The following is a 72,089-nucleotide window of genomic DNA, read 5'->3' on the forward strand; positions in this document are numbered from 1 at the left end:
GAAAGTTGGTTGCAATTTCAGTTTAATCCACCTGAAAGGACGGAACAAATAGTACAACAAATATTGTGGTTAAATTCAAATATAGTAATTGATAAAAAAACTGTATTTATCGAAGAAATGTTTAAAAAAGGTATAATTTTTGTGAATGATATCATAAATAGGACTGGTGGAGTTATGTCACACATGCAGCTAACACAGACATATGGAAATGTCTGCTCTACCCAAAATTACAACCAATTAATTGCAGCATTACCACAAAAATGGAAGAGGCAAGTAGAAGGGGAAAAAAGTAAGGAACTTGTATGTCGGCCCTGTATTAAAGAACATAAATGGTTAAAGAAAAGTGTGATAAATAAAAACATATACCAATTTCATTTAAGGACCAAAAAACTGACAGCTGTGCCATATAAATTGCAAAATAGTTGGGAAGAGATTTTCGATGTACCCATTCCATGGCACATGGTTTATGAATTGATACGCAAAACAACGCCGGATTCAAAACTTCGAATTTTTCAATTTAAATTACTGTACAAAATTCTTGCAACTAATAGAATGTTATATATATGGGGTATACAATCTTCCCAGCTCTGCAGATTCTGTTGTGAGGAGGCAGAGTCATTAGATCATTTATTTTGGTATTGTCCATATGTAGCTCGTTTTTGGTCACAGGTCCAGGAATGGCTGAAGAATTGCAACATTTGCCTAGAACTAACGCTACAGATAGCAATACTGGGGGATTTGAAAAGCCATAGTCAATCAATCAATAATATAATTATTATTTTAGCAAAAATGTTTATTTTTAATTTACAATCTGTAGAAGCTATGAGAATAGGAAGGTTCAAATCTTTTGTGAAGCATCACAGCACAGTTGAAAAATATATGGCAAATAAAAATCCGAAATGGATGATGTTGGAAGATAGATGGGAAGGGTTGAGTGGAACTGAAGGGTGGGACTAATAACAAGATAAACAATGTAGGGCATACGGGATCTGTGAAATGTGTATAGGTGCGGAGCTTTTGTGAAATAGCACAGTTACAAGTGGAAATAAAATTGGATGGACAACAGAAATAGAGGAAGGACTAAGAACAAACAAGAGAGAACTATTATAAAGTAGTCTGTGTCTGTAAAATAGGTATAAGATGTATAAATTGAAGGTAAAAGCAGAAGTGTTTATTAGTTTACTCCAATTGAGGGAGCGGTGGTAGGGTTGCGGGGAATAATAATAAAGGTATATTCTTTAAAAAAGTATGTATGTCTATATAGGTATGTGTATGTATATATGTATATATGTATGCATGCGTGTATGGATATATATATTTACCCAAAAAAATATGGGGGATTGGAAATGATGCAGACAATTACATTGGAAGCAACATTCTTTCCGCAATATTAAGCTGATCCACCCCAAAAAAAAAAAAAGAATTAAAAAAAATGTAAAAAAATTTTTTTTTAAAAAAATAAATAAATAAATAAAACAATTATAAATTGTAGGATATTGTGAGGTCATTTGATTAGATGAAGAATAATCACATGAATGGAACAGAGATAATTCCAGGCATTGTGTTGTTCCAGTAACTAGATTTGTCTGATTACAGAGGACGTCTGGGCATGGTTGTTCATCAACTTGAATCCATTACTCCTGATGAAAGAATCAGGATGACAGTAGAAAAACACAAGTTCAGAGCACAGGATGGTCAAAGAGGGCCCTCATTTTATTGAACTGGGCAAGTCAGTTCAGAACAAATTCTTATTTACAATGACAGCCTTGGGACAGTGGGTTAACTGCCTTGTTCAGGGGCAGAACGACAGATTCTTACTTTGTCAGTTTGGGGATTTGATCTAGCGACCTTTCGGTTACTGGCCCAATGCTCTAACCACTAGACTGCCTGCTGCCCCTGATGCCTTCAACTTGACTGCTGCAGCTGCACTGAGACAGGGAGGAAACAAAAGGCTTGCAGCCAAGCTCCGTTAACAAAGAGCCACACACTGACTTCCACTATCTCTGTCACTCTATATGACTAGAACGCCACTGGGCATCTTTTCTGTTGGATGAAACACAGCAGGAAACACGGGACTACAAAGGCCAAAGAAAGAAAGTTGAAAAGGGACTATTTTAATGTAATCTCTCAACTCAGTGTGCTAATTGATACTGTGGGTGTTCAGATATAAGAAGCCAACTGTGGAGCGTCAGTGGTTTTCGTTGTACAGCACAGGGATCTAAGTTCTACAGACTTTACAGACAAACACAGAACAAAGTACTCGCTCTCCCATCAAGGCTTCATCACAACACATTGTGACAGGAAGAGACCAGAGCACACGAGCTCACAAGCAGACACAGGCGTGCACGCGCACGCGCACACGCACACACACCTGTTCCCTGAAGAAAGCACTGCGTGCCAAAACGTTGATTAGATGTTCCAATTAAATAAATAATACATCAGATGGATCCTCACTGTCTGGTCCAAACTGTTATCCCAGTGTGTCTCTCCCTGGGATGGTGAAACTGCATCCTGTGTCTAGTTTCTTCCCCAGACGCGTAGCCAGACAGGCAGGGCTATCCTGTAGCTAACTGACGGCAGATTCAACTTTCATCACGTCCTGTTCTCTCATATGGTCACCCATCGACATGCCGACAGACCTCTCCGTTGCCGTGACATTGTCAAACCCCACCAAAGGAGAGTTCGGGGTTCACCAGCGGCGGGACGGGCATAGTGGGCCATTGAAAAGACAATGTTATTTCTCTGCCAACGATGGTGGCAAGTAGCCTGATCCCAGTTCAGTTTGTGCTTTAGCCAACTCCTCTGTTGTGTTTCTTGTCATACAGATATGGCACAGTGAATGATAGGAGAGGAAAGAGGAGATGGTGAAGAGAAGAAAAGAGAAGCGAGAAGAGACAGCAGCATACCTCTCTGCAACCCAAAGCTAACTTGCTTCTGGAGCTAAGCAGGGTTAGTCCTGAATGGGAGAGGAGATGCTTCTGGAAGTGGTTTTGCAGGGCCAGTAGGAGGCACTCTTTCCTCTGCCCTAAAAAAAATATATATCCCAATACCCCATGGCAGTGATTGAGGACTTTGCCCTGTGTAGGGTGCTGTCTTTTGGATGGGACGTTAAACGGGTGTCCTGACTCTCTGTGGTCACTCAAGATCCCATGGCACTTATCGTAAGAGTATGTTAACCCCGGTGTCCTGGCTAAATTCCCAATCTGGCTCTCATACCATCATGGCCACCTAATCATCCCCAGCTTCCAGTTGGCTCTTTCCTCTCCCATGTAACTCTTCCACAGGTCATTGCTGCAAATGAGAATATGTTGCCAATGAACTTACTTGGGAAAATAATAATACTTGATTTCCCTGATCTCAGATTCAGGGAGGTGCCTGCTTTCCTTAATTCCACACACATATCGAACCCAAACCCTCTCCTGAAAGGGTCGTGTTCCTAGTCTCTATTTATTCAGTGAGTGCTTCAGAAGATGACAGAACCCATTTGAGAGACAGATTTCTCTACTCCTCCCTCATCATCACCCCATACTCTCTCACCGTGTGTGTATCTGCTTTGTGAGAAAGATAGGACAGAGAGGTCATACTTATTCCACTCACACCCTGGCCCCAAGCCTCACTCTTATGCAAATTCTGATTAAATCTGTTCTGATGTTGTTGTTCATACACTTAAATCTGTCTGTTCTGATGTTAATCCCATAGACAGCAGAGAAAGCCAACCCATTCTCACAGTCTTATCTCATTGATTTATTCCTGTTAAGTCCTCCAACTCTCCCCTCTCCTAGTGAAATCCAACAACGATATGCCTGTAAATCAAATTCCACACATCGACAGTATAATTGAAACTGGGATGGGGCGACTACTCAGAGAGAGAGAGAGAGAGAGAGTGAGAGAGTAAGAGATGTCAGACAATTGCAGTGTTTTGTTCATCCCTCTTTTGAAGAAGAAATATAGCTATTCAATTCTGTCATGCTCCTCCTTAGGGATGAGGTCTGCTTGCTCAGGAACAGAAGGATGCTATTTTTATCTGTCTCTCTCCTTTTCACTCTCTTTCTATCCTCTGTCTCTCTCTCACTCTTTCACAATATCTCCATCTTGCCAACTCCCAAATCCTCAAACTCTCCCTCTTTCCCATGCTCCCCTCTCTCTCCCTCCCTTTTCCCCTCCTCTCTCCCTCTTCCTCCCATCCGTCCCCCTGCTTTTCTCTCTCCCCATCTCTCCGCCTCGCTCTCTCTCTCCTGCCTGTCCAGTTAGGGCCAGTGTTGTGTTGTACCTGTCACAATAAATCAGATAAGTGCAGGAACTATTCTCCTCTTCACTCTCCACTTCTCCCCACAGAGGGAATTAAGAACAGAGATTCCACCTTAGCCAGCTCTATCACGTCAGAATAACCCAGGCCAGTACTGGAGCCCTGCAGACAGCCAGTACAGGTGAAAGACTTCCAGTCAATTAGCTCATTTATGTGCTCTGTTTTCCCTCCAAATATAACACAGAGGAGAGAAATAAACTTCAAAGTGGGAATAAATGAGCTTTGAACTTAGACTCTATAACCTTACAGAAGGGTTAAAAAGTCCTCTGCCTGAATGATCAGACATCTAACATTACTCCTCAGTGGACAGTCACATACGATGATATGATAATATAGTAAATCTCGGTCATATTAGTCCAAACACCAAAGGTGACCTTATGAGAGAGAGATGGAGAAAAGAGAGAGAGAGATCAATTACTGTTGGTAAGTTATTTAATGCTAATTCATGCACATTTTTATAGTCATAGTTGATCAAAGTTTTTGAAGAATTGGAAGCTATGTGAAAGTTGGTTTGGTGTCTAGCTTAAACGGTTCAAAAGTTATTGTTGTTGAGTTAATTTATTAAAATGTATGCAAATTCATAGTTATAGTTTCTAAAGTTAAGAATTTGAAGATGGGATAGCCTGAACATGTGCAAGTTGGTTTGGTGTCTCTAGCTTGACCAGTTAAATAGTTATTGTTGGTGAGTTATTTTATGCAAATGTATATATAATTGGCAAAGGAGCAGGACCATTTTGAATAGCTACCTCTCTATTCCTATGGTTCTCATTCTCACCACAATACTGTACTAAATTACAGTATACTGAACTCTAATGTAATGTACTGTACTCTACCTTAACTGTACTCTACTGGACTCTACTGAACTATACTGTAGTGTACCTAACTCTACTAAAGTTTACTCTACTGGACTCTACTGTACTGAACTATACTGTAGTGTACCTAACTATACTAAAGTTTATTCTACTGGATCTTGTTTTTCCCCATTTAAACTGGTCTTGATCTGGACATGGTCTCGATACACTGGTCCTTGGTCTGGATCTCAGAAAGTCTACTCATATTCCTAAGCATGTGTCAAATTTCCTCACACTGAGTCAAACAGATAAAGAGACATAAACATGTGGCCATTATAGCGCCACCGTGTGGTCGATCTGAATGTGCTTAGATATCTTGAATCTTGACAGGGTTTTGAACTTGTGTACCAAGTTTTGTTACAATAGGAATATCCGTGTGGGAGTTATATGCATTTATGTGCCAGACAATGCCCACGTGAATGTTTATTGGTCAGTAGCAGCCATGTTTTTTGAGGTGCTAACCTGGAAAAACTATTTGTGGGAACTTGGTCCCTAGATGTCATGTATCAAGTATTGTGCAGATCGACATTCGGTGCCAGAGGAGTAGCTTTTTAAGTGTTTTAAACTAAATTTAAAATCCATCATGGCAGACCTTATAGATCATTGAGGCAAATGTGTCCTTTGTTTTGAGGACCTATATACCAAATGTCAGGACTCAAACGGTGTGAGGGGTGTGAGATTCCAAAGTTAACATTTTCAGTCGTTTGTTATAGCGCCACCATGTGGCTAATTGGCATGGCAATGCATGAGAGGGTGTGGCCCGTGACCATCAAACAAGGTTTCAACCTCCTAGGCCTTACCATCTCACGGGAATTTGCATTTTTTCACCAATCTGTAGAAGGAAAATAATAATAATCAAAGACAACAAATACAATAAGCTTCTCTGCTGAACCCATAATAAATATATCTGCAAGCAGCAATGACCCGGGATCCAAGCCTTTTTCCACCCTTTCACTTTCTCAAATAATACACCCTCATTTTAAAAGTCACCAAATCCGGTTCAGGCACAATACCACCAATCCCTCACTGTCTAGAGAAGTCTATCTGAAAGCAGCAGTGGAATTTGAACGCAGGTTGCCATGAGTTGGCATGTATTACAAGACTAAGGCACTAACCCTCTGAGCCATGATCACCTCATGGCAAATGTCAAGGTTGATCACTATGGAAGACCATGCATGTACAGTGCCTTCGGGAAAGTACTCAGACCCCTTGACTTTTACCACATTTTGTTACGTTACAGCCTTATTCTAAAATGGATTAAGTGGGTCCCCTGCCGGACGGTTGAGCTAACGTAGGCTAATGCGATTAGCATGAGGTTGTAAGTAACAAGAACATTTCCCAGGACATAGACATATCTGATATTGGTAGAAAGCTTAAATTCTTGTAAATCTAACTGCGCTGACCAATTTACAGTAGCTATTACAGTGAAAGAATACCATGCTATTGTTTGAGAAGAGTGCACAGTTTTGAACATGAAAAGTTATTAATAAACAAATTAGGCACATTTGGGCAGTCTCGATTCAAAATTTGGAACAGAAATGCAATTGTTATTTGGATCCGTCTGAAACTTTGCACATACACTGCTGCCATCTAGTGCCCAAAATCTAAATTGCACATGATCTGGAATAATACATTATGGCCTATCTCTTGCATTTCAAAGATGATGATATATATTTAAATGTTTTTTTCTTTGTATTATCTTTTACCAGATCTAATATGTTATGTTCTCCTACATTCCTTTCACATTTCCACAATCTTCAAAGTGTTTCCTCTCAAATGGTACCAAGAATATGCATATCCTTGCTCCAGGGCCTGAGCTACAGGCAGTTAGATATGGGTATGTCATTTTAGGCAAAAATTTAAAAAAAGGGGCCAATACTTAAGAGGTTTTAAAATAAATAAAAATCTTCAGCAATCTACACACAACACCCCGTAATGACAAAGCAAAAACAGGTTTTTAGAAATGTTTGTAAATGTATAAAAAAGGAAAAAACTGAAATACCTTATTTACATAAGTATTCAGACTCTTTGCTATGAGAATCGAATTTGAGCTTAGGTGCATCCTGAGATGTTTCTACAATTTGATTGGAGTCCACCTGTGGTAATGATTTGGAAAGGCACACACGTGTCTATATAAGGTCCCACAGTTGACAGTCTATGTCAGAGCAAAAACCAAGCCATGAGGTTGTAGGAATTGGTTGTAGAGCTCCGACACAGGATTGTGTCGAGCTCTACAACCAATTCCTACAATCTCATGGCTTGGTTTTTGATCCGGGGAAGGACACCAAAACATTTCTGCAGCATTGAAGGTCAACCAAGAACACAGTGGCCTCCATCATTCTTACATAAAAAAAGTTTGGAACCACCAAGACTCTTCCTAGAGCTGACCGCCCAGACAAACTGAGCAATCGGGGGAGAAGGGCCTTGGTCCGGGAGGTGACAAGGAACCCGATGGTCACTCGGACAGAGATCTAGAGTTCCTCTGTGGAGATGGGAAAACATTCCAGAAGGACGACCATCTCTGCAGCACTCCACCAATTAGGTATTTACGGTAGAGTGCCCAGACAGAAGCCACTCCTTAGTAAAAGGCACATGACAGAGTTGGGACTGGGAGACTAGTCAGGATCGAGGAAAAGATGAACGGAGCAAAGTACAGAGAGATCCTTGATGAAAACTTGCTCCAGAGCACTCGGGACCTCAGACTGGGGTGAAGTTTCACCGTTCCAACAGGACAACGACCCTAAGCACACAGCTAAGACAAAGCTGGAGTTGCTTCGGTACAAGTCTCTGAATGTCCTTGAGTGGTACAGCCAGAGCCCGGACTTGAACCCGATCTCTGGAGAGACCTGAAAATAGCTGTGCAGCAATGCTAAAAGCCTGTTGTTGCTTTGTCATTATGGGGTATTGTGTGTAGATTGATGAGGAAAATTATTTTTTAAATACATTTTAGAATAAGGCTTTAATGTAACAAAATGTGGAAAAAGTCAAGAGGTCTGAATACTTTCAGAAGGTACTGTATGTATGAATGAATGGCAGGTTCTAGTCTTGACTCCATCTCTTGGTCTTACACAAATCTTGTAACATTTAATAATTGAATGTAATATATGCAATTTAGCAGGTCACTTTTATCCAAAGCAACTTAGTCTTGCTTGCATAAGTTTGTATTACATTTGTGTGGTCCCGGGAATCGAACCCACTGTCCAGGCATTGCAAGCTCTAAAGCTGGGGAACAATAGTATGTTAAGGGGGAAGAAGGGAGAGAGAATGGCAAGAAGTAAAGGGAGGAAAAAGAAGGAAAATATATATATATTTTTTTTTTAATGGAAAAAATGTAGTGTTTTTCTTCATAATATAAAAGTGTTTATTATTCCAAATTTTTTCTGGTAACCAGAAAAACAATGAACATTAAATGTTTCGTTTTTTCCTGTGTTTGAGAAAGAGTGGACCTGAAGGTCCCCGGGTTGAATCCCTCCTCGGCCAGAAATAACATTTCTAAACAACCACTTTTGTCTCCAAAAATAAATAAATTCACATTGCCCGAATTTGATATCACCTGAGTTAATGGAACGACTATTGTAGCATAATCCTAACATAAAAGTGTTGTTCTAATGAGGTTGGTTTATCACTGTACAATACTCCCGTTGCCTTGTTTATACAATCAGTATCTTAAATCATCAATTATCTATTGCGGTTTCTTGTGGACTGCATATTACCTGATATAATTATAAATACGTCACATCCCACTGGGCACAGACATCAATTCAACGTTTATTCCACGTTGGTTCAACGTAATGACATTGAACTGACGTGGAAACAACGTTGATTCACCCAGTGTGTGCCAAGTGGGAAGGGAGTGGTTTGTGACACACAAGAGCAACCGCAGGTTAACGCTCGATCTGATCAAATAGAGCCCCTAATTTTAGAAATACAATTTTAAAAAAAGGCTGGAGTACAGCAGAGTCTAAATGGAAACTAGTGACGCGTTTTTTGAATGGGTGGAGTTGGCTGGCTGTGGGTAAAGCAGGCCAAGTACTGGTGGCAGCAGACTTGGCACTGCAGGAAGCAGTTTGGGCTGGCAGCAGTGGTGGTGGTGAAGTCATTCAGAAGACTAAATCAGTCTCCTCCGAGTCAGTGTCCAAGTCCCGCATGGGCTTCCAAGTCTGCCTGAGCAGGTAGTCCACGCACCAATCAGCTCTCCTGAAAATGAAAACAGAATGCAAAACAAGACACAAATAGATTCATATGATCACTCACAATATCTTCATCAAAAACACTGACACGTAGTTTTGTTTCTGCCATGTTTTAATGGATGCAATGATATTAGTTAAGAAATGACAAAGGTTCCTCTTTGAGGCTATAGCAGTGGAGAGCATTTACAGAGGCTCTAGCAGAGCTGGCGGTGCCCTGAGAGACAGCAGAGGCAGTGGTGGTCTTCATATAGGCTGTAGCAGAGGGGTCTGGGAGAAAGGTGAGGTGGTCTTCATATAGGCTGTAGCAGAGGTGAGGTGGTCTTCACAGAGGTCCTTAGCAGGGCTGGAGAGGGGCCGGGAGAAATGTGAAATGGTATAAGATTATTATGTAACGTAACAGGAAAATTATTTGAGGGTAAACAGTATTAAAAAACAAACATATGAAATCAAACAAGCTCTTGACAGGTTAAGCTACAATATTTACCCGAACAGGCTTCATAGGCACATCATGCTGAAATTATAAAGGAAATGAAGAAAAAATGTAATGAATAGCGACAATACAGTCATGTGATGTTTAAAGCATGACACGCAATTGTCTTTCTCCATGTTTTGATTGATGTAAGTTCCAGCTATTAGTTCTAAAATGACAACAGTGCATGATGTAGTAGGTTAAATGCCACTAACAGACCCCGTGTAGGGGTGGGGGCACTAACAGACCCGTGTAGACGCGGGGGCACTAACAGACCCCGTGTAGGGGTGGGAGTACTAACAGACCCGTGTAGGGGTGGGGGCACTAACAGACACTGTGTAGGGGATGGGTGCACTAACAGACCCCGTGTAGGGGATGGGTGCACTAACAGACCCCGTGTAGGGGTGGGGGCACTAACAGACCCAGTGTAGGGGTGGGGGCACTCACAGACCCCGTGTAGGGGCGGGGGCACTAACAGACCCTGTGTAGGGGCGGGGGCACTAACAGACCCCGTGTAGGGGCAGCGGCACTAACAGACCCCGTGTAGGGGTGGGGGCACTAACAGACCCCGTGTAGGGGCGGGGGCACTAACAGACCCCGTGTAGGGGTGGGGGCACTAACAGACCCCGTGTAGGGGATGGGTGCACTAACAGACCCCGTGTAGGGGTGGGGGCACTAACAGACCCCGTGTAGGGGTGGGGGCACTAACAGACCCCGTGTAGGGGATGGGTGCACTAACAGACCCCGTGTAGGGGTGGGGGCACTAACAGACCCCGTGTAGGGGTGGGGGCACTAACAGACCCCGTACAGAGGCTGTAGAAAACTTGGCTGGGCTAAGGACATGTTGTGTCTGTAAAAAATATGTAAACTCAGCAAAAAAAGTTAATTCCCTTTTTCAGGACCCTGTCTTTCAAAGATTATTCGTCAAAATCCAAAAAACTTCACAGATCTTCATTGTAAAGGGTTTAAACACTGTTTCCCATGCTTGTTCAATGAACCATAAACAATTTATGAACACGCACCTCTGGAGCGGTCGTTAAGACATTAACAGCTTACAGACGGTAGGCAATTAAGGTCACAGTTATAAAAACTTAGGGAGACAGGACGGACAGCAGATCGTCCTCGCAGTAGCAGACCACGTGTAACAACACCTGCACAGGATCGGTACATCACACCTGCGGAACAAGTACAGGATGGCAACAACAACTGCCCGAGTTCCACCAGGAACGCACAATCCCTCCATCAGTGCTCAGTCTGTCCGCAATAGGCTGAGAGAGGCTGACATGTGACTTGTAGGCCTGTTGTAAGGCAGGTCCTCACCAGACATCACCAGCAACATGGGCACAAACCCACCGTCGCTGGACCAGACAGGACTGGCAAAAAGTGTTGCGGTTTTGTCTCATAAGGGGTGATGGTCGGATTCGCGTTTATCGTCGAAGGAATGAGCATTACACCGAGGCCTGTACTCTGGAGCAGGATCGATTTGGAGGTGGAGGTTCCGTCATGCTCAGGGGCGGTGTGTCACAGCATCATCAGACTGAGCTTGTTATCATTGCAGGCAATCTCAATGCTGTGCGTTACAGGGAAGACATCCTCCTCCCTCATGTGGTACCCTTCCTGCAGGCTTATCCTTACATGACCTAAGGCCATTCCCCTCAGAAATGTCCGGAAACTTGCAGGTGCCTTGGTGGAAGAGTGGAGTAACATCTCACAGCAAAAACTGGCAAAATGAGGAGGAGATGCACTGCAGTACTTAATGCAGCTGGTGGCCACACCAGATACTGACTATAACTTTTGATTTTGACTCCCCCTTTGTTCAGGGACAAATTATTCAACTTCTGTTAATCACATGTCTGTGGAACTTGTTCAGTTTATGTCTCAGTTGTTGATTCTTGTTATGTTCATACAAATATTTACACATGTTAAGTTTGCTGAAAATAAACGCAGTTGACAGTGAGAGGACGTTTCTTTTTTTGCTGAGTTTAGTTGCTTTAAGGTTATTTAAGGTTATACAAACCAAGCTTTTGACAGGTTAGCCTGTATTTTATTTATCTGAGCAGGCTTCCATGCCAAGTTACAGTTTAGTCTTGCTGCAGACACATGAGAGCCCACAAATCCTTTGCGTATTGAACTGCAAAAGAGAGAGAAAAACCTAATAGTTACAATGAACGGAGGAGGAAACCAAGTCACCTGTCAAAAGGATTATCTGAATCAGTGTTCTATCATGGCTTCCAGAACCATAGTAGTTGAGGAAAAATAACGTGATAAAACATGTAATGCCTTCCTCCATGGAGGAGTCTGAACAGCAGACAAAGACGCAGGTGCTGGCAGAGCTGTAGGTGCTGGCTCAAAAGTTCCACTGGAAGAAAAACCTGCTTTAAACATTGGGGGAATACAGAGACAAAACTAAAGTATGGTATCCAATTTCAGAAAATCAGAAATGAAAATACATGTTTAAGCCTGTAAGCTTTATTAATATGACCTATCCTGGGGGTGAAATCCATGCATCGCTGAAGCCCCCTGAGCAGAGTTGTCCACGGACATTTATTGCAAAACTCTCTATCTGTAACAATATATAAGGACGCCTGTGTTAGGAAGTTCCCTGCTGGTAACTTCACCATTTTACAGCACTCTCAAGCAGAAACCAGGAGTCAAGGGGTGATGAACTCTAGCACTCTCTGGAACTTTCCTTAACCTGTTGTGATTGGTTGACAAGATCACAGCTTGGGCCGTTGACACTGATCATACTCTCTTTGTTACAATATGAATTGACAATTTGATGCCAACTGTTATAATAAAGTTGCTGTCCGTTAGTAGTAAAGGCCTACATTTAATGACAGGCATTTCTAGTAACACAGCGTGTTTTCCAGATGAACACAAAGTTCAAATGTCATTATCTCTTGAGAAGACAAAACCTTCTGAAAGAGGTCATACCACCTCCGCCTCAGAGCTGGCCTGTTGCCCGCATCGGCAGGCCAAACTCCTGTGGTGGCAAATGTCTGCAAGCGGGACTTCCTCTCCCTTATGGGTATTTGTAGACATCTGAAAGCAGCAGGATGAATGTATCACACTACCACAAGAACAATCAGCAGAACAAGCTCGCTCTATATTTATTGATGCTTCTAATTGTGCATGTTATGAACATCGTGTTTTTTTCAGGATTATAGGTTATACTCTATGGATGGATTTATGTATTTTTTTCCAATGCTACATTCATTTGGCAGACCTAACTTGATTGATTCTCTTTCTACAAGGCCTAGTCTATGAGAGGCCTAGTCATATTTGTATGAATATTTTGTTAACTAGAGATGCATTCAGGTAATTAACTCATTATTATGCATTCACATTTTAATTTGATTACAATTATTTATTGCCAATCATTCGTGAATTTGTTCGGCTATACAATTAAGTAGATTAATGAACTGATAATACATTCATACATAACTTTTTTTTCTATAATTTTTTGAATATGATAGGATGTATAATAGAATGCAATATTCTATGTGAATAATTTTCATTAATGTTAATTGGTGTATTAATAATAGTAATCTGAAAATCAGTCTGAAGTTGAATATTTCACCTATTATTCCTGTCCGTACAGCCTAGGACAATGTGATAAAGTACTGTTAATCCTTGTCCAACTAATGATTATTTATTTTTTTATTTACTTTTTTGCTCTCTCGCCTCACTTTTCTGGGGGGAAAATCCGTTAAACAGTGAATCAATTTTGCCTGGCCTAGAAACATGTAATTTAACTGTAGAAATGTATTAGGCCTATCTTTTAATGTGGCATGATGTTTTCATCTGATTGTCAAATAAATGACTTCTTAGGGGGGGGGGGGGGGGGGGGGCTTAGTTTCAAGTTTGGGGAAGCTTTCAATTTATCCTACCATTTCTACCGATCTACGTGACAGTTATGATAGTCATATGCACATTTTCGTGAAACAGTTGCCTTTCAGTAATGATGTTTTCATTTCTCAAAATCATTGTTACTTGGTTAATCATACAAATCTGAATAAAAATAATAAAAATGTAAAAGTTCAAATTCAGCTAATGCGAGAGCACCAGCCATATGGGCACATTGACACACTGTAATCCATTGGCAGCTAAAGAAATTAGTGCATGCATGGAACCATAGGCCAATTCAGCAGTAGGCCTATAACTTCCATTGTCAACTAAGTGAAAATACATAAAGGTGACAAGTATTCTCATTTAAAATTCAGGTTCTTTCAATCGCATTCATCTCTTTACCGCGCCTTTCTGCCTCCCTTTCTATGTATCTATCATGACGTTAAATATTGCAACATTGAATCAAATCAATCAACTTGATCTGGCCCAAAGCTGTTACTAATGATTTTGCAACATTGTCTCAACTAGCCTATTCTGGGCCCTCAGAGTTTCCCACGCCACTGAGCTCGGGACAGAGAGATGTTTTTTGCGCAAAGGGAAAGTATTCAGGTATTTTATAATGTTTCCACTGGATATATGGGATCACCAGATCATGATATTTTGCTCTTTTACACAGAGGCTTGGTGACTGTTAGCCTGGACATCCGCTAGTGGGCTTTATGGATCTCCACCATTGTCTGGGCTTGATGTGGCCAACCGGTAACACACATGTGCTCCCCGGCGACCGGTTCATACTTAAAACATTCTACATTCAGACTACAAAGGCTTTGATTTCTACCTTCTTTATTTAATGGCGAGCAGGCGGGAAAAAACATGGGAAATATGCATACTTTCTTTCTGAAACACAATTTTCCACTTTGTCCCCTAGCCTAATATAGCAGGCGTAAAAGAAACTCAACCTGTGGTCTGATAGTTTCAAAATAAAAGTTGTGCTTACTGAACATACAGTTTTAAATTACTTATGGGATTTGTTGGCATGGCCACATCAAGCCCAGACAATAGTGGAGATCCATTAAGCACACTACATTTAATATTTTAGCAGACGTGCTTATCCAGAACGACTTACAGGAGCAATTAGGGTTGTGCCTTGCTCAAGGGCACATCGTAAGTTTTGTCACCTAGTCGGCTTGGGGATTCAAATCAGCAACCTTTCAGTTACTGGTCCAACGCTCTTAACCTCAAGGCTACCTGCTGCCACGCCACTAGTGGCTGCCCAGGCTAAGATTTTTGAGGAACTATTATAATTTGCAATGCACGTTAAAAAAACAGACTACTGCGCAGGTTCACTGAGTTGTGACCACCGGGCTGGGCCTAGTTTATTGCTAAAGCAGCTATGATGTGTAGATCTGAAGCAGGCTCTACCTCAGATTGTGAGCCCAGAGAATTTAGCGAAAGAGGCAAGTAGTACCGGCAGGTGACCACGGAGAGGCGCAAGAGTGCTATAAACCCATTCTGTTTTGTTAGTGTTGATCAGATTAAGTAAAGGGTTTCTATACCTGGTGACTGAGTAATCCTAACTGAAGTAACATTTACTGAAAAGCAAGATGTAAGTAATAATATTAAGCAATGTTATTATTTATTTCCATAAAATAACCATTTAAACCCATAAAAAGAAACCATGAGGCTGATGGGCCACACCCTGAAGAAGGCACAGTGATGCCGAGACATTGGTAAATACCCAATCAGTTACTGGGAGTGTATATATGGAGTGTGCCACTCTCTTTACTTTGATAGTCCACAAATGTTAACCACCATACATTTTGTTAATTTACATTATTTAAAAATACGTTTTCTGAATTTGGGTAACATTATCTGCCTATTTAACACACACACACAGAGACACTAGAAATTAGCTAATTTAAAAAATAAATATTTAAATAGCAAAAAACAATTCTTCAATTAAAAGCATGTGGGAAACTATTTATGATGGTGTATTGTTATTAATTGAGGCAATATAAACAGCAGGGTAATACTAACATCACTGTCACAGGAAGGGTGGGCTCAAGAACATCACTGTCACAGGAAGGGTGGGCTCAAGAACATCACTGTCTCAGGAAGGGTTGGCTCAAGAACATCACTGTCACAGGAAGGGTGGGCTCAAGAACATCACTGTCTCAGGAAGGGTGGGCTCAAGAACATCACTGTCTCAGGAAGGGTGGGCTCAAGAACATCACTGTCTCAGGAAGGGTGGGCTCAAGAACATCACTGTCACAGGAAGGGTGGGCTCAAGAACATCACTGTCTCAGGAAGGGTGGGCTCAAGAACATTACTGTCTCAGGAAGGGTGGGCTCAAGAACATTACTGTCTCAGGAAGGGTGGGCTCAAGAACATCACAGTCTCAGGAAGGGTGGGCTCAAGAACATCACTGTCTCAGGAAGGGTGGGCTCAAGAACATGACTGTCACAGTAAGGGTGGGCTCAAGAACATCACTGTCACAGGAAGGGTGGGCTCAAGAACATCACTGTCTCAGGAGGGTGGGCTCAAGAACATCACTGTCTCAGGAAGGGTGGGCTCAAGAACATCACTGTCACAGGAAGGGTGGGCTCAAGAACATCACTGTCTCAGGAAGGGTGGGCTCAAGAACATTACTGTCTCAGGAAGGGTGGGCTCAAGAACATTACTGTCTCAGGAAGGGTGGGCTCAAGAACATCACAGTCTCAGGAAGGGTGGGATCAAGAACATCACTGTCTCATGAGGAATGAGCTCAAGAACATCACTGTCACAGGAAGGGTGGGCTCAAGAACATCACTGTCACAGGAAGGGTGGGCTCAAGAACATCACTGTCACAGGAAGGGTGGGCTCAAGAACATCACTGTCACAGGAAGGGTGGGCTCAAGAACATCACTGTCACAGGAAGGGTGGGCTCAAGAACATCACTCTCTCAGGAGGGGGGGGGTTTGTGAATGGAGTGACATTCCCTCAAAGTGATGCCTCCTACGCACTGACGAGGACTTCAAAGAAATTGCATCATCTCGGGCCACGAGAAAACCAGGATCTCCCTGTAGTCAGGTTGTAAAGAGGCTTTCAGAGGAAGTGGATGTGAAAGGGGCTGCGAAAGTGCGGCGAGTGTTAAGTTTGGATGCAAGGAAAGAGCACACATCAGGGCCTCTGCCACCATATGTTCGTTGTGCACGACAGTATCCACATTACGACTCAGAGCTCTTCACCCTCAATCTGGATCAAGCCAACAGCTATGTATTTATTTGTATTTATTTAACCTTTATTTTATCAGGGAGTCATGATGAGACCATGGTCTCTTTTACAATTAGATAAATAACAGAAAAAACACACACAAAAAACAAAATATAAATACAAAATGCAAGAAGAAAAAAAAACACGATTTAAAAAAACAAAAAAACAGCAATAATAGAGCCTCCGCAGTCTGTAGGGCCGTAGGGAGACCAGGCAATGGGAGGAGACGACAGGACTTAGAGAACCGATCCACAACGACCAGAAAGGTAGTGTTCCCCTGAGATGGAGGAAGATCAGTCAAAAAATCTACCGAGAGATGAGACCATGGCCGTTGTGGAACCGGGAGGGGTTGTAACTTCCCTCTCGGTAGGTGCCTAGGAGCCTTACTCTGAGCGCATACCGAGCAGGAGGAGACATAGAGTCTCACGTCCTTAGCCAAGGTGGGCCACCAGTATTTCCCCCTAAGACCCCGCACTGTCCTCTCAATCCCCGGATGACCCGAAGAAGGTAGTGTGTGAGCCCACCGAATCAATCGATCACGGACACCAAGCGGTACGTACCTAAGGCCAGTCGGACACTGGGACGGCACAGGTTCTACCCTCAACGCCCGCTCGATGTCCGCGTCCACCTCCCATACCACCGGGGCCACCAGACAAGAGGCTGGGAGGATGGGAGTCGGATTGATGGGCCGGTCATCCGTGTCATAGAGACGAGACAGCGCGTCGGCCTTAGTGTTGAGGGAACCTGGTCGGTAAGAGATCGTGAATCTAAAGCGAGTAAAGAACATGGCCCACCTAGCCTGACGCGGATTCAATCTCCTCGCCTCTCGGATATACTCCAGATTGCGGTGGTCAGTCCAGATGAGGAAAGGGTATTTAGCCCCCTCAAGCCAGTGTCTCCACACCTTCAGGGCTTTTACCATAGCTAGTAACTCCCGGTCCCCCACATCATAGTTACGCTCCGCCGGACCCAGCTTCTTAGAAAAGAAAGCACAGGGACGGAGCTTCGGTGGCGTGCCCGAGCGCTGTGATAGCACGGCTCCAACACCAGCCTCGGACGCATCCACCTCCACTATGAACGCTAATGAAGGGTCCGGATGCGCCAACACGGGAGCCTCAGTAAACCGTGCCTTCAACTGGTTGAAGGCTCCCTCTGCCTCGGCCGACCACCGTAGACGCACCGGCCCCCCCTTCAGCAGTGAGGTAATGGGCGCCGCCACTTGGCCAAAACCCCGGATAAACCTCCGGTAGTAATTGGCAAACCCTAAAAACCGCTGCACCTCCTTTACCGTGGTCGGAGTCGGCCAATTACGCACGGCGTTAACGTGGTCACTCTCCATCACCACCCCTGAGGTGGAAATGCGATAACCCAGGAAGGAAACGGCTTGTTTGGAGAACACACATTTCTCAGCCTTGACGTATAGGTCATGCTCCAGCAGCCGCCCAAGGACCCTGCGCACCAGGGAGACATGCGCGGCACGTGTGGCAGAATAGATCAAGATGTCATCAATATATACTACCACACCCTGCCCGTGCAAGTCCCTGAGAATCTCATCTACAAAGGATTGGAAGACGGCTGGAGCATTCTTTAACCCATACGGCATGACGAGGTACTCATAGTGGCCTGATGTGGTACTAAACGCTGTTTTCCACTCGTCTCCTCCCCGAATACGCACCAGATTATACGCGCTCCTGAGGTCCAGTTTTGTGAAAAAACGTGCTCCGTGGAATGATTCCACCGCCGTAGCGATGAGAGGTAGCGGATAACTAAATCCCACTGTGATTTAATTTAGACCTCGATAATCAATGCACGGACGCAGTCCTCCCTCCTTTTTTCTCACAAAAAAGAAACTCGAGGAGGAGGGAGGGCCGAAGGGGGACATGGAGGGCCGAATGAAGGGGGAAGGGGGACATGGAGGAAGGGGGACATGGAGGGCCGAATGAACCCTTGTCTCAGAGCTTCCGTGACATATGTCTCCATAGCCAACGTCTTCTCCTGTGACAATGGGTACACGTGACTCCTGGGAAGTGCAGCGTTCTCCTGGAGGTTTATCACGCAATCCCACCGTCGATGAGGTGGTAATTTGGTCGCTTTTTTCTTACTAAAAGCGATAGCCAAATCGGCATATTCTGGGGGAATGCGCACAGTGGAAACCTGGTCTGGACTCTCCACCGACGTGGCACCGATGGAAACTCCCACACACCTACCTGAACACTCCTCTGACCACCCCTGAAGAGCTCCCTGTCTCCAGGAAATGAGGGGATTGTGAATGGCTAGCCAGGGAACCCCCAACACCACTGGAAACCCAGGTGAATCAATAAGGTAGAAACTAATCTGCTCCCTATGATCCCCCTGTGTTACCATGTCCAGCGGAATCGTGGCCTCCCTGATCAGCCCTGACCCTAACGGTCGGCTATCTAAGGAGTGCACAGGGAAAGGTGGGTCTATCTGCACCAGCGGAATACCCAACTTACGGGCGAGTCCGCGATCCATAAAACTCCCAGCTGCGCCTGAGTCTACTAGCGCCTTATGCTGGAGAGAGGGGAAAAACGCAGGGAAAAAAATAACCAAAAACATGTGACCGACAGGAAGCTCTGGGTGAGTCTTGTGCCTACTCACCTGGGGTGGCCGAGAAGTATTCCGCCTGCCATCTCTACTCCCAGAGGCACTCCTCCAGCACCGGTCCGAAGTGTCCTCTTCGGCCACAATAGGTGCAAGAGAAGCCACCTCCTCCGGCCCCCCTAGATGCAGCCCCTCCCAACTCCATCGGAGTTGGAGCGGGAGGGCTGGGAGGTGGAACTGACAGGACCCCCTCTGAACGCCCGCGGGCAGCTAGCAGGTTGTCCAGTCGTATTGACATGTCAATAAGCTCATCGAGGGAGAGTGTAGTGTCCCGACAAGCTAGCTCCCGACGGACGTCCTCCCGAAGGCTACATCGGTAATGGTCCATCAGGGCCCTGTCATTCCACCCCGCACCAGCAGCCAAGGTCCGGAACTCCAACGCGAAGTCTTGCGCACTCCTCGTCTCCTGTCTGAGGTGGAACAGTCGCTCACCCACCGCTCGGCCCTCCTGAGGGTGGTCAAATACGGCCCGAAAGCGGCGGGTGAACTCTGGGTAGTGGTCTCGAACCGAGTCTGGGCCGTTCCAGACCGCGTTAGCCCATTCCAGGGCTCTACCCGTCAGACAGGAGATGAGGAGGCTAACACTCTCCTCTCCTGAGGGAGTCGGATGAACAGTAGCCAAGTAGAGCTCCAACTGGAGCAAAAACCCCTGGCACCCAGCCACCGCTCCGTCGTACTCCCTCGGGAGCGCGAGACGCAACACGCCTGAACCAGACGCTGACGTGGAAGGAGTAGGTTGCGACGTCCGTGAAGGAGCTGGGGTAGACGTCGGGAAACCACTCCTCTCCCATCGCTCCATCCTCTCCATCATCATGTCCATCGCCGACCCAATCCGATGGAGAACGGCGGTGTGATGGAGGACACGCTCCTCCATCGATGGAAGAGGGGTGGTTTCTGCTTCTGCTGACTCCATGGGCTGGTGCGGGCTTCTGTCACAATTCCGATGGTGAAATGAAGGAGTCAGGTGCAGAGAGCAGGGTAATAATGAGCAAGTGGAATTTATTATTTCACCCAGAAATAATCTATGAGGCGGCTACGCCACACAACAACGGGCGCGTCAAAAATACTGTCCAACATAAATTAGGACCGAATCCACTATACAAAACACACCACCACAACAACCAGAATAACAAGCCCGCACAAAAGTCGGCGGGCCAACTGGGTTTAAATAACACCCTACCCTAAACACAAAACAGGTGATACCAATTAGACAAACCTAAATGAAAACAGAAAAGGGGATCGGTGGCAGCTAGTAGACCGGAGACGACGACCGCCGAGCGCCGCCCGAACGGGAAGAGGCACCATCCTCGGCGGGATTCGTAACAGCCAGGAACAAGCGTCAGAGGAACCCTCGCGATGAGAAACTCACCTCTATACCAGACAGCTTCTTCTCCAAACACCTGACCACAGGAGACGTGGTACCACACCACGTGGACCCACTGCAGGGGGTTAGTACACACACAGGCACACACAAAAACACATTGGGGTTGGGCAAGATGGTCAAAATATATGACAATATTTTTCTAATTTTTGGCAGTATGGTGGTATTTTACAGTGTTTAAATGTTCTCAATATTAAAAGTTCTTAATATGTTTTATGAGTAGTGACTGAACCTAGAATGGCAACATATTCCTTCTAAGGGATTTTACAGTTTTTCATGATTGCTAAGACACTTTTAATGAAACTGGGGTCCACTTGATCTCCATCATAACCTAATGAGCACAACAGTATTATATTTTGCAAAACTGTAAGGCACATCTCATTGCTTTCATACACACATTTTAGCAAAACAGTAAATACAACTCTCTACAAAAGACGCAAAACTCAGTTGAGTAAATCATGACAAACAAAATTAAAAGATTTGGTCACAGCTGATACAAATTACACAAATTACACATGAATGTGAACCTCTTCTGCACATGTGCCTGACTTCTTTGCACAATTGTTCAATCATTAATCAGTCCTTATTCATGCATAAAGAGGTCACCTCTGTTGCTGTTTGCAAGAATGGACCAAGTAAAAGGCAGAGGGCAAGGACAAAGAAGAGGTAGAGAGGCCCATAGAGAACAATAGCTCAGCTCTCAGTTAAAATGGAAAAATATAAAATAAGCCTTTTGTTTCTGGATATTCATGCTCTTGAGTGACATTATTTCTGCATTGGTCATCTTTTGTAAAATCATATTAGGAAAAAATAATAAAGCCCATGCTGTGATACAATGTTTACTTGCCTTTTATGGTGCATACTAATTTATAATTACACTATCAACAAATGGCACAGACATTGCTAGGGGTATATGATAGTTGTAGTTAGTATTTATTGGTCCATTGTGCAACGATTGATTGAAATAGCTTTTCATTAGATAACAAGTTGTATGTTTTGATGGAGGTAGTTGATTTGTGTCATGTATTTCATGTTTTGATGGAGGAAGTTGATTTGTGTCATGTATTTCATGTTTTGATGGAGGAAGTTGATTTGTGTCATGTATTTAATGTTTTTATGGAGGATGTTGATTTGTGTCATGTATTTCATGTTTTGATGGAGATAGTTGATTTGTGTCACGTGTTTCATGTTTTGGTGGAGATAGTTGATTTGTGTCACGTGTTTCATGTTTTGGTGGAGGTAGTTGATTTTGTGTCATGTATTTCATGTTTTGATGGAGGATGTTGATTTTGTGTCATGTGTTTCATGTTTTGATGGAGGTAGTTGATTTTGTGTCATGTATTTCATGTTTTGATGGAGGTAGTTGATTTTGTGTCATGTGTTTCATGTTTTGATGGAGGTAGTTGATTTTGTGTCATGTGTTTCATGTTTTGATGGAGGATGTTGATTTTGTGTCATGTATTTCATGTTGCAAATGAAATGTGTCATTTTGACCAACGTGCTTCAGTGTGGGGCTGCGTGTTAATTGTTTTGAAAAAGTGAATTCTGTTTGGACAAATGTGCTCAAGCAATCGAGAAACTATCGTTGGCTTTCTCCAATCTGATGGTATTATACTCAACCAAACTATGACAAAACTGACAGTGAAGTGGTCCAATTTGTAGAACTTTGCATTTATTTACACGGTATCAAAATACCTTGATAGACTGTATTGTAAAAACACAAATACTCTGTCTCTCTCACACAGTTTCATTATGTGCCAGTAGGAGTCAGCTTCTACCACTGAAACATTCTCCATATCCTACCCCATACCAAAAAGTCATGCCTATAGTTTTTTATCTATCAACTTATTTGTTCAGCTTCTTCCCTGTTTCCAGTTGAATCTCCCAGGTGGTCTGGAAAGCCCATACCCCTAGCCTGATGACCCCTGGGACAGGAGAGCTGGACATGAGGAAGATTGGCCAGAAACACGCTGATGGACATGAGATTCAGCCAGGTAACACACCACTTAGACCTACTGACTTAAAAGCTTGTGTCTAGTTTGACTGTTATGCACCAACCTATATGCTATGGTAGGAACTGGTCAGCTGCTATCAAATGCTATCAGATGGTATCAAAAGTTTCCAGTAAGCATGTTATGCCAGTACCACTTTTCCTGGTATGTGTATTTGTTCTGATCGTCTCTCCTCCATCTCTCCCCTCTCAGGTGTCTGACTCAGTGAGTGGACAGACGGTGGTGGATCCTAAAGGTTACCTCACTGACCTCAACTCTATGATCCCCACACACGGAGGAGACATCAGGTGAGTAGCCCCGGAGAATAAGCACACACACATGCGTATCTGTATCTCTGGCTGTATTGTTGACTGTCTTTTTGTGTGTGTTTGTGTGTGTCTGTGTATTGACATGAAGAAGCTGTTAAAGTCATTTAAATGTTGAAAGATAATGATGAAATTATTCCCACTCTGAAACCTTATAACTGTATGAAATTGATTAGAATCATACATTTATTATCTGATGGGTTTGTTTAGGTTTAGTCAGTAAAAGTATAATTAATGAGGTGTGTAGTTTTAGTCAGAATTAGGGTAAAACAATATAACTGGAACAATGTCTATTATAGTATCTTAAAAACAGACTGTCTGAGCAAGATTCGGTGCCGACCTTGGCTGGGGGGCCACTGAGAGTACTTCCCAGGGTCTCCCTATCTTGAGGGAGGACGGGGAGTGATTCTCACGGACTCCCCTAATCTTTGTCGGCTGGGTAGCAGGACAGTGTGTGCGTAGGATACCTACTGTTTGTGTGCAAATGTATGTGCGTATGAATTCTGTTTGTGTGCAAGAGTATGTGCGTGAGAAGCCAGTATAAAATGAACGGTTTTGTACAACTAACCAGCGCTCTCGTAAATAAACATTTTGAGTATCGTAGCTGGGGCCTCCGTCTGATTCATTTCAACCAGTTTCTTACAAATCCTGGGTTTCAGGCTGAGTAGTTCATTGAACTGGGTTTATGAACATTGAGAACATAATTCTCGTAACAGAACCCCCCCCCCCCCCCCCCACCTGGATCACCTTGGCCAGGCTAGAGGAGGTGACTGGTAAACTACAGACGAACCAGGAACCTCATCATGAAGGGGGCGCCGTGTCCCAAGGTAACATGCACACACACACAATGTATAGTAGCTTTTTGAAATACACTTCTGTCTTCCCATGGTGTGTATCTGTATATTTTGGTGTATGAGGTTAAATGAGGCCTTCAGTTTCCCCACCAGTCAGTGTCAGTGCTGGTCTGGTTAGATCTACAGACATTAGGGGTGGGATGGCCTGACTGCCCTGCATTAGATTATCGGTCTAGGCCTCTCTGGCTGTCTGGAATCTGCACAGTACTACAGACTTATGATATACTGTACCTCAAACTGCTTTACCTCGTTGGCGTTGACAATAATTGATGTGACTGCTAGGCTACAGCCAGGTGACTCAGCAGCATTGTCAAGCGTGAACCTCTAAGTAAGCATTTAATTGTAATGTATACCATGTGTATCATGTGCATATGACAAAGAAACCTGACTTGACTCAACCAAGGCAGTGGTGGTCCAGGCTGTGTGTGTGAGATTAATGTGTGTGTTTTGTCCCCGGAGTGAGGATTTGTGGCTGGAGTCTGCCAGGCTGGAGCTAGGGGACACAGCCAAGGCCGTGGTGGCCTAGGCGTTGTGTCACCTCCCCCACGTCTGTACGCATCTACATCAGAGCTGCTGTGCTGGAGACCGATGTCAGGGCCAAGAAACATGTCCTCGGGAAGGGCGAGTGACTCTCTGTGCCCTGTCAAAGCTACAATGATGCAAACCAGTTTCTCACACCTGTCCAGAGAGATCACTCCAGATTCAAGTCAAATTTTAGCATTGAAAACCATCCACTAGAGACAACAATAAAAAAACATCTCAAAATGAGTGCCCAGATTGAACCAATGGTCTGTGGAGCAGGAGCCTGCTTCTTAGACCACTGAGTTATCAAGGCGAGTCTTAATAAATAGCTCAACTTAAACCATGAAGCTGTGTTTCTGTTTGAACCCCATCGAAAGACCTTAATCATTAAAGACAGGATTTAAGTCGCCTGGAACTTCGGCAGCTAGTAAGTCTTTTTCAAACCTCCAGCTTTGGGCGGGATGTGTCAATGTGTAGTTCACACATGCATAATATATGAGCAGAATTTCTGTCTTACCTCAATTAGCCACGAAATCCCTAGTTTGAAAGTGACTGTTTTCTGGAAGCTGCGTGCTGCTATTTTCCCTACATTTTTCTCCATGTGCAATTAAGAGTTTCAGCCAATGAGCTTCAGCCCCTCGCCATTTGAGTGACCGCTAGCTAGATGAACACACAGCAGAGCAAGAGAACAATGACGTGATGCACATGCCATTTTCAGGGACCAACATGCCATTTTCAGGGACCACTTTTGACTCGTGAGCACTACTTTCAGAACTACTGGCTAAAAAGTATACAAAAGTACCAGAGAATCTCTTAACCCTGAACTTAACCCATTCTGAATGAATACCTTTACGACCGTAAACTTCTGGAGCTCATGAGGGATGTGTGCCTAAATACAGGACGTCGCCACTAGGGTCAACAGTGAGCACTATTACCATCAAGTACTGTATTTTGGGGTTTTGCTTGGGCGTTGTGGATGGGGATGGCTGATGGGCGTAAGCCATGAGCTCCGGCTCCGAGGAATTGTGCGTTCAATCCCAGTAATAGGCACTTGATTTTGTAACTTCGAAATATGACGTTTGGAGAAAGGTGGAAAAGCGTCTAATTCTGCAGTGAGACTGACAGCTTATTGTCCGCTGTCGAGCTTGGACTATCGATAGAAGGAAAGGAAGACTGAGAGAAGAGGGAAATGAATAGTTCAACAAGCCATCGCTCCAGTTCAATTAGTTTCACAACTCCATTGTGTCCTCCTCCCAGAGCGCTAAGAACCTTGGCGTGATCCTGGACAACACCCTGTCGTTCTCAACTAACATCAAGGCGGTGGCCCGTTCCTGTAGGTTCATGCTCTACAACATTCGCAGAGTACGACCCTGCCTCACACAGGAAGCGGCGCAGGTCCTAATCCAGGCACTTGTCATCTCCCGTCTGGATTACTGCAACTCGCTGTTGGCTGGGCTCCCTGCCTGTGCCATTAAACCCCTACAACTCATCCAGAACGCCGCAGCCCGTCTGGTGTTCAACCTTCCCAAGTTCTCTCACGTCACCCCGCTCCTCCGCTCTCTCCACTGGCTTCCAGTTGAAGCTCGCATCCGCTACAAGACCATGGTGCTTGCCTACGGAGCTGTGAGGGGAACGGCACCTCCGTACCTTCAGGCTCTGATCAGGCCCTACACCCAAACAAGGGCACTGCGTTCATCCACCTCTGGCCTGCTTGCCTCCCTACCTCTGAGGAAGTACAGTTCCCGCTCAGCCCAGTCAAAACTGTTCGCTGCTCTGGCACCCCAATGGTGGAACAAACTCCCTCACGACGCCAGGTCAGCGGAGTCAATCACCACCTTCCGGAGACACCTGAAACCCCACCTCTTTAAGGAATACCTAGGATAGGATAAAGTAATCCTTCTAACCCCCCCCCCCTTAAAAGATTTAGATGCACTATTGTAAAGTGGTTGTTCCACTGGATATCATAAGGTGAATGCACCAATTTGTAAGTCGCTCTGGATAAGAGCGTCTGCTAAATGACTTAAATGTAAATGTAAATGTTATCCCAAATGACACTTGTAGTGTATGACGCACCCCCTATTTACACCCCGTCATGGTGTCAGTGCCATGCAAGCCCTGATCCATTACACACACAATCAGTGCCGTTCCCAGCAGCATTCCTCTGTGACAGAGACGGATGTTGTGCATACTATGAAAGTGTTAGCAGCCTACATGTCTGGGCTGCCCTCTGTCTGTCTGACTGTGTTTCACCAAAGAAAGAAAAAAGACTTCTGTATTTCTCCATCACAGTGTGCCTCTCCAGACTATTAGGCAATGTGTTGATATTATCACGGCAATTGCCATGATTACATTACGAAATAAAGTGTTTTTGCAGTGATGTGTGTCAAGGGAAGTACAGGGAGTAGGCACTGCAGAGCTGAAATGAACACTGACTTGATCCAGCTTAAAAGAGAGAAGGTCATATCATAAATCATAAATCAGATATTATTGAAGAGATCCGTCTTTAAATGGTAGAGGAGCCCTGGTCGTGTTTTGTAAGAAGACCGGGGACATGGTGTATCCATATAGATCACTCTGTAGTTTTATTTTATAGGCCTCTTCACTCAAGTGGCTCTTGCATGCCACTGGCCTGCCTGTTTGGCACAGGATACACACGGTACACAGTACGTGTGTGTGTAACAGCTCTGGAGGATGTATCTAAGTCTGTGCATCTGTGGAAGACTGCTGTGGAGCTGCGGCTGGCGCGGTTGGAATGCATGAGAACGCTAGACGTGTCGTGAACAAGGCCCAGGATAAACATCCCTATGGACTGTCACATATGGATCACTGCCGCCAAGTTGGAGGAGGCCAAATGGAACACTCAAATGGCGGAGAAGATCATCGACAGAGCCATCACATCACTCAGGGCCAACGGGGTCGAGATCAACAGAGAACAGTGGATACAGGTACGAGAGGGAGGGAGTGTGTGTATAGTGGTGAGAATCTAGAGCAGGAAACACAGGTGTGCTCCAGAGTTCTGTGTGACCCACTTCCATCTCTTGGTATTTTCCTGTGACCCACTGAATAAACCAAACAGTCTTGAGCAGCCATAATCCAAAAGCTTTCTGCTGCAACCCGGCATTTTCAAAACCTCGAATTCAGTCTAATTCTCTTCACCTTTTACCCAAATGTGTTCTGTGTTGTGTTCTGTGTTGCCCTTGACTCCACTCTGTAAAAGGATACTACGGCCACTCCCTCTCTTCAGAGGTGCTGGCATGCCAGAGTAATATGGCACAACTGTTTCCTCTATCTTATTTCATCCCTGCAGCACATGAAAAGCAGCAACGGACTGCACTTAAACACCGCACAGTGTTTGTGTGCAGGTCAGTGACTGATGTCTTACTGATCTCTGTGCACTTCAGTGCAAATCGCCCTGTTTCGCAACTAGGCCTTTGACCGCAATTATCTCTCTAATTCCTTTCCTTTTTTAAAAATGTATTATTCTTTTCCCTCTGGCTTTTCATGGCTCGGAAGTAAAGTGGACGTACAGTGGCCATCTACTGTTCTCTGGCACAGGGATGGGAGTTACAGTTTATTGGAGTGCACAGGGGGAAATATGAAGCACAGGGAGTTGGCACTGGAGAGCAAGATCAAACACTGGCTTGATCCATCTCAAAAGAGAAAAGGTCATGACATAATTTTCCCCACAGCACAGCTTATTTAAACGTCTACCCGCCCATAAATGTAAGATTATTTATTGCTTGTGTTTTGTAAGAGGATGGTGACATGATGTTTCCATTTTATCCATTCTGTTGTTTTATAGGCCTCTTCACTCAAGTGGCTCCACCATTCCACTGGCCTGCCTGACTGTCCGAGGCACAGGTCACAAGTTCTCTCTCTCCTTCACTAGGCTCAACAGTGAGCACTATTACCATCAAGTAATGTATTCTTGGGTTTTGCTCGGGGGTGGCTGATGGGCGCAGGCTCCGAGGGTTTGTGTTTTCAATCCCAGTAATAGGCACTTGTTTTTTGTAACTTCGAAATATGTCGTTTGGAGCAACTTCGAAATTAGACGTCTGGAGAAAGGTGGAAAAACGTCTAATTCTGCAGTGAGACTGAGATCTCATTGTCTGCTTTTGAGCTTGGACTATCGATAGAAGGAAAGGAGGACTGAGAGAAGAGGGAAATAAATCGTCCTTCTGCTCCTTCTCTCTATGTTCCTCTCAACTCCCCCTCCTTCCTGACCTTCCTTTCAATGCCCCCATCCGTTTAAAATGTTTCTCCCTCCCCTCCCTCATGTCTTTTCATTTTCCCCTCCCCTCCTCACCCCACTCTGTACCTCCTTTAACACTCTCTCCCTCTTTCTGCCCCCTCCCTCCTCGTCTCCAGTATGTGGAAGAGTGTGACAAGGCAGGCAGCATTGCAATGTGCCAGGCGGTGATCCGGGCGATAATTGGTATCGGCATCGAGGAGGAGAGCTGTAAACACACCTGGATGGAGGACGCAGAGAGTGTAAGATTGATGACCTGTAACCTCTCACTTCCCCAGGCCCAAATATACCAAATGCCCAATACTCAGATGACATTAGGAACATATGGTATATCCACAGTTTGATACATTATCTGTAATTCGTTTTTATTTCAGTGTCTCCCACGGCGTGTTGGTGTGTGTAGTAGTGGAGTGTGTAACGTGACTGTTGTTGTGTTTCAGTGTGTGTCCCATGGGTACTGGAGTGTGCCCGTGCCATCTATGCCCACGCCCTGCAGATGTTCCTCAGAAAAAATGAGTGTGTGGCTCTGGTCATCTTACTTCGAAAAGAACCACGGCACCAGGTGGGTGTGTGTGTGTGTTGAAAGCAGACTAAGTTGAATCAAATGACTTTGCCTATTGATTACTACATGCATTGTAAACTAGAATATTTCAGAGTGGATATCTTCACTGTGGCAATTTTTCATTGGCAGGTGACTCAATACAAGCCAATTCATTTGATTGCTCGCTTATCTAGGAGTCCGCCTTGTCTTAATGTATAATAGTGATTATATGCACCCTCTTAATGATCCCATTTGGTTAGTTGTGATCAATCACTTTTTCAAAGCCTCTCTTTCCTCTCATACTCTCTCAATTACTTATTAAATCTCTCACTCTTCCCCTTTCTGCACTCCTCCCTCTATCTTTCCCCACATCTCCCTCTAACTCCCGCTTCTCCCTGTCATGTCACCTCCTTTCTATCTCTCCATACCTCACCCTCTTACTTCTCCTCCCTCCTTGTTACCCCCCCCCATCCCAGGGAGTCTCTGGAGGCGCTGCTGCAGAGGGTGGTGGCTCACTGTCCCAAAGCTGACGTCCTGTGGCTAATGGGGGCCAAGTCCAAGTGGCTGGCTGAGAACATGCCTGCTGCTTGCAGCATTCTGGCTCGGGCCTTCCAGGTGAGAGAGGAACAATGAGCTCGCTAGCTTGAGTAAACATGCTTATTCCAATGTTATCTTTCTGTCTTGACAATAGGGTACACAGCAAAGTGCAAACCAAGATTTGGTACAAGAAAAATACCTTTCTCCCTTTGTGTCCAGGCTAACCCTAACAGTGAGGAGATATGGTTGGGTGTGTGAAGCTGGAGTCTGAGCGCGTCGGCTACTGGCCAAGGCTGTAGCAGTGTTCCTACTTCCAGGGTGAGTGTGGGTGGATGTGGGTGGGTGTGTGAAGCTGGAGTCTGAGCCCGTCGGCTACTGGCCAAGTCTGTAGCAGTGCTCCTACTTCCAGGGTGAGTGTGGGTGGATGTGGGTGGGTGTGTGAAGCTGGAGTCTGAGCGCGTCGGCTACTGGCCAAGTCTGTAGCAGTGCTCCTACTTCCAGGGTGAGTGTGGGTGGATGTGGGTGGGTGTGTGAAGCTGGAGTCTGAGCGCGTCGGCTACTGGCCAAGTCTGTAGCAGTGCTCCTACTTCCAGGGTGAGTGTGGGTGGATGTGGGTGGGTGTATGAAGGAGGATATATAAGACGGTGTGTGTGCATATTCACATGTGTGAGAGATGACAGGGATTTGAGTTGAGTGGTGGGGGGGGGGTGGGGGGGGGGGGCAATATCCTGCTGCTCCACTGTATGTAGCTATAACCTTTAACTGTTAGCCTTAGCCAAGATTCCCACTATTGACGCAGCAAGGTTAATCAGAGCGAGTCCTATAGTCATCCATCTTAGTTTGCACAACATCAGTGGGGGGGGGGGGGGGGGTTAAAGAAGAGATTGAGAGCCCCAAGGGGATATTTTGGCTTGTCAGAATGGCCCCCTGGGAGATATACATAATATACAGTAGGTCTATATCCGCGTACACAGTTTCCTCAGTCATTTACTATAAAAGGTCCATTTCAATCTGGAAGCTGGTGGCTGTGTTAGGTGTGTAGGGGTTGCCTCTTAGTCAGGCAGAACCGCAGGAATTGGTAAGGGCGAGATGGAGATGGACCTGACCTCAGATAGACTCTTGTTTTGGGAGGAAGTATTATTTAAAGTTAATGGGGCGTTATACAGTAGCAGTCTTCTCCATACATCCATGCCCAGGCTTGCTAGATTCACAACTAGATGGGAAACCACCATAGTGCTGTCTGTTACCAGGAAATCGATCAATGCCCTTGTTTGGCAAGAAAAAACGAGATTCACTGCTGTAGTCAGCAGAAACTGTCAAGGACTGAGGCTATGCCTGAGGATGTTAGCACTTGCAACTTTGAAACATGACATTTATTACTTTTTAAGAATGGTTGTCTTTACACTGCCTACTTTTGTTTGTTGTTATTTCTTTGCATGCATTTAGGGGAACATCAAAGCATATACCGAGGCTCTGAAACACTAAGGAGGAGCAGTCTGAGCACAACGAGAAGGCCAGAGAGGCCTACAACCAGGGGGAGAGGAGGGGGAGAGGCCAGAGAGGCCTACAACCAGGGGGAGAGGAGGGGGAGAGAAGGCCAGAGAGGCCTACAACCAGGTGGAGAGAAGGCTAGGGAGGCCTACAACCAAGGGGAGAGAAGGCTAGGGAGGCCTACAACCAGGGAGAGAGGAGGGAGAGAGAAGGCTAGGGAGGCCTACAACCAGGGAGAGAGGAGGGAGAGAGAAGGCTAGGGAGGCCTACAACCAGGGGGAGAGGAGGGGAGAGAAGGCTAGGGAGGCCTACAACCAGGGGGAGAGGAGGGAGAGAGAAGGCTAGGGAGGCCTACAACCAAGGGGAGAGAAGGCTAGGGAGGCCTACAACCAGGGAGAGAGGAGGGAGAGAGAAGGCTAGGGAGGCCTACAACCAGGGAGAGAGGAGGGAGAGAGAAGGCTAGGGAGGCCTACAACCAGGGGGAGAGGAGGGGAGAGAAGGCTAGGGAGGTCTACAACCAGGGGGAGAGGAGGTGGAGAGAAGGCCAGGGAGGCCTACAACCAGGGGGAGAGGAGGGGGAGAGAAGGCTAGGGAGGCCTACAACCAGGGGGAGAGGAGTGGGGTGAAAGGGGGAGAGAAGGCCAGGGAGGCCAACTACCAGGGAGGGTTGATGGCAGTGGAGGATCCTCAGAGGAAGGGGAGGACAATTACATTTTTTTTGTGGAACATCAATAAAGTTATCATTTTTAGATAAAATTATACTAAATATATTCATGTCAATAAATACTTGATTAAAACACACTGTTATGCAATGAAGGTCTATGGCAGGCTCAACAGCTCTCTCTGGGGTAACACCATGTTGTAACTGGAGGACAGCAAGCTTCCGTCCACCTCTGGGTACATTGACTTCAATACAAAACCTAGGAGGCTCATGGCTCTCACCCCCTTCCATAGACTTACACAGTAATTATGACAACTTCCGGAGGACGTCCTTCAACCTATCAGAGCTCTTGCAGCATGAACTGACATGTTGTCCACCCAATCAAAGGATCAGAGAATGAATCTAGTACTGAAAGCATAAGCTACAGCTAGCTAGCACTACAGTTCGTAAAATGCGGTGAGAGAAAGACAATAGTTGAACAGTTTTGAACAAATTAATTTCTTCAAAAATTAAGGAGAACCAAGAGAGAGATGGCTATATTTCTTCTTTTTTTCACTTTCACTTTCACTTACTTAGCTAGTAAATGCAGCTAGCTAGTTCAGCCTACTCAAACACACAGCTCAAACAGAGATGGAGGCTATGTCACCTTACTGGCTATGTGTCACGACTTCCGTTCCTCTCCTTGTTCGGGCGGCGTTCGGCGGTCGACGTCACCGGTCTTTTAGCCATCGCCGATCCACCTTTCATTTTCCATTTGTTTTGTCTTGTTTTCCCACACACCTGGTTTACATTTGCCTCATTACTTGTCGTGTATTTCACCCTCTGCTCCCCCATGTCTGTGTGTGAAATTGTTTGTTGTAAGTGCTTGTGCACATTTTGACTGGTGCACGACGGGTTTTGTACCCATATTTTGTATTTATGGATGCCGTTGGTTTTGATAATTAATGTTTTGCCGTTTTCCCTGACCCAGACTGGACCCTCCCCTTTAGAGTCAGGTTGTTGCGGCCGTAGTCCGCACCTTTGAGGGGGGGGGGGGGTACTGTCACGCCCTAACCTTAGTATTCTTTGTTTTCTTTATTATTTTGGTTAGGTCAGGGTGTGACCTAACTGCCTCCCAATCAGAGGCAGTTGGTTATCGTTGTCTCTGATTGGTATTTAGGTTGCCATTTTCCAGTTTGGTTTGTGGGTTATTGTCTTTGTGATGCTTCATGTCTGCACTCATTGTTTATGGTGGTCACGTTCGTGTTGTTGTTTTGTATTTTCGTTTGTTCAGTATATTTCTTTATTAAAAGAAGTATGTATTCAAATCACGCTGCGCCTTGGTCTCCTCTCTACGACGTACGTGACACAGACTTTTGAGCTTCTACTATGTTTTTCTATGAGAAACATTAATAACTACACATGATATAATATTGTCTACTAGAGAAAAAGCCAATTCAATATTTCTTGTGAGTATGCCCTTCATTGTTTTTTTTTACAGAAAATATGAACCTGTCCTTTGGTAGTGGTGTCATTTCCACCTCTGAGGACAAATTCCTCAGTAATATATTTTTTTCTAGGAAATGTTAACTTAGTTACCATGGAAACATATTGTGACACTGAAGCACGTGGCTGCAGTTGTGATGTCCATAAATTGAAGAAATGTCGAGGTAAATATTGCTTGTGTAGTGAATATTTTTTATTGTTAGTCATTTCCAAACAGTGTATATATTTTATGTATTTAAGTGTAAACTATATGCCAGCTGTAATACTAGCCAAAGCATGCTAAGCAGTCTGTCATTTTTCTCCAAAAACTGTATAAGCGTAATTTCCTGCTTCTAAAGTCTGAAAAACCAGGAAAATCAGGGCGAGATACTGGACGAAAAAAGAGAAGGGAGAAGTGAAATCTATCTCCGAGCTTACAAAGCGAGAACAAAGAAACAAGAGAAGGGAATGGAAGTGTAGCCAACGGAATAGAAGACAGACTTTAAAGAGAACAGTTGCAATGGAGACCTACATATCAGGCAACACATCACCTCAGTCACCAGATGACTTGCAGCCAGATCATGAGGCCAACATACCTGCCCCTAACTTACCTGCCCCTGATGCACACCCTGATACCCCTTCCTCATCGTCTGCAACAGGAATGAGAAATCGAATACTTGCTGGAAGGAAAAAGGTTGGAAGCGGTCACTCAAAACATACAGAGATCTTTGCATGAAAAATGTCAAACTTGATAATGCTTTGCGGAAAGCTGAGAAATACAAAAAAAAAAGGTATGATCGACTGATTAAGAAAATGGAGAGACGAGATTCCTCAAAGACAAAACAGCAAATGAAGGGAACTCCGAAGAACTTGAGAAGGATTTTATTGTTTCAAAATGCCATCATTGTAGAGTTAAAGCAAAAGTATAAAAAAAAATGTGCAGTGCCAAGGACAAACAAGTGGCTTCAAAAATGCTCAGAGGCAACATCCTGAATAAGTATGGCCTGGTCAAAGGGGCAAACAAAGAATTTGGATGTTCAGCAATACCAATGAGGTCAAATGAAAACAGGCCAACAAGTATTCAATACTCCAGGTAAAAGCAGTTTAACCGAATTAGCACTGCCACAGAAGAGAAAATCACTAGATTCTATGAACGTGATGACAACAGTAGAGCAACAACATGGAAAAAGGACACCCTAATGAGAAACAAGAAGAAAAAGCAGAAACTGTTCTTGAATGGCAAATTCAGAAACTTTATCAGAAGTTAGAGGGAATATTCTCAGATGAAAATGTCCTTCTATGAATTCTGTAAAATACATCCTTTTTGGGTTGTCATTCCAACAGTCCAGGATAGGGACACATGCCTCTGCAAAACTCACGCCAACCTCCATTTCATGGCGGACAAACTGCAGTATCACAAAGTGATCAGCGGCAACAACATTGAGAACCTTACTGAGTCTTTGTGCTGTGAGAACCTGGAGAAAGAGTGCATGTACACAGAGTGCTCCCTTTGCCAAGCAAAAGAGCTTCAAACATCTGTCTTTGATGCTGGTGGTTTGAGTGGAAAAACAAAGCTGAAGAGAGGGAGAATACAAACAAAGAGGTAAACATGGAAGAAGTTCACTGTACAGAGAGAGAGAGAGAGAGAGAGAGAGAGAGAGAGAGAGAGAGAGAGAGAGAGAGAGAGAGAGAGAGAGAGAGAGAGAGAGAGAGAGAGAGAGAGAGAGAGAGAGAGACTTCAACCTTTTGATATCTGACTAAACTAAACAGAGCAGAGTTAGAGTAAACACAAAGGAATTCTGTTGAAGTTATTGTTCATTATATTCCCTTTATTTAGAGAGAGAGAGAGCGAATTAGAGAGAGCATACTTAAATTCACACAGGACACCGGATAAGACAGGAGAAATACTCCTTAGACTGCTGTGTCACTTGGGAGCGCTTAAGTAGTACTTTCAAGTATTTCTATTGAAGTACTTTACACTACTGTGCAGTTGTGAGACCGGTTGGATGTACTGCCAAATTCTCTAAAATAACGTTGGAGGCGGCTTATGGTAGAGAAATGAACATTCAATTCTCTGGCAACAGCTATGTTGGACATTCCCGCAGTCAGCATTTCAATTGCATGCTCCCTCAAAACTTGAGACATCTGTGGCAAAACTGCACATTTTAGAGTGGCCTCTTATTGTCCCCACCTTGTTTAAACAGCTTCTTGATACAGTATGCCACACCTGTCAGGTGGATGGGTTATCTTGGCAAATGATAAATGCTCACTAACGGGAATGCAAACAATTGTGAGAAATAAGCTTTTTTGTTTGTATGGAAAATTTCTGGGATCTTTTATTTCAGCGTATGAAAAATGGGTCTAACACTTTACATGTTGTGTTTATATTTTTGTTAAGTATAAATTATTTATTAAATCATTATTTATTAAAGTTCTTGTCTCGTCTCTTGTCTTCATTTTGCCTCTGATAGCTAGCTACATACCGATGATTTGTTTAGCATAGCAATGTTTCAAATACTATAGAATGAACAGAACCAGGTGAAAAACAACACAATAGAACTAACGACTAGCCTGTTTGGCTTGCAACTTCAGAACCTGAGAACTGTCAACTGGCTTTTGCCCGGACTATATCGTCTGCTGGAAGGATGAAACAAAACTACTTTACTCATTCAAATAAATGTTATAATGAAAATATGTCATTTTCTGTGTTGTCATAATTGTCCTTCAATTCGCACGAGGCTAAATACAGTGTATCTCACCGAAGAAAGCATCCAAGCCAGCGAAACAGCGCCCATCTGTCTCTGTATGTGCAGGCCATCTATCTGATGTGGTCTGGTCATAAAGAGTATGACATTGTTGTCGCCTGGAGCATTGAATGCATTGGAGCCAGCAAGCATTTGGCCTCCCTTGATTAAAAAAAAGTATAAAATAATAGCCAATCAGCGTTGCGCTAAACTGAGTGAGCTCAATTGTGCATGGTCCTGGTGAACCCCAAAAAAGTGTAAAGGGAAGCCAGTTTGGATTTGGCTTCACTCCTATCACAGAGAAATACATCATTGACAGAAACAACTTGAATTGTTGCATGTCGTTGTGTATTTAGTCCCGTGTAGTCCCGTGTAGCTCAGTTGGTAGAGCATGGCGCTTGCAACGCCAGGGTTGTGGGTTCGATTCCCACGGGGGGCCAGTACAAAAAAGTATGAATGTATGTACTTGTAAGTCGCTCTGGATAAGAGCGTCTGCTAAATGACTTAAATGTAAATGTATTTGTCCTCTGGTGGCTAAAATTGGCCCTTTCCGAAATTAGCCATGGACGAAAATATATATAATATATTTGAGATTCTTCAAAGTAGCCACCCTTTGCCTTGATGACAGCAGTGGACACTCTTGGCATTCTCTTAACCAAATTAAACTGTAATGCTTTTCCAACAGTCTTGCAGGAGTTCACACATATCCTGAGCACTTGTTGGCTGCTTTTCCTTCACTCTGCCGCCAAACTCAACCCAAACCATTTCAGTTGGGTTGAGGTCAGGTGATTGTGGAGGCCAAGTAATCTGATGCAGCACTCCATCACTCTCCTTCTTGGTCAAATAGCCCTAACACAGACTGGAGGTGTGTGTTGGGTCATTGTCCTGTTGAAAAACAAATGATAGTCCCACTAAGGGCAAACCAGATGGGATGAATGCTGTGGTACCCATGCTGGTTAAGTGTGCCTTGAATTCTAAACAAATAATTGACAGTGTCACCAGCAAAGCACCCCCATACCATCACACCTCCTCCTCCATGCTTCATTATGGGAACCACACATGCAGAGATCATCTGTTCACCTACTCTGCGTCTCACAAAGACACAGCGGTTGGAACCAAAGGACAGATTTCCACCGATCTAATGTCCATTGCTCATGTTTCTTGGCCCAAGCAAGTCTCTTCTTCTTATTGGTGTCCTTTAGTAGTGGTTTCTTTGCAGCAATTCGACTATGAAGGCCTGATTCACACAGTCTCCTCTGAACAGTTGATGTTGAGGCATGTCTGTTACTTGAACTCTGTGAAGCATTTATTTGGGCTGCAATTTCTGAGGCTGGTAACTCTAATGAACTTATCCTCTGCAGCAGAGGTAACTCTGGATCATCCTTTCCTCTGTTGTTCCTCATGAGAGCCAGTTTCATCATAGGGCGTGATGGTTTTTGCGAATGCACTTGAAGAAAGTTTCAAAGTTCTTGAAATTTTCCGTATTGACTGATCTTTATGTCTTAAAGTAATGATGGACTGTTGTTTCTTTTTGCCTATTTGAGCTGTTCTTGCCATAATATGGACTTGGTCTTTTACCAAATAGGGCTATCTTCTGTATACCACCCTTACCTTGTCACAACACAACTGATTGGCTCAAATGCATTTAGAAGGAAATAAATTCCACAAATTAACTTTTAAAAAGGCACACCTGATAATCGAAATGCACTCCAGGAGAGAGAATGCCAAGAGTGTGCAAAGCTGTCAAGGCAAAGGGTGGCCACTTTGAAGAATCTCAAATCTAAAATATATTTTGATTTAACACTTTTTCGGTTACTACATGTGTTATTTCATAGTTTTGATGTCTTCACTATTATTCTACAATGTAGACAATTGTAATAATAAAGAAAAAGCCTGGATTGAGTAGGTGTGCTCAAACTTTTGACTGGTACTGTATATCACAGTCGAAAGGCATATGAACTAACAGGTTATAGAGCAAACAACGCAATTATTATAACACATATCTTGTAATATGACTTTTTTTTATTCTAGCTCGGCTTCCCAAGTGATTTTACCCACGCACCTCTACTGGCCTAATTAAGGAATGTTTCCACGGTCCTTTGCTTCGTCTCGGGCCTAAGAACAGCCCCCTCCCGGATACTCAAGCCGTATTGCTTAAATACGGACAATATTTACAGAGCTCTAGGGCTGGTAATTGCCAGGGACCTCACGATGCGATATTATCACGATACTTAGGTGCCGATGTGACGTATTGGGATTTTCATGATTCTACATGTATTGTGATTGGATGTTGGAAACATATTGCTCTACCATATGTCTGCCGCAGAGAGACAATAGAGAGTCCTTAGAAAATGATTTTGGATCTGTCATGGAAATAAGTGTTGGCTCAAATTGGCTCCCTATTTTTTTTTAAAGATGGAGAACAAGCTATGCAGGTACATCCAACCAGCGCAAAATTGTTACTGCGAAATTGTCAACATTATACGATATATTGTAAAAAATGATCCCGCTATGTAACTGTATCGATTTGTTTTGTTTTTTCATCACTAAGCTTTAGGCGACCTCACGGCACCATGGCAACCACAGACATACTCATTCAAGCAGACTATGTGTGCGTTGTCAGGTTGGAGTCTGTGAGACTGGAGTTCAGGGCATGGCTGAAGAACATCGCCAACACACTGATGGCTCAAGCCCTACAGGAGTGCAGAGTGTGTGTTATGGAGAGTCTGCTCGATCAATCAGTATTAATGCAAGTGACCTTGGTCACTGTTTGAGAATTTGAAATGTATTTTTTTAACATGTAAGTCTTTGTAAGCAGAAAACCCAAAATAATAATTATGGATAGCAAAGTTATGTAAATAAAGGGAATATAATGAACAATAACTTCAACAGAATTCCTTTGTGTTTACTCTAACTCTGCTCTGTTTAGTTTAGTCAGATATCAAAAGGTTGAAGTTGTTTGTATGTTATTCATATTGTATTTACATCTCTCTCTCTCTCTCTCTCTCTCTCTCTCTCTCTCTCTCTCTCTCTCTCTCTCTCTCTCTCTCTCTCTCTCTCTCTCTCTCTCTCTCTCTCTCTCTCTCTCTCTCTCTCTCTCTCTCTCTCTCTCTCTCTCTCTCTCTCTCTCTCTCTCTCTCTCTCTCTCTCTCTCTCTCTCTCTCTCTCTCTCTCTCTCTCTCTCTCTCTCTCTCTCTCTCTCTCTCTCTCTCTCTCTCTCTCTCTCTCTCTCTCTCTCTCTCTCTCTCTCTCTCTCTCTCTCTCTCGTAGGTGTATTGTGGGCTGAGGCAGTGTTTTTTGAGGCCCTGCCACAGAGGAAGACAAAGAGTGTTGATGTTCTGAAGAAGTGTGAACACATCCTGCTCGACGTTGCCAAGAACAACACACATTATTTTTCTCTCTCAAAATCTCCCCTTCTCTTGGCTCTACTTTTCACTGTTATACTTAGTACAAAAGGGGAAGGGTGTCATATCTCAGAAGGACAAACTCTCCCTCTCTCTGCTTTCATTCCTTCAGTAGGTCAAACTCTCTCTCTCTGCTTTCATTCCTTCAGTAGCTCAAACTCTCCCTCTCTCTGCTTTCATTCCTTCAGTAGCTCAAACTCTCCCTCTCTCTGCTTTCATTCCTTCAGTAGGACAAACTCTCCCTCTCTCTGCTTTCATTCCTTCAGTAGGTCAAACTCTCCCTCTCTCTGCTTTCATTCCTTCAGTAGGTCAAACTCTCCCTCTCTCTGCTTTCATTCCTTCCGTAGGTCAAACTCTCTCTCTCTGCTTTCATTCCTTCAGTAGCTCAAACTCTCCCTCTCTCTGCTTTCATTCCTTCAGTAGGTCAAACTCTCCCTCTCTCTGTTTACATTCCTTCAGTAGGACAAACTCTCCCTCTCTCTGCTTTCATTCCTTCAGTAGGACAAACTCTCCCTCTCTCTGCTTTCATTCCTTCAGTAGGACAAACTCTCCCTCTCTCTGCTTTCATTCCTTCAGTAGGACAAACTCTCCCTCTCTCTGCTTTCATTCCTTCAGTAGGACAAACTCTCCCTCTCTCTGCTTTCATTCCTTCAGAAGATCAAACTCTCCCTCGCTCTGCTTTCATTCCTTCAGTAGGACAATATCTCCCTCTCTCTGCTTTCATTCCTTCAGTAGATCAAACTCTCCCTCTCTCTGCTTTCATTCCTTCAGTAGGTCAAACTCCACCCCCCTCTCTGCTCTTATCTTCCAGTAGTACAAACTCCTCCTTGCTTTATCCTTACCAGGGTTGGGATCAATTCCATTTAAAACTTCTTATGGCTGCGATCCCATTGCCGGGATCGATATGACAACAGCCAGTAAAAGTGCAGGGCGCCAAATTCAAACAACAGAAATCTCAGAATTAAAATTCCTCAAACATACAAGTATCTTATACCATTTTAAAGGTAATCTTGTTGTTAATCCCATCACAGTGTCCGATTTCAAAAAGGCTTTACAGCGAAAGCACCACAAACGATTATGTTAGGTCACCGCCAAATCACAGAAAAACACAGCCATTTTTCCAGCCAAAGAGAGGAGTCACAAAAAGCAGAAATAGAGATAAAATGAATCACTAACCTTTGATGATCATCAGATGACACTCATAGGACTTCATGTTACACAATACATGTATGTTTTGTTCGGTAAAATTCATATTTATATCCAAAAATCTCAGTATACATTGGTGCGTTATGTTCAGTAGTTCCAAAAACATCCGGTGATTTTGCAGAGAGCCACATCAATTTCCAGAAATACTCATAATAAACGTTGATCAAAGATACAAGTGTTTCACATGGAATTTTAGATCCACTTCTCCTTAATGCAACCGCTGTGTCAGATTTCAAAAAAGCTCTACGGAAAAAGCAAACCATGCAATAATCTGAGGTCGGCACTCAGAGCCCAATCAAGACAAAAATATATCAGCCATATTGTGCAGTCAACAGAAGTCAGAAATAACATTATAAATATTCACTTACCTTTGATGATCTTCATCAGAATGCACTCCCAGGCACCCCAGTTCCACAATAAATGTTTGATTTGTTCGATAATGTCCATCATTTATGTCCAAATAGCTACTTTTGTTAGCGCGTTTGGTAAACAAATTAAAACTCACAAAGCGCGTTCACTAGTTGCAGACGAAATGTCAAAAAGTTCCGTTACAGTCCGTAGAAACTTGTCAAACGATGTATAGAATCAATCTTTATGATGTTTTTAACATAAATCTTCAATAATGTTCCAACCGGAGAATTCCTTTGTCTTCAGAAAAAGCAAATGGAACGGGAGCTACCTCTCATGTGAATGCTCTTGGCCAGCTCCTGGCACTCTGCCAGACCTCTGACTCTTTCCCCTCTCATTCAGCCCCCCTTTACAGTAGAAGCCTCAAACAAGTTTATAAAGACGGTTGACATCTAGTGGAAGCCGTAGGAAGTGCAACATGACCACTGTATCTTCAATAGGGGCTGCGTTGAAAATCGACCAACCTCAGATTTCCCACTTCCTGGTTGGATTATTTCTCAGGTTTTTGCCTGCCATATGAGTTCTGTTACACTCACAAACATCATTCAAACAGTTTTAGAAACTTCAGAGTGTTTTATATCCAAATAGACTAATAATATGCATATCTTAGCAACTGGGACTGAGGAGCAGACAATTTACTCTGGGCACCTCTGGACACCATATTCATCCAAGCTACTCAATACTGCCCCCAGCCATAAGAAGTTAAATTCCAGTCAATTCAGAAAGTAATTCCACATTTTCCTAATTGAGAAGCATTGAATAGAATTTGAATTGGAACTGAATTGACCGGAATGGAAATGGAATTGACCCCAACCCTGATCCTTACTATTCCCAGCTCCCTCCTTCTTCCTTGCTTTCACTCTACCAGAACAACACTATCTCTTCTCTCTCAACATCTTAGTCAAAATGTGATTAGTAAACAGCACATGTGTGTGTGTGGGCTGTTCTGGAGCGAGCGTAAGCTTACTAAGGCCAGAGTGGTTCCTGAGGACAGTGAAGATTGAGCCAGACCTGGGAGACGCCTGGGCCCTCTTCTACACGTTTGAGATGCAACACGGCACAGGGGTGGTGTATATGTGTGTATATGTGTGTGTGTGTGTGAGTGTGCGTGTGTGTGTGTGAAAATGAGAATGAGCTTGCATGTGCTGAGTTTAATTGCATGTGTTTGGCGGGCTCTGTGTTCTTGCGTGTCTCACCTCTACTCTCTCTCTCTCTGTACCCTGTAGGAGCAGCAGGAGGAAGTACGTATGCACTGTGAGAACACTGAGCCGCGTCACCGGGAGCTGTGGTGTGCTGAGTCCAAACATGTCCTCCACTGGCTGAAGAAGATAGGAGAGATCCTCACACAGGTCGCCTCCAAGATCAAAAACACCTTCTGAGGCATAGGCTGGACAGACGGAAACTGTGTGCATATAGTATGGACCTGTGTTTCTGACTCCATGTCCCTCTGTCGATTAACCACGGACACACACCCCAAGTTCTCTCGTCTTTTAAAGTCGTAGAGAGTAGCAGTCTATTTGGACACACACACGTGCGTGCCTGGCGTGACGAGAGTTGACAATGGTTCACTAGCAGTACAGAATATTTGCACGTTTACAATGTTTACAGCGTGTGAAAGCACGTTGGGAAAAGGAGAAGAAAAACTGGGTATTTTGTTGAACTTTATTTTGATGGAATTGTGAAATGTCCTGTCCTCCATTGAATCAGAAAATGCTGCTATATATTTTAATCCTCTGTAAAACAATGTTGAATTTGCTTGATCGAGATATACGCCATACAGGGACCTCACAATAAACGATTATAACGATACTTAGGTGCCTATACAATATGCATTGCGGTTCTCACGATTCTATATGCATTGTGATTCGATATTGTGATTTGATGCTCCGATATTGCGCATTATGTCTGCTGCAGAGAGACAAGAGACAGAGCATGAGAAACGTCAGGGACTATTGCTAATGGATATAATAAGAAAGAGTCTGAATACAAGTATGTGAACTGGAGCTTCACATTTACTCTAGCTAGTTAGTACAAGAATAACATAGAACAACACTGTGCATGACCAAGGGTGCTCCGTTCTTAAATGGGACATCAGGACATAACACCCCTTCCCTTATACAATCAGAGTTACTTTTACCAAACCACAACTGAAACATGTCCCAGAACTTGCTGTAGTTATTTAGCATCTTTGATTTGAACGTGAACAGTCTTGGTTTTTGGTTTGTTTGTTTATAAGTCCAGCCTGTCTGGTGGCGCCTTGGATTGTCTGGAGGTTCCTGCACATCCTCAGTGTGTGCTAGCTCGATTATAGCTTCTGCTATAGCAGCACATTCATCCACACATTCCCTTCTTTCAGCCTGGGGTCTCTTTACTGCCCCACCGTCCTCTACAGTTCCCTGTGTGTCACTCTCAGGAGCTCTCTGTGCCTGTTCTCTCTCGATTGTTGTGCTGTTTTCCATGGAATGCATTTGGTTAATATGACGCCGCCACATTGTGTCTGGGCTCACTTGAACCTGGTAAGTTCTGTGTCCCGTTTGTGCGTGAACGGTCCCTCTTGTCCTTTTACCTCCCTTTCTGTAGTATCGCACCATCACTTCCTGTCCAAGGAACAAGGCGTACCGCTGTAACCTGTCATTGCCGGACTCAAAATGGAAAGCAACAGCTGGTGATCCATAAACCAGCGTGAAACGCTTCCCATATAAGTATGCATGGAATTTATTGACACCCCACACTCGCGCCAGTGCATCATTCAATGTTTGTGATGCAAAGGCCACTGGCCTCTCTGACCCATCTTTCAGTGTGTTTGAAAGGAGGGCCCCTAAGCCATAAGGGGACGCATCACAAGTCAACTTCACTGGCAGTTCAGGTTCGTAAAACATCAGGGCCTGTTCAGATTTGATGAGCCGTTTTGCCTCAATTTTCACAATGTTCTGTCCACTGCCACGTCCTATTCTTTTGCAGGAGCTGATTGACAGGCTGGAGTGCTGCTGAAAGGAATCTTCTGTCGTAATTGGTCAGTCCAGTGAAAGATCTCACTTCTGTCACATTTTGCGGTCGTGGTGCCTGTACCACTGCATCAGTTTTGTCCTGTGTTTTGTGCAATCCATTGCGTCGATTTCATGTCCACAGAAGACTATCGTGTTTTTTTACTGAAGTGTTTCCCACCAGCTAGCGCAGCAAAGATGTCATCCAGACGTGGCAGGGGACATTGGTCCACATGCAACATTGAATTCACAGTTACCTTGAAGTCCCCACACATTCTAACAGACCCGTCTTTCTTTACAATAGGAACAATGGGTGCTGCCCAGTTGCTTCTGTCCACTTTTATCAGGATCCCTGTATCCTGTAAGCGATCGATTTCCGCTTCCACCTTTGGTCTCAGGGAGTATGGAACAGATCTAGCGTTGCATCATTTTTGGGGGATGCTTTATCTCTCAGTACGAGTTTGGCTGTGAAGCCTTTTACTGCTCCCATCATATCAGCGGAAAACAATGTCGTCTATGTGTTTGGTCTGTGCCGCTCTCTTTAGGCAAGGACGTGTGGAGCATTTTCAAGTCACATCAGTTCAGCTATAATGGGGGGCTGTTCCAGGCACCAGATACAGCCGTAACTGCTGTGTTTGCTCCCCATAACGCACTCTGACCTGCAACGCCCCCATTGGGCTCAATCTCTCTCCTGAGTAGGTCTTCAGCAACACATTTGTGTTCTTCAGCTTGATCGCCTTGAAGTGCTCATTGTAGACAGTCGTGGAAATTATAGACACTGCAGATCCTGTGTCCAGCTCCATTTTGAGGGGTTTGCCTTCGATTTCTGGTGTCACCCATATTATGCTACTGCTGGGAGAAGCCACTGTGTTTAACGCCATTGTACCAATTAACCGTTCATCTGAATCACTGCCACTGTTCTCTGCTAGTGCATTCAACGGCCCTTTCATTTTCTCAGTTTTCCTGTTGTGACTGCATTTTGCTCTGCATGCTCTTTGAATGTGACCCCGTCTATTGAATTTGTGACAAATTTCGTCTTTGAAACAGCAGTCCTCTGCTTTGTGACCATGTTGTATTTTCCGGCCACACGGGGGCACTGTCTGCTGGGTGAACTTGTGCAGGGAAGTTTGTGAAGAGGTCAGTATTTATTTTACGTTGCAACTCAATTGCATCCATAGCTACAGCAATTTCAACAGCCTTTTCAAAAGTGAGATCTGATTCTGTGAACAAACATTTCTGAATGTATTCATGTTTTAGTCCACACTAGAATCTATCCCGTAACGTGTCATTTAGGTTCTCTCCAAACTCCAAACTCAGACAGTTTCTTCAACTCTGCTACATACAGTACCAGTCAAAGGTTTGGACACACCTACTTATTCAAGGGTTTTTCTTTATTTTCACTATTATCTACATTGTATAATAATAGTGAAGACATCAAAACTATGAAATAAGACATATGGAATCATGTAGTAACCAAAAAAGTGTTAAACAAATCAAAATATATTTTACATTTGAGATTCTTCAAAGTAGCCACCCTTTGCCTTGATGACAGCTTTGCACACTGTTAGCATTCTCTCAACCAGCTCCACCTGGAATGTTTTTCCAACAGTCTTGAAGGAGTTCCCACAAATGTACAATATGTTATGAATTTGCAAAATGTTTGATATGTTACAAATTCTAGCTAGGTGGCAAACATTAGCTAGGCTAGGGGTTAGGGTTAAGTTTAGGAGTTAGGTTAATGGGTTACGTTTAGGAGTTAGGTTAATGGGTTAAGTTTAGGAGTTAGGTTAATGGGTTAAGTTTAGAGTCATGTGAAGGGTTAGATAAAATGGTTAAGGTTAGGGGATGGGTTAGCTGACATACTAACTAGTTGATAAATAGCCAAAATTGTCCAGACAAGATTCAAACTCGCAACCTTAAGGTTGCTAGACACAAGTAACCAACCACCCTCCTTTTGTTGCTGCAACCATCTGTCTTATGTAACCATACCAAACTTAACATAACATACTAAATGGAACGTCTCGGATTTACTTACAGAATCATATGAAATGCTCTGAGACCAGGTTGCAACTGTTTCCCGTATGTATCAAGAATGGTCCACCAGTCAACGGACATGCAGCCAACTTGACACAACTGTGGGAAGCATTGGAGTCGACATGGGCCAGCATCCCTGTGGAATGCTTTTGACACCTTGTGGAGTCCAAACCCCGACGAATTACGGATGTTCTGAGGGCAAAAGGGGGGGATGCAACTCAATATTAGGAAGGTGTTCCTAATGTTTGGTATACTCAGTGTAAGTTCACAATACAATCCTTTGACTTGAATTCAACAGTTTGAATACAACAGTGTCAGCATTATTCTATTATTACGCATGACACTTTGCCCAAATTATTTCGAGGTCTCTAAAGTGTCCATACATCATTGATTGGGGTGCATCTAACCTAAACCTGTCCACATTGATACCCTGCGACAATAGTTTCTCTCCAACGAAACCGAAAGAAACTGAAAATGTGATTGATCGCGGAAGTTTTTCTCGACTTGATGGGACTGGAGTTTGGTGAAATCCTAAGCCCACCGCCAGCAACCCATGACGGAGAGGGAAACTAAAGACGCCAACGGGAATTCAGCAATGTTGGTAACCACGCATCTTCGGGAAAACCACGGCACATCCTGGGTTCGCTTGCCAACGCGTTGACTTTGTTCATTAAACCGTATTTAAACAACCACATAGGCGACCTACCGTTTGGATACAATGTACGCAGCCCTACCATGAATAACTCCCACCGCTCTTGCTGGCTCCCGAGGACAGGGATTTGCTCGTCTGAAGGACATCTTATAGAAAATGATAAATGGTAGGTGGCCATTCCCTTCTGACATGTGATGCATACCTGCGTAACGATGGGTGCTGTCTTAGTTTAATGGAAAGCACACTTGGGCATGGGATCCATTCATTGCCCACCCAATCTACTTACCTCATCCCCATATTGTTTTTATTTACTTTTCTGCTCTTTTGCACACCAGTATTTCTACTTTCACACCATCATCTGCTCATCTATCACTCCAGTGTTAATTTGCTAAATTGTAACTACTTCGCTACTATGGCCTATATATTGCCTTATCTCCTCACGCCATTTGCACACACTGTATATAGACTTTCTTTTTTCCCTATTGTGTTATTGACTGTACGCGTGTTTATGCCATGTGTAACTCTGTGTTGTTGTTTGTGTCGCACTGCTTTGCTTTATCTTGGCCAGGTCGCAGTTGTAAATGAGAACTTGTTCTCCACTAGCTTACATGGTTAAATAGTAAAATGTAGATAAAATGTAAAACCAACTAATGTTTCGTTTTTTCTCCACCCTAAACTGTTTCATTTTGTACTGTTGATCATGATTAAATACAGACGTATAGCCTACTTATTGTGCAGCGTTTAGTCACTCTCGTGCGCCCAATAATAACATGTGTTGGGCGCACGAGAGTGTGTTAACTGTGCGTAATAAGTATAAGTCTCTATTTAATCATGATTAACAGTTCAAAATTAAACCGTTTACGGTGGAGAAAAAGTCTAAACATTAGTTGATTTTACATTTTATTTACATGAATGGACCCCATCCCCAACTGTGCTATACATTAAACTAAGACGTGAATTAAAACAAGCTAACTGCCAGGTATGTCCCAACTCATGCACTACTAAATGTTTCAGTGTGTGAACGGGCCTGTCCTCCGTAGCGTCGTGGTGTTTCTGCTGTTGGGTGTCTCCTACACTAAGCGCAGGTGCAACTATTCGGAGATACTCGGCTCGTACAGAGAACTCATCTTCGTTGAACTTCAGAATTTGGTATGTGGGCCTTCACAACGTCAAAGTGTGTTACCTTACTGTTCATAAAATCAAACTGGATTAATCTCACACGTAACCATTAGTTCAGTTTTATCTATATTAATTTGTTCTACCTTTTATATTGTCCCTGGAAAATGTCAGGTGCAAAATTTACACGTGAGAAAAACTTATTCAATAAGTCTGACACTATACTTTGAGCCACCATATAATATTATGCAGTTGGCACCCTCACTTGGAGAAGTGGGTGTGTCTGTACAGTGAATACTTGTTTTTGACTGCCCTCCACTGGTTTGCCTTATGAATGTTATATTATTTTATTGTCTAACAGTTTGTTTGCTTTATTGGAACAGAATCTGACTGGAAATTTTGACACATCCAAAGAGAGGGACCGTTGTCCCTCAGGAAAGGTAGTGTGTGTGTGTGTGTGTGTGTGTGTGTGTGTGTGTGTGTGTGTGTGTGTGTGTGTGTGTGTGTGTGTGAAAGAGAGACCATCTATACTGAATGGGACCCTCAAGTTTCAGCACCATGGACAGGGGATGTAGCTAATGCCCTTCTGTGAAAACAATTACCCCTATGGCCTGGCCTTACACTGCAATAAGAACTTGATTTGGTTGTTTGATTTGCTGAATGAATGACTGATTGAAGGTATACAATCAAATGTGTGTCTGATGATAACACAAGCATTAAACAACATGTATCTCCTATGTGTATCTCTTATTCGACGGTAGGCCTAATTCACTGTTTTCCTATGCTTGTTATTGGCAGGTGCAACACGTTTTACGCTCCATCCATGGTATGACTCAGCAGTTCCTGTGCCAGGGCCGCAGGCAGGGCATTAGACAACAGGGGGGCATGGAGAAGCCAGTGGAGATGATGGAGCAGCTGATCAGACAGAACTGCAGACACACTGACCTGGTGAGTCCACTCTTGAAGACAGGCCTTTTTGTCACTTACATTTTCATTTTTTATAGTCATAATAAACGTGAATAAATTAGGTATTATCAGTCAATGACGATGTAATGACATAAGATGGATCTTCGGTCTTTTGCTTTCTTTCAGGTGAGAGGAGAGAAGAGAGCCGCCCCGTGTGTGACTTCCCAGAGAACGAAGGGAAAGAAGAAGAAGAGGATAAAACTCATCAGAACACTGATAAACTGTTGGCAGAAGCTGCAGAGTGTGTACTTGCCCACAAAATGAATGGGAAATACTATGTTTTTCTTTTTCCCAATCGTTTAAAAAAAAAAGCATGTATGGATTGTGTTTAATTTGGTTCTCATCTTGTATAATAGAACCACATTTGTATGTCAAGGATTGTGTTCTCTGTTTATGGCCTTTCTTCTTAGTCTGTAGTTCCTCGACTATAAACTACAGATCATCTGAATTAAAGGTAGACTCAGCGGTATGACGTAGATGCAGAAAGTAAACAGCGTTGCAGGTCAATTTCCACATCAACGAAGAGCACTGAAACGCAAGGCTCAAATTCTCTACTGTTTTGGTGACCTGGCTACCACGCTGTAAACAGCGTGAAGCAAACCCGTGCACATGCACAGACACTGTGTCCGACAGTGTGCTGCATCTCGCTCATCTCAATATCTCCGGTGCTGCTCCAGGCTACGACATTTTGCTGACTCTCCCTTTAATAATGGTTGTTAGAGGATGGTATACAATGCAATTAAAATATTTACTTGTAATACTTTGTGCACACACATAAAAAATATATATATTTTGTCTCATAATCCAGAGATTGCAATCCCTTTTCTTCAACATATATTTGGTGCTGTTCTATAAAATGAATCAGTTATTCAAGCTGCCCGCAGCTAATAAAGGTTTCTCAAACTGCACCATTTGTTTTTTAATCCTTTAAATATCAGTACTATTACTAGATATCAACTGTTCTGTTCTCTTTTGATGTGAAGTTGTTCTCAAAAATTGACAAAGAAACTGCTACAGCATGTGGCGGCATGGACATTACATGTGTGCGAACGCCATTACGCCAAAGACAAAGAGGAGGTCGAAAAAAAGACATAGAAGAATTTAGAGTTTTGATTGGATTTATTTTGCTCCCCGTTAACGGACGTCAATGGCGACAGCTAGTCTTTACTGGGGTTCGACACATAATGGAAAAAGACATTACAGAAAAAAAACGTTACAATTTACATACATTTAAAAACATTAACATGCGTGTGTGTGTGCATCTATCAGTTACACATACAGTTGAAATCGAAAGTTAACGTACACTTAATAAGTTGGAGTCATTAAAACTCGCTTTTCAACCACTCCACAAATTTCTTGTTAACAAACTATAGTTTTGGCAAGTCGGTTAGGACATATACTTTCTGTATGACACAAGTCATTTTTCCAACAATTGTTAACAGACAGATTATTTCACTTATAATTCACTGTATCACAATTCCAAAGCCAACTCCTCGTTTGGCCGCCTTTCCTTCCAGTTCTCTGCTGCCAATGACTGGAACTAATTGCAAAAATCGCTGAAGCTGAAGACTTATATTTCCCTCACTAACTTTAAACATCAGCTATCTGAGCAGCTAACCGATCGCTGCATCTGTACATAGCCTATCTGTAAATATCCCACCCAATCTACCTGCCTCATCCCCATATCTGTTAAGACCCCAAAGTATTCCGGTAAGGCGGATTGGGAAGCTTTTCATGCTCAGTTTGAACTGTTAGCTCATTTTAGGGGGTGGTGAAGATAGGGCACTGCAGTTGGCTTTATGCCTCATGGATGATGCTCTGGCCTGTTTGATATTGATTAGCCCCGAGGACAGACGTGATTATGGTGCTTTAGTGGGAGCACTGAGGAGGCGCTATGGACAGTTTGTACAGCCCAGGCTACTGCGCTCCGAACTGAGTAATAGACGCAGGCAGCCTGGAGAGCCTCTACGGGTGCTAGCTAATGACATTAGCTAGCACCCGTAGACACATGCTCCCCTCCGTGCAGAGCGAGCTAGCACGGGACCAGTTCATACAGGCGCTCTCTCCTACGGAGCTGCGCATACAGACCCAGCTGGCTCATCCTGAGTCATTGCAGATAGCCTTGGAGATGGCTTTGGAGAGGGAGCTGGTGTGGGCTGGTGCTTCAGCTGGGGCTTTGGTGGGGATGCAGGAAGATAGACCCTCTGTGCGAGCTGGGGGGCAGAGCAGCCCGGAGCCGGAAAAGCCTGCATGGGTGGCTGAAATGACAGAACTCATTCGTGATGTGTCGCTACAGGCGGGCTGCGCGCCCCCAGCCCAGCTACCCCAGATGGGAGAGGAGAGGACACTGTCTGCAGTGAGGGAGTTATGGGGGAGGAACTTTGTTGGTCTTGACCCCGAGCAGCAGGAATTCAGAGACAGCTTTGCGCTGAGTGAGGAAGAGGTGGGTCAGACTCATCTGGTGCAGCATGAGATCAACACAGATGATGCTCGACCCATCAAGATGCATCCCCGCCATATCCCGCAGGCACGCCAGGAGGCGGCAGACAAGGCTGTGTTGGAGATGCAGCGGGCAGACTTCATCGAGCTCTAAGACAGCCCCTGGGCGGCGCCAGTCGTCATGGTTCTGAAGAAGGGGGGCAAGCTGAGGTTCTGTGCGGACTACAGGCGGCTGAATGAGGTAACCAGGAAGGACTCATACCCCATACCACGTATCGATGAGTCGCTGGACCTGGTTATGGGGTCCTCCTGGTTCTCCTCACTAGACCTCCATAATGGCTACTTGCAGGTGCCCCTCTCCCCAGAGGCCAGAGCCAAAACTGCGTTCTCCACTAACAGAGGACACTGGCAGTTCAAGGTCCTGTGCTTCGGCCTGTGCAACGCTCCAGCTACTTTTGAACGTTTGCTGGGCAGGGTGCTGGATGGCATCCCCCGACAGTAGAGTCTGGTATACCTCGATGACATCCTGGCCCATGGCAGTTCCTTCCAGTCAGCCCTGGTGGCGCTACGGCGTGTGCTGGAGAGGGTGGCTGCCGCAGGTCTGAAGCTCCATCCCGAGAAGTGCCACTTCATGAGGAGAGAGGTGTCCTTCTTGGGCCACCGAGTGGGGAAGTAGGGGATCAGCACCATGGAGGACAAGGTGGGGGCTGTCCGAGACTGGCCCACCCCCACCGACCAGCGTCAGCTGAAGAGCTTCCTGGGCCTCGTACTACAGGAGGTTTGTACGGGGCTTCTCAAGCGACGCTGCTCCCCTGAACCGCCTGCTGCTGAAGGACAAGGCTTTCACTTGGACAGTGGAGTGTGAGGAGGCCTTCAACACCCTTAAACGTGCACTGATCGAGGCCCCCGTGCTCACCCCCCCTGACCTCACCTTGCCCTTTATCCTGGACACAGACGCGAGCAATGTGGGCATGGGTGGGGTGTTGGCCCAGTTGGGGCCAGAGGGGGAGAGAGTGGTAGCGTACTTCAGCAAAACATTTGACAAACATGAGCGCCGCTAATGTGTCACCCGGCGGGAGCTCTTGGCTGTTGTGGCTTCCGTCAAACACTTCAAGTACTACCTGGGTGGTCTGCCCTTTACTGTAAGGACTGGCCACTCTGCTCTCCAGTGGCTCATGTCTTTCAGAGAGCCAGAGGGGCAGGGTGGCACGCTGGTTGGATGAGCTTCAGCCGTATGACTTCACAGTGCAGGGCAGGGGCAACCCACTCCAACGCCGACGCCATGTCCCGTCGGCCCTGTACTGCAGACGGCTGCCGCCACTGTGAGCGGAGAGAGGGACGGGACACAGACCTACAGCCAGTGCTACAGTGGGTAGAGGCACAGGTGAGGCCACCATGGGAAGAGGTGACAGCGCTCTCACTCGTAACCAAAGGGTTGTGGTCAAAGTTTGAGAGACTGCGGCTGGCTGATGGCGTGCTACAGCGGGCATGGAAGGAGTCAGCTACGGGAGAGGAGAGGTGGCAGGTGGTGGTCCCAAAAGCATTGCAGGAGGCTGTGCTCCAGAGTACTCATGGGGGGGTGGGGACTGGACACTTTGGGGTCACAAAAACCCTCCGCCGCCTCCGTCAGGGCTTTTACTGGGGGCAGCACAAGAGGGATGTGGAGGACTTTTGCCGCCGCTGTGACAACTGCACAGCGAGAAAGGGCCCCCCAGGCCACTCTCATGCTCAGCTCCAACAGTTCCCAGTGGGGGCTCCCATGGAGAGGGTGGGAGTGGATGAGTGGGGCCGTTCCCCACCACAGACGGTGGAAACCGCTGGGTGCTCACTGCCATGGATTATTTCACAAAAATGGCCCGAGGTCTTTTGGAGCTGCGGAGTCCATCCACAGCGACAAAGGCAGAAACTTTGAGTCCCGTCTGTTCGCCACCATGTGTGAGAGGCTGGGTATGCACAAGACCCGCACTACTCCTCTCCATCCTCAAAGTGATGGCCTTGTGGAGCGCTTCAACAAAACGCTTGGACAGCAGCTGGCCAACGTCCCTGCCAAACACCAGCGTGACTGGGACAAGCACCTGCCTATGGTCCTCATGGCATGCTGCTCCACTGTCCAAGACTCCACCTCCTGCACGCCTGCCCCCCTCATGCTGGGGAGAGAGATCCGCACCCCTGCGGAGATGGCGTTTGGTCGGCCCCTGGATAGCCCTCATGTTCCCCCGGGGCCGGAGTATGCCCGGAGATTCCAGGACCGCCTGGAGACAGCCCACACCTTTGCCAGAGAGCAGCTGGTGAATGCAGGTGTGAGGCAGAAGAGGAACTATGACGTGCACACCCGGGGAAGGCACTTTGTGGCTGGGGAGCTGGTCTGGGTCTACAGCCCCCTAAGGAAAAAAGGCAGATGCCCCAAGTTGGACAGTCACTGGGTGGGAGCCTGCAGTGTCCTGGAGAGGGTAGGGGAGGTTGTTTACCGGGTGCAGCTTCCTCCCAGGGGGAGAAAGGTGGCACTGCACCAGGACAGGTTAGCCCCATACAGAGGGGCCTATGCTCCCCAAACCCCAGTGTTACAGATACAGGTATCCTGTGTGTATCCTGTGTGTATTTTGTTTTCTCTCCCTCACAGGTGGCAATCATCATTCCCCAATCAGTCACCAATCAGAAGACACACCTCCTCCTGTTTCCATTACCCAATAACAACCCCTTTCCCTTGGTTTAAAAACCCATTCAGTTGTTCTCTCTGGAGCTCAATCTCTCTGTCATGCAATCTCTATGTAGATCTCTTGTGTTTTGCAACTACATGTCACTTTGTCCGTTACCCTGTGAGTATTGTTTTGTTATGGTGTTTGACTGTTTGTTTGATGGTGGGAAAAGGGGGTACCAAGACAAGTCGCCCATGGGCATACACTACCCGTAGGAATACTTTGTCTAAGAACACTAGTTAGAACTGGGCAGACGACCCACTGTATTTTTTTGGGTTAGTTAGCTGTTGTTGAAGTAGGCTAGTCTAGCTTAGGGGTGTTTTTGGATATTTGTTTCTTTCCTTGGGTCCAGCTCAGCCCCTTTTCCTGCCCCCCCTTACCGTGTGTTTAGCAAATATAGCATGAGTGTTTGACGGTAATTTAGTTGTCTGTGTTTTTTTTTCGTTCTCACTGTTACGTTTTCACTATTATACTTTGCATGAGTTATGTTACGGGTCTCGTTACCACCCCCCCCTAGACTGTCGGGCCAAAGGGATTCATAACACCAGGGACCCCCACAATTCCCCTCTCTGGCAATGACATTCTCCAGGCACCCACCCCCAGGTGCCGCAGACAAGGCTCCAGACAACCCACTCCCCCTGTCTCCCTCCCTGTGTCACTGCGTGGTTCCCCGGAGCCACAGATTGTATTCCCCGTTCCCGCTTCCTTGTCCCCCATATCCCTTCCTTCATCCCCTGGGTCCCAGAGGGGCAGCCCCCTGCCACGGATGGAGCCACCTGTTTCACATCTGGACACTCCGCAACCATCACGGCCACGCAGGCAAAGGAGACCTCCGGGTCGCTTCAGAGACTTAGTTTGTTCCCTCGGGGACGAGGGACTTTGTGGTGGGGGGGCTGTGTAGCGACCCACACAAACAGCGGTGTGTTATGTGGTAGGCTGTTAGTGGGTTGTGTTGTACTTACCAGTGTTTGCGGGGTCCAACATGCCAATCAACCTGCTCTCTGCCAATCACGGGAATGCCTGGAATGTTCTGATGCCGGGCATCCTGGTGGTTGGCGGAGTGGCGTGGAGGGGGGTTGGGCAGGGGGATGGAGCATTCGAAGTTAAGACCAGGTTTAGCCATTGTTCTTTCTCTTACATCTGGCCTTCACAAGAGAAGGTCACGGTTGGCTTGTGGGGTATCTTTCATTTATTTGGCGTGGGCTACGGCCAAACAGTAGCCTGTGTAAAGTTGGGTTAATAAACTGTCAATTCGTAAACTCAAACCTCGGTCTGGACAATTGTTCCTTTATGATCTAGTCAGGTCATTACAGTATGCATGTTGAAGGGGGTGTGTCATCTACGACCGCTGCGCCACTTGGATGCTTTTGACCAGGGACTTTCAACTGTCATGGAAATTCTTAAACAGGGGCACTCTAAATCAATGTCAGCGCGCTGGAGAGGTTCCAACCAAATCAATGCACCAAGTACACATGTCGATCAGGAGCTGTACCCGGGGCAGTCCCGTTAGTTCTCTTATACACAGACAAGTTATATTTGCGTGATTTAGCTTATTCATCATTAATTCATCATTAACAGGTGCATGTTTATCAATAATTGGAAGAAGCAATTTTATAAATTCATCAAGTGCAGCATCTGGATGCTCCTTATTAATCACATCAGCCCAACAAATATTTTTAACATCATCCACATAAGAGTCACAGCAAAATAATTTGTATGATCTCTTATACACTATTTTAGGCCCAGCTTTCTGAACTTTAGCTTTCCTGGATATAGCCACTATATTGTGATCAATGCACCCAATGGGTACGGATATAGCTTTAGAACAAAGTATTACAGTATTAGTATAAATGTGATCAATACATGTGGATGATCTTGTTCCTGTAGTGTTTGTAAACACCCTGGTCGGTTGATTAATAACCTGAACCAGATGAGAAGCTTCCTCTTGAGCGGACATTTTGATGAAAACCAGTCAATATTCAGGCCCTCATGAAAGTAGACCTCTCTGTTTACATGACATACACTATCAATTACTTCAAACATATTATTTCGATTCTAACTGTTAGCACTTGGTGGCCTATAGCAACACCCCAAAAGAAATGGCTTTAGATGTGCCAGGTGAACCTGCAAACACAATACTTCAATAACACTTGACATAAGATATGGCATACAGAGATATGGCTCTGAATATATAGAGCCACACCACCCCCATGAGCATTCTCTTCTATAGATGGTGTATCCTTGTAATGCTACATCATCAAAGGAATTATCTAAGTTCATCTCAGAAACGGCTAATATATGTTATCTGATGTTAGCAAGTTATTGATTTCATGATACTTATTTCTAAGTCGACATATATTAATATGGGCTATTATCATCCCTTTCATCCCAGCATTCCCAGCAGTGTGTGTGTGCTGTGGGGTTGAAGCTACTAACCCATAGGCTTGGCTCTTTCATCCCTTCCACACTTTTTGGAGGTAAAGTGGACAATGAGCCCATCATAGAAGAAGACAAAGTATTCTTCAGGGTAGAGTTCTCCTGTCAAAGGCAAAGGGTTTACCTCAAACTTATCTCCTTACATCTTCAGGCATTCCCAAGTCCACTCGCAACAAATTATTATTCAATTTAATTTGGACAAATAAGGCACACAAGATCAGGAAAGATGTCCTTACCGACAAGATTTGTGATGGTCTTAATGTTTTAGATTTTATGCTGTTTATTCATGTCACGGCCGTCAAAAGGAGGAGACCAAGGCGCAGCGTGGTATGCGTACATTCTTCTTTAATATAAGAATGAACACTGAACAAAACTAACAAAATGAACCGGGAAGCTACACATATGAGTGCTGAACAGGCAACGACACATAGACAAGAACCCAGAAACACAAAAAGGAAAATGGCTACCTAAATATGATCCCCAATCAGAGACAACGATCAACAGCTGCCTCTGATTGGGAACCATATCAGGCCAATATAAACCTACACATCACCTAGACCTACATCACCTAGACCTACATACCCTAGACTTACAAAACCCCTAGACAATACCAAACCCCTAGACAATACAAAAAACTAGCGAACCCACCCTCGTCACACCCTGATCTAATCAAAATATAAAGAAAACATAGATATCTAAGGTCAGAGCGTGACAATTCCGATTACATATTGAACTGGATAAAGAGGTATCTCAAAAAACCTTACAGTCCTTGGAATAAAATACCATATTTGATTTTCCAGAAAATTGGGGGGCTTCATATTTCATTATACTGTGGGTAAACATCCTGTTAAATTGTCAACTTTTCATTAACAAGCTCTAATGTGCTAGTCCTTGTTATACAAGCACAACTTCACTCCACACTTCACTCCACACAAAACCTTATTTTTTCATAATTGGTTTGCCAATAATATCTTTGTTGTTAGTCAACTGATAAATTATAATGGTGATCTTTATACTAGCAAGGAAATATTAGCCAAATATAACTTTGTTATGTTGTGTAAGGAACATGACATTTTAATGAAAGCTATTCTCAATGGAACCCTTACTTTAATTGAAGGATTAATCAAACTTTTCATTACATTAGTGATAGTGTAGAAATGAATGGCATGAATGTATTAGATGAGAAATGTAACAATTTAGCTATAGAAATTATTAAGAGGAAGTTCACCCCTGTTGCAAGTTTTCAATGGGCATCTTAATTTGATGTGAAATGGCAGCATGTGTGGACTAATCCACATACATATTTGACAAGTATAAAGTAAAAGAAGTCTCTTACAAGATCCTTCACAAATGTTACCGTTGTAATAGTTGTGTTTCTAAATATGTTGTTAATGTAACGTGGAAAATGAATGCAGATTTTGTGAATTGGAAAATTATTTTGTCATTGTTTGCATAGTGAAATATTTTTGACAGATATGAACATGTAAATTAATGATGAGATGAGTAAACCTGTAAGCATTACCACATTTGATATAATAGTTTATTTTACATACAGTACATACACAATGACTGCCAATACATTGTGGATTTGTTACTTTTATTGCGAAAAAATTTCATCCATAAAATGAAGTTCATGGGTAAAAAAAAGTGATTTAGAATATTATATTACATCCGTGAAAAGTTTAACGAGCAAATGATCAAATACATGTCTACAGTATTTGTCAAGATGTAACTTGTCTATAGTGTAATATTCTTGCTTTGTGTCTTTCTGGTTTGATTTATTATTTACATTTTTGGGTAGGGTCTTTTGTCATATGTGATATTTGTATATTGTTTTGTACAATGTTCGTGTGATGCAATAACATTTTTTTTTCAAAAAATAAGACGAAGTGTTCCGAAGTTTCATACCTTCCGGAACTGTTCTCATTCTAGGTGTTTGTTTATTGGGGAAAGATTTTAGGCACGCACAGTAATGTTGCGCCAACTAGTAACGTGAACTCATCTACTAAACTTTCAGGTACAGTGAATCTTTTGGAAACGTCTTGATTTTCGAAACACGACTGTAGTGTTTTAGTTAAGTATGTTAACCTTATTTGCACGTTCAGGGTACATTTGGGCAAGTGTTAAGCAGCTAACTGTATCTATGGAGTTCAATTTAGAACTGTCTTGCTTAGTTAGTTAACGCTAGTTATCGAACGTTGGCTACTAGAGCTAGCTAGCTATCTTGCTTGCTAGCTCAAAGCATAATGAAGTATAACAGACCTGATATGTACGGTATGTAACTTACTTCTTTAGTAATAATGAAGCATGACGTTCAAAGAACTAGCTAGCTAACGTCTTTATTGATTCATTTCCATCACTGTGGGAACAGCCATGGCAACGGTGGACATGGATCCCGAGGTGGCACGGGGGTTGTTTGAGGAGGGGGCGACCGTCGTACTGCTGGGGGTTCCCGAGGGCACTGAGCTGGGCATTGACTACAAGAGCTGGCAGGTCGGGCCTCGTTTCCGCGGGGTAAAGATGATTCCACCAGGTCTCCACTTCCTCCATTACTGCTCCTCTAACGCACCAGACCGCGGGGGTGAAACAGGCCCTAGAACAGGCCTCTTCCTCACCCTGAAGCCCAGAGAGATCCTGCTGGCCCACTGGGACCCCAAAGAGGAGGATCTGGACTTCTCTGCCACTCAGGATGAAGATGAGGTGGGTCGGGTCCGAGCAGGCCTACGAGACCTGGACCCTTTCCTGGGGCCCTACCCGTACGAGGTGATGCGGAAATGGGTCTCCCTAACTGACAGGGTGAACCAGGAGCTGGCCACCAGGCTGCAGCCTCTCTCTGGGCGTGTGTGTGCCTTCAGCGACGTGATCCCAGAGCTCCAGCTCACACACACCAAGGATCGCGACGAGCAGAACCTGCCCAGGAACGACACAGAGTGTCAGAGCATGAGGGAGGGCCTGGACAGGCTTCCCAGGATGAAGCCAAGAGAGGGGACTGAGCTGAGGTTCTCCCCTATCCCCACGCAGACCTACCCTCCTGGGGCCACCCCAGCCCAGATCACCCAGTGCAGCCTGGACTTGAGCTATGCCCTGGACAGTCTGCTAGAGAAACATCACCAGCAGCAGCCACTCAACGTGCTGGGTGAGTGAGAAGGGAGACCTATGTGGTATATTTGACCAGTTTATATGAATGTATGGAGCAGTTGAATTGGAACTTGGACTAGAATTGTATAGACAGCGGAACATCAAATGAGATTGGGGCTTTGACATTTGAATTGACATGATTAGAGCCCTGCTGCAGGTCATATTTCTGCCTCAGCTGCCAATCCTTAACCACTATAAGCCACATTTTATGGGAAACTGACAAGGACAGTCTGCTTTATATAGAGGTGTACAATAAACTGGATACGTCTCTATTGTTTTGAGTTCATTACCAGTTGATAATAAACTGTCTGACTGATTGCACATCTTATCTTTCTCTCTCTCCCTCTGCTTCTCTCCCTGCCTCCCCCTTCCAGGTGAGCTGCAGTTTGCTTTTGTGTGTTTCCTCATTGGGAATGTGTACGAGGGCTTTGAGCACTGGAAGCGCCTTCTAGCCCTGCTGTGTCGTAGTGAGGAGGCCATGCGTCAACGCCGGGATCTGTACCTGGGCCTCATCGCTGTGCTCTACCACCAGCTGGGAGAGATACCTCCAGACTTCTTTGTCGACATCGTGTCCCAGGACAACTTCCTCACCTCCACGCTACAGGTGAGCTGGCATGAATGAATCATCAATCATTACTGATGTCTGTGTTAAGAGTATCTTCCCCGGGGGTCATTCCATGTCATTTTAGCAAGACACACCCACCTTTTCTGATTGTTTTGAATTACTTTCTGTCTGTAAGCTGTTAGTGTCTTAATGACCGTTCCACAGGTGCATGTTCATTAATTGTTTATGGTTCATTGAACAAGCATGGGAAACAGTGTTTAAACCATTTACAATGAAGATCTGTGAAGTTATTTGGATTTTTACAAATTATCTTTGAAAGACAGGGTCCTGAAAAAGGAACAATTCTTTTTTTTCTGAGTTTATTATAAAGATGCATTTGAAATATTGCTTCATCATTTGTAATGTATTTCCTGTGAATTTGGTCATTTTCTACCCAAAGTTACAAAGAAAATGATGTGATCCATTTAACCCCGAGAGTCGATGTCCACGCCCCGTGGAAATCCAATAAGTGTAATAAAAACATCACCATGAAATCTGTCACTTTAAGCTAGAGATATATATTTTTTGTATTGGATGCATCTCAATCCACTGCATTTCCCACTTCCGCATCTACGGTGACAGAGCTAGAGTTGTGTTTGTCAGACCATAAGACATTCTATAAATCGGTCTTCTCACAAAATTGTCAGTAGTGTCCAAACGGTTTGGCCTACAAACTATGACCCCTGTGGAAAGATGAGACTCATGAACACTAGGGTCTTCTCTGTTTTGCTCTGTGACTCCCACAAGCGTATCACAATTCCAGCGGGTCAGAAGTTTACATACACTATGTTGACTGTGCCTTTAAACAGCTTGGAAAATTCCAGAAGATGATATCATGGCTTTAGAAGCTTCTGATAGGGTAATTGACACTATTTGAGTCAATTGGAGGTTTACCTGTGGATGTATTTCAAGGCCTACCTTCAAACTCATTGTCTCTTTGCTTGACATCATGGGAAAATCAAAAGAAATCAGCCAAGATCTCAGCAAAAAATATGTAGACGTCCACAAGTCTGCTTCATCCTTGGGAGCAATTTTCAAATGCCTGAAGGTACCACGTTCATCTGTACAAACAATAGTAAGCAAGTATAAACACCATGGGACCACGCAGCCGTCATTAATCTCATTAATCTCCTAGAAATGAACGTACTTTGGTGCGAAAATCCCAGAACAACAGCAAAGGACCGTGTGAATGCTGGAGGAAACCGGTACAAAGTATGTATATCCACAGTAAAACGAGTCCAATATTGACATAACCTGAAAAGCCGCTCAGCAAGGAAGAAGCCACTGCTCTAAAACCTCCATAAAAAAGCAGACTACGGTTTGCAACTGCACATGGGGAAAGAGATTGTACTTTTTGGAGAAATGTCCCCTGGTCTGACAAAATAGAACTGCTTGGCCATAATGACCATCGTTATGTTTGGAGGAAAAAGGGGGATGCTTGCAAGCCGAAGAACACCATCCCAACCGTGAAGCATGGGGGTGGCAGCATCATGTTGTGGTGGTGCTTTGCTGCAGGAGGGACTGGTGTACTTCACAAAATAGATGGCATCATGAGGAAGGAAAATTATGTGGATATATTGAAGCAACATCTCAAGACATCAGTCAGGAAGTTAAAGCTTGGTCGCAAATGGGTCTTCCAAATGGACAATGACCCCAAGCATACTTCTAAAGTTGTGGCAAAGGTATTGGAGTGGCCATCACAAAGCCCTGACCTCAATCCCATAGAACATTTGTGGGCAGAACTGAAAAAACCTGTGCGAGCAAGGAGGCCTATAAACCTGACTCAGTTAAACCAGCTCTGTCAGGAGGAATGGGACAAAATTCACCCAACTTATTGTGGGAAGCTTGTGGAAGGCTACCTGAAACGTTTGACCCAAGTTAAACAATTTAAAAGCAATGCTACCAAATAGTAATTTAGTGTATGTAAACTTCTGACCCACTGGGAATGTGATGAAAGAAATAAAAGCTGAAATAAATAATTCTCTCTACTATTATTCTGACATTTCACATTCTTAAAATAAAGTGGTGATCCTAACTGACCTAAGACAGGGAATTCTTATTAGGATTATATGTCAGGAATTGTGAAAAACTGAGTTTAAATGTATTTGGCTAAGGTGTATGTAAACTTCTGACTTCAACTGTACATGTCTATGACATCCACAGGCCTCAAGACTCGCCTGAATGTCCCAGTTGAAAAATGAATGGAAGTATATATATATATATATATGGAGACTGTTTAGTGCCGAAAAATAAAGGGTTAAATACATGTTAGGACAGACAATTGAGAACAAACTTCCTTTAGATTTTTATTACGTAGGGGGACTATCTGTTCCATGTAGTGAATCTGTTATTCAATGTGTTTATTTGGGGCTAATATCAGGAAGGCCAAAACCTTTTTCATCAACAAAAAAAACAGATTAAATATTTACGAAAGTTTGGACACCTACTCATTCCAGGGTTTTTCTTTATTTTCACTTTTTTCTACATTGTAGAATAATAATGAAGACATCAAAACTATGAAATAACACATGGAATCATGTAGTAACCAAAAAAGTGTTAAATCAAAATATATTTGAGATTCTTCAAAGTGGCCACCCTTTGCCTTGATGACAGCTTTGCACACTCTTGGCATTCTCTCAACCAGCTTCAGGAGGTAGTCACCTGGAATGCATTTCAATTAACAGGTGTCTTTTGTTAAAAGTGAATTTGTGGAATGTCTTTCCTTCTTAGTGTGTTTGAACCTATCAGTTGTGTTGTGACAAGGTAGGTGTGGTATACAGAAGATAGCCCTATTTGGTAAAATACTAAGTCCATATTAGGGCAAGAACAGCTCAAATAAGCAAAGGTCCATCATTACTTCAATACAGAACATTTCAAGAACTTTGAACGTTTCTTCAAGTGCAGTCACAAAAACCATCAAGCGCTATGATGAAACTGGCTCTCATGAGGACCGCCACAGGAAAGGAAGACCCAGAGTTACATCTGCTGCAGAGGATATTTCCTTTAGAATAACTGCAGAAATTGCAGCTCAAGTAACACACATCTCAACGTCAACTGTTCAGAGGAGACTGTGTGAATCAGGCCTTCATGGTCAAATTGCTGCAAAATACCCTCTGTCTTTGTGAGATTCAGAGTAAGTGAACGGATGATCTCATGTGTGGTTCCCACCGTGAAGCGGGGTGATGGTGTAGGGGTGTTTTGCTGGTGACACTGTCAGTGATTCATTTAACATTCAAGACACAACCAGCATGGCTGCCACAGCATTCTGCAGCGATATGCCATCCCATCTGGTTTGAGCTTAGTGGGACTATCATTTGTTTTTCAACAGGACAATGACCCAACACACACCTCCAGTCTGTGTTAGGGCTATTTGACCAAGAAGGAGAGTGATGCAGTGCTGCATCAGATGACCTGGCCTCCACAATCTCTGACCTCAACCCAAAATCAGCCAACAAGTGCTCAGCAAATGTGTGAACTCCTTCAAGACTGTTGGTTAAGCATTCCAGGTGAAGCCGGTTGAGAGAATGCCAAGAGTGTGCAAAGCTGTCATCAAGGCAAAGGGTTGCTACTTTGAAGAATCTCAAATATAAAATACATTTTGATTTGTTTAACACTTTTTTGGTTACTACATCATTCGATATGTGTTATTTCATAGTTTTGATGTCTTCACTATTATTCTACAATGTAGAAAATAGTAAAAAATAAATTAACCCTTGAATGAAGGTGTCAACTTTTGACTGGTACTGTACTTCAAGGGATTTTAAAATTCAAAATCAAATAGCTAAATTATCCTTAAGACTTTCTGAAAACAATTCCATATAGCTGAGTAGAACCACATCTCCCGGCTTAGATGGCTTATGGGTTAATAAACACGAGAACAGCAACATTGATAAAGGTGTCAGAAACAGCGCTATCTAGTTGGCTTAACTTGGCACTTTCTCCATAATTTTTGGTAAATAATGCAAGCGACTTAAATGACACATTTCTCTAATCGGGAAACGATGAATTGCATCACCAGATTCACAAGGGAATGCATTACTAACGATGAAGAAACGATACTTAAGACTTTTCCGGCCTCTGTTCCCTCTACTGCACTGTAGCTTCAAAACAGTCAGTCATCTAGGGTTTATACACATCATTGGTCCTATCGCATCTGGCCACAAAACATTGTCTGCCATTTTCTATTAATTTCCTGTTGAATCGTCTCCGTTCGTCGGCACCCAGCAGGTGATCTACTGAGTACGGCCTACGTTCGTTATGGTGTCTCGCGCTTCTAACTTGCTCTCCATTTCCCTGCTCTCCCTCAGGACTTCTTCCAGTTTGCCAGTGGGCCGGGGGTGGACGGCACCCTGCGGAAGCGGGCAGAGAAGTTCAAGGCCCACCTGACCAAGAAGTTCCGCTGGGACTTTGAGGTAGATCCTGACGATTGTGAACCTGTCGTAGTGGAACTGCCCGATGGGGTCACACTGGACTGAACATGTTCAGAAGATTATCCATGTTCCCGGGTCAGGGGAGGAAACAGGACTGAAACCTCATTTTAAAAGAAGAGCGAGGACTTAATTTGTCTTTGTCTTATTTCCTTCCAGTGTGTTGCCTTGAATGGGAGTTTTACCACTAAGGAAAAACAACTGTCCTCCCAAGACTCTAGATTCTGGGGTGTCACTCTCTATAGGCCAACCAGTGACAGTTCTGACCATGCTTTCCTCTCCCTGGTCTACACATGAATGAGCACTTGGCCATCTGAACTGAATGAGGTCAATGTGGTACTTTCTAGGTGGATCATTCTAAGGTTTTAGAGGAGAATTCTGAAATGTGGAAAACCTCACTTCAGTGGTGCTTCTGTGTTCAGGCAAGCACCTATCAAGTGAGATTTTTTTGTTTGGGGGAATTGCTCGTCTTTGACAGTACATCAGAAAAAGCCCAAGTAGGTTACTGTTGCTTTGTATTTGAGTTGACACCATATCTGAAACTCGTGTATTTCTTACAATGTAGAACATTCTAGTGGAAAATGACCCTAGAACAGTTAATTCTGAACATGATTAACTGTGACTTAATCTTACTGTGCCACTGAAGACTTGTTGTTTTTCACAATGTGTGGGTATTCTACCCTGTGTGGACTATCCAGCAGAGTGTAAACCTCCCCCCACACACACACACACCTTTTGTTTCCTTTGTACCCATTCACTGTAACATTCTGTGACTGGACGTTTCCTTTTGATTAAACAACCTTTGATACCATGTGTCTGATTTTTGGTTATTCTGTTATAAACAGATTATGTCCACTAGATGGCAGCCCTGATCTTCACTAGCTCTGTACTTTTTATTGTATGTAGATCAATCTGGAGGGAGAAATGTTTGGTCTCTGATTTGAGGATGTCAGTAAAACCTTTTAAAAGACCTTTTCCCCCCCATTGATCTGTGATGGTTTTCACTAGATAACACAGCCACGGTCAAATTCCACAGCCACAAAGTTGAACTTGGATACAAACGGTTAGCAGTGTGTTTAGGTTTAAAATCATATTTTAAGAAGATGAACTGTAGAATGCTGTTAACTCCTACCAGTGCAGCACTGTTCTAAAGGTGCCATACGGTATGTGTCATTACATCTAAAGGTGCCATTACATCAGCCTCATCAGCACTGTTCAAAATGTGTTTGAGGTTTGTTTTATGACAGGAAAGATCTGCCAGGAGGTTGATTTATAACCGCAAGACCTTGTCGTGGAAATGCTGCCTGTGTGTGTGTTTGCATTCACAGCTGCGACTAGATGACCAACACTTTTCAGACTGAGGAGGAATCGCCCGCTCCTGCCCGCAGCATGAAAAATTCAGACCACACTGCAATTACCGGTCGGGTCCCACGGATGAATGCAGCCCTCTACTTCAGTGGACCTGTGAACACCATAGTGTGGAGGTGTGAGGGCATTTGACTTCAGGAGGACAGTTACTCACCCAGCTGTCCAATCCAGTCAGACTGTGCCCCGTTTCATTCCAATAACCCCCCACCCCTTATAAAACTATCCTGCTTGGGTCTGAAATTGCAACCATTTTCCTTTTAATATCCCTGACTTGTTTTGTTTGGTGCGCCCTCCCCATGCTGCCTGTCAGCCACACTTCTGAAGACACACACGGGACCAGGGCAGAGTGGAGGTTGACTGTGTATAGCCTCAAAGCATACCCACCCAGCCCCTGTGAGTCAATGTGGATTTTCTACTTCATTAGATGTGGCATTTCCACGGAGCTCACATGCTGGCCAGGCTGCCAGTACAAACATTGACCTATCTGTCTCTCAATCTATCCCCTCAGAGCAGGAATAATACATGGAGTGCGTGTGTGTGTGCGTGCGTGCATGTGTGTGTGCATGTGAATGAGAGAGTTATGCATCAGTCTTCATAGGCATATTTATCTGGCTGTTTAATGGAAGCATTGGCATTCTCTCTCACATTGAGTCAATCTGTTTAAATCCATTACCACTTTGTAGTAAAGCAAGGTGCATAATTATAATGAATTGTTTGTCAGAGTGTGTTTTTAGTAACTGACCAAGTCCCCATGATTACATATGGAAAGGACTGGTGTGTGTTGACTATAGCTGCTTTTTACAGCGCTATGGGGACCACTGGTTCCTCAGCCCGATGTGTGTTTAGAAACATTCACCAATGTGATTTCCTCTGACAGTGAATGGTAAACAGCTCGGTCCAGTCCTTCAGTATGTAATGCACAGCCAATCGGTGTTAACCACACAAAAATATTATTGGAAATGAATGAAGCCATGTGAATATGCAGTGAGGAATCTTGTGTACTGTATGTGCAGTGAGACTCAGTGAAATATGTGGCCATGTGAATATGCAGTGAGGAGTCTTGTGTTCTGTATGTGCAGTGAGACTCAGTGAAGTATGTGGCCATGTTAGTAAATGCATTGTGTTTGTGCATAGGTGCGTGTGTGTGGTAAAGGCTTCACTACCAATGTGAGTCCACTGTGGCAGCTCTACTAGCACTCCTCTCTCCCATGTGGCTCAGACTGCCCCTCCATCTCCTCTCTCATAGTTGTGGAGCCCCCTCATCTGGTTTTCCCTCATTTAGCAGTTCTAATAGTGTGTTGATGACCGGGCTGGAATTCTGCTCTCTCTCGGCTCCACAGCAACAGAGGCTTCACATGTCTGACTCACAGGACCCAAACGTGAGGCAGGTAGGTGCACGCTCCCAGAGAGTGTGTGTCAGTGTCTGTGTGTAAGGAACAGGGCTTGAGAGCGTGCATGTGTGTGTTTAAAGCTTAGTGTACAGGATAAGTATGTTCAGAGGAGAGCTGTGTGTGAGTACGTGTGAACTATGTTTTCTGTTATAAACTTCCCTTTTTCAGGACCCTGTCTTTCAAAGATAATTCATAAAAATCCAAATGACTTCACAGATCTTCATTGTAAAGGGTTTAAACACTGTTTCCCATGCTTGTTCAATGAACCATAAACAATTAAAGAACATGCACCTGTTGAATGGTTGTTAAGACATTAACAGCTTACAGACGGTAGGCAATTAAGGTCACAGCTATGAAAACTTAGGACACTAAAGAGGGTTTTCTACTGACCGAGTTACACACGGAACGCACAATCCCTCCATCAGTGCTCAGACTGTCCGCAATAGGCTGAGAGAGGCTGATCTGAGGGCTTGTAGGCCTGTTGTAAGGCAGGTCCTCACCAGACATCACCGGCAACAACGTCGCCTATGGGCACAAACCCACCGTCGCTGGACCAGACAGGACTGGCAAAAAGTGCTCTTCATTGACGAGTTGCTGTTTTGTCTCACCAGGGGTGATGGTCGCATTTATCGTCAAAGGAATGAGCGTTACACCGAGGCCTGTACTCTGGAGCGGGATTGATTTGGAGGTGGAGGGTCCGTCATGGTCTGGGGGTCACAGCATCATCGGACTGAGCTTGTTGTCATTGCAGGTAATCTCAACGATGTGCGTTACAGGGAAGACATCCTCCTCCCTCATGTGGTACCCTTCCTGCAGGTTCATGCTGACATGACCCTCCAGCATGACAATGCCACCATCCATACTGCTCGTTCTGTGCGTGATTTTCTGCAAGACAGGAATGTCACTGTTCTGCCATGGCCAGCGAAGAGCCCGGGTCTCAATCCCATTGACCTGTTGGATCGGAGGGTGAGGGCTAGGGCCATTCCCCCCAGAAATGTCCGAAAACTTGCAGGTGCCTTGGTGGAAGAGTGGAGTAACATCTCACAGCAAGAACTGGCAAATCTGGTGCAGTCCATGAGGAGGAGATGCACTGCAGTACTTAATGCAGCTGTTGGCCACACCAGATACTGACTGTTACTTTTGATTTTGATCCCCCTTTGTTCAGGGACACATTATTCCATTTCTGTTAGTCACATGTCTGTGGAACTTGTTCAGTTTATGTCTCAGTTGTTGAATCTTGTTAATGTTCATACAAATATTTACACATGTTAAGTTTGCTGAAAATAAACACAGTTGACAGTGAGAGGACGTTTCTTTTTTTGCAGAGTTTAGTAATCTGCAGAAGTAATTAATGGCAAGAGCAGTCCTTTGATGCCTTGCGAGAGAGAGAGGCATGCATGCTTTGTTGCCCAGACACAAGGACAGGGGGGTATGAGTCTGGTCCTTGAGCAACCCTTTTAACTTGGCATGAAAGCCTGCTGTATTGGCCTACTCGCTTTAATGAAGCAACACATCAACAACTATTAACTAAGTCAATCTATTGAAGTTGCAGGAGTGGTCAAAACATTACACGTATACCAGCAAGGTGTAGATATTTTCCTTTCTTTTCCCGTTTTATACCCTGCAGCTATAGGCAAGGAATCGTATCCTTGACTTTAGCCATGAGATCCTGACACGGGATAAGAGGGATCTAAAAGAATAACAGCACACACCCTGAGGTTCCCAGTGCAGAGGAGGTACTCTTCTAGGTTGCGAAAAGATATGCCTGAGTGTTGTCACTAAGAACTACGCTGAAATACAGCATTCCAACATTTTGGATTTCCTTGTAACCTAGCAAGTAACCAACACCAATGTTTCTTGTCAGGACTCAAATGTAAGCCGTACACTTCCTGATCCTGCACCATCTCCATTTCCACTCTACCGAGGCCTCTCATTGTCTCTCTTCTCTCCTCCTCCCACCTCTCCCGTCCTGTTGTCTTTCCTCTGTGGGTATATCATTTCCTCCTGCTGTGTGAAGTGTGGAGGGAACTGTCGTCAGTCTCTCTCTCACTGTCGAGTCTGTCTGCCATGCTCCCTTTCCGATGTGTAAGGGATATAGTACAGTTACTCGTTCTCTGATTCTGTATTTCTCTCTCTTTGTAAGAGGTTTTGTGGTTCATGCTCTGTCTTTCACTGCCTCTCCCTTTATCCCTGTTTCTCCCTCCCTTGCTAACCGTATCCCTGTCAGTCAGGTGAGAGATGTGTGTTGCTTTTGGCAGCTGGTGCTACACCCTATCACCGCAGAGAGGATCTGAGCCCTGGAATATATACTCCACCCCCCCCCCCCCCCCTCCCATTTCTATCTATCTGTTTTATGAAAGAATGTTAAGTAAGAATAAATAGGTCCAGCTTGCTGTGCGTGCGTGCGCGCATATGTGTGGATCACAGGTCTTGATGGCCTCTGTGTTTTCTTAGTGTCTGTGTGTCGGAGCTAGTGCTGCGAGGTGCAAGCAGACCTCTGTGTTTTCTTAGTGTCTGTGTGTTGGAGCTAGCGCTGCGAGGTGCAAGCAGACCTCTCTCAGCAGCTCTGGGCCCTGGGGACGTCCCTGTCAACGGCTCAGGGAGGGAGATCAAAAGGGAAACTCAGAGCTCAAAATGACGTTCAGCTGTGGATCTGGGGATGGCTACACAGTCATCAGCAGCCATGTTTCTTATTCTTTATTTCTGAGTTATCCACACAAAAACGTCCCTGCTCATTTCCTTCTGACTATGTCTCTCTTTCCATTTCTGTCTCTCAGAGAGAGACATTTGTGCAGAACTTCAAATCAACCTCCCCTCACTCCCTCCCTCTCCAGCAGCATGTGTGTTGAGTGCTAGCCTGTTTATCACAGTCTAACTCTCATGGTAGGACCTGTGATTCATCCTCAGACACAAGGAGCTTTTATAAACCCAGAGTATCTAACAGTAAATCTCTCTCCCCTCTCCTCTCGCTGTCCTCCCCCACCTTTCTATTGCAATGTCTTTCTCTCTCTGTCCTTCACTTTCCTCCCCTCTCTCTTCATCACCTCATCCTGTTTCTGGGGTTTTGTGACCGGCCTGTTCTACAGACAGGCTTCTCAAGGGGTGTGTCAGGGGACAGACAGCCAGGCCCGTGGGGCCCAGGACAGCTGGCTGGATGGCTGGATTGGATTGGTGGGCTTGTGGGATATCAGTACATTAGTGTCCAGTTTGAGAAGCAGACGCCTCACAAGTCCTCAACTGGCAGCTTCATTAAGTAGTACCCGCAAAACACCAGTCTCAACGTCAACGGTGAAGAGGCTACTCCGGGACGCTGGCCTTCTAGGCAGGGGGTGCAAGGGTTTTGCAAGGGTTTTGCAAGGGTTTTCTAATGATCAGTTAGCCTTTTAAAAATGCTAAACTTGGATTAGCTAACACAACGTGCCATTGGACAACAGGAGTGACGGTTGCTGATATTGGGCCTCTGTACGCCCATGTAGACCATTCAATAAAATTGGAGATCTATAGGAGAAAGCCCTGCCTCCAGCTGTTTGCTTAGAAATTCTAGGGACAATTAGGAGGCCTGCGTCTTGTGACCGTAGCGTACGTGTAGGTATGTACGGCAGGACCAACTCGGAAAGATAGGTAGGAGCAAGCCCATGTAACGCTTTGTAGGTTAACAGTAAAACCTTGAAATCTGCCCTTGCCTTAACAGGAAGCCAGTGTAGGGAGGCTAGCACTGGAGTAATATGATCAAATGTTTTGGTTCTAGTCAGGATTCTAGCAGCCGTATTTAGCACTAACTGAAGTTTATTTAGTGCTTTATCCGGGTAGCCGGAAAGTAGAGCATTGCAGTAGTCTAACCTAGAAGTAACAAAAGCATGGATTAATTTTTCTGCATCATTTTTGGATAGAAAATTTCTGATTTTTGCAATGTTACGTAGATGGAAAAAAGCTGTCCTTGAAACAGTCTTGATATGTTCGTCAAAAGAGAGATCAGGGTCCAGAGTAACGCCGAGGTCCTTCACAGTTTTATTTGAGACGACTTTACAACCATCAAGATTAATTGTCAGATTTAACAGAATATCTCTGTTTCTTGGGACCTAGAACAAGCATCTCTGTTTTGTCCGAGTTTAAAAGTAGAACGTTTTCAGCCATCCACTTCATTATGTCTGAAACACAGGCTTCTAGCGAGGGCAATTTTGGGGCTTCACCATGTTTCATTGAAATGTACAGCTGTGTGTCATCCGCATAGCAGTGAAAGTTAACATTATGTTTTCGAATGACATCCCCAAGAGGTAAAATATATAGTGACAACAATAGTGGTCCTAAAACGGAACCTTGAGGAACACCGAAATGTACAGTTGATTTGTCAGAGGACAAACCATTCACAGAGACAAACTGATATCTTTCCGACAGATAAGATCTAAACCAGGCCAGAACTTGTCTGTGTAGACCAATTTGGGTTTCCAATCTCTCCAAAAGAATGTGGTGATCGATGGTATCAAAGGCAGCACTAAGGTCTAGTAGCACGAGGACAGATGC

General features: G+C 44.4%; 1 protein-coding gene and 1 pseudogene across 2 annotated transcripts; both read left to right on the forward strand.

The window, feature by feature from the left end:
- Positions 1 to 2,627: 2,627 nt before the first annotated feature.
- Positions 2,628 to 42,696, forward strand: LOC120020555 (annotated as a pseudogene).
- A 15,881-nt stretch (positions 42,697 to 58,577) lies between these two features.
- LOC120019965 (protein AAR2 homolog) lies at positions 58,578 to 65,622 on the forward strand. Of its 2 annotated transcripts, none has more exons than XM_038963374.1 (4): positions 58,578 to 58,657; positions 59,012 to 59,776; positions 60,153 to 60,382; positions 64,690 to 65,622. In XM_038963374.1, the coding sequence occupies exons 2-4, from the start codon at positions 59,014 to 59,016 to the stop codon at positions 64,855 to 64,857; spliced, it is 1,161 nt and encodes a 386-aa protein (XP_038819302.1). In that variant the 5' UTR covers positions 58,578 to 58,657; positions 59,012 to 59,013; the 3' UTR covers positions 64,858 to 65,622. The 2 variants fall into 2 exon arrangements, with proteins under 2 accessions (XP_038819302.1, XP_038819301.1); XM_038963373.1 differs by lacking the exon at positions 58,578 to 58,657 and adding an exon at positions 58,668 to 58,914.
- Positions 65,623 to 72,089: the final 6,467 nt, after the last annotated feature.

This window comes from Salvelinus namaycush, chromosome 25 (genome assembly GCF_016432855.1).
Source record: "Salvelinus namaycush isolate Seneca chromosome 25, SaNama_1.0, whole genome shotgun sequence".
NCBI lineage: Eukaryota > Metazoa > Chordata > Actinopteri > Salmoniformes > Salmonidae > Salvelinus > Salvelinus namaycush.

Bases quoted from the DNA above. Each gene is read 5' to 3' on its own strand.
- LOC120019965 (XM_038963373.1), top strand. From the start codon at position 58,887: ATGAAGTATAACAGACCTGATATGTACG. The intron at 58,915-59,011 runs GTATGTAACTTA...CTGTGGGAACAG, and splicing joins TAACAGACCTGATATGTACG to CCATGGCAACGGTGGACATG. The intron at 60,383-64,689 runs GTGAGCTGGCAT...GCTCTCCCTCAG, and splicing joins TCCTCACCTCCACGCTACAG to GACTTCTTCCAGTTTGCCAG.